The following is a 55398-nucleotide window of genomic DNA, read 5'->3' as shown; positions in this document are numbered from 1 at the left end:
TCCAGAAGGATCATCTCTGTTTATAGTTAACTCAATACTGCCGCAGGCTGTCATGTTAAATACAGGCCCTCTGTGCTTAAAAAGAAAAAGGAACTTCCTGGAGGCCAGGTTGAATGGAAGCAATGTGTCAGTGATGGGCTGATGTTGTGCCAGATCGCTCTAGGGGCCAGGAGCCGGGGAGCCATTTTCCATCACCAAAACCAAATCCCTCTGCATACGTGCAATCAGCCAGGTTCCCACCTGGAAGCAACTGGTCCTGGTGTGATGCGTGTGGGAAAGAGGAGGCAGGTGTGCTTTGGGGATCTGCTCCCACGGGCTGCCCCTTTTCAGCACAGAGAGGCAGTGTCTCGCACCCAGAGGAACAAGCCCTTAAGTCTCTCCTTGGTGATCAAGGACTTCTGGGAAGGAAGTCATGACGGGGCTTGGCAAGTTCCCTAAAGTGGGAGCTTAACTGCCCCCCCGCCATAGATGAAAATGGAAGTCAGACTAAGGAGGAATGAGTGTCCATAGGAGGCAACAGCAAATCCCTCTGACCCTGGGACACCCATGGCCCAGCATCCCTGCTAGTTTGGTGCCCTGGACTCAAAGGAGGGAGAAGTGAAGTGTTCCCCTGCAGATCCACAAAGCAGACAGATGGGGATCTTGGCACATGCTCTCTGGGGTCCTTTATGCCACACTCCAAGATAAGGACAAAGACTGAATAGCCTGCATTGAATTTTATGGGATGCATACAAACCAGGAGGGCCAAGCACCACTGAAAAGGGAAAAGGTGGGATTGGACTCACCACCCAAACCACCTTTTCCTTTGGATTTTAGTTCCAGCCCAGGGCAGACAGGGGTCCAAGGACAAGACAATTTATTTCAGTTTGGGAAGGACAAACTGTGGGTGATTCAGGACCTCTGGTCCCAGCCTGTGAGGACCACCCACTCTGCCTGAAGGGACTGTCAGCATTGCAACCAACACCAAAATGAGGGCGTGGAGGCAGGAGGGAAGAGGAGGGAGGTGATGGCGGGGCAAACTCCAGCCCTGCCAGAGGCAGAGCGAGAGGATGGAGGAGGGCAGTAGGGGAGGTGAGGGGGGAGCAGCCCCCGCATCTACTGTTGTGACAGCACCTCCTGTTGCTGACCCACATGGGCCCTTCAGATAGCAGGTGGCACTTCAGGGCACAGCCTTGGGGGAGGGACAGGAATTCTTAGTCTGACAGGAGGTGATGTGACCAGAGCCAGGGGCATGCTGTGTTTTGATTCTATCACCACCCCACAATCTTAGTTACAGCTCTGAGTCAGAACAAAGAGCTCTGTCTGACTGATTCAAGACTGGCCTTGGTTGGAGTATAACCAATCAAGCCGTTTGTGAGCTGATCTTGTAGCTAAGGTGCTTCTTACACAGGCAGGCAGGGGTACCCATTCTTATCCTTGCATTGCTTCCCCATACAGGCCCACCTCCACATCAGACAACATTGGCATCCGTTTTGCCAGGGTTCAGAGGGTGCAACCCCTTCTTTTTCTGGATAACAAGAGGCAAGAAGCTCAGTGCATCTGCTCCCTGTGTCCGTGCATATGCCTGCTTAGCAGTCTGCTGCTCTAAACACTTTCCTTCCAGAGGGAGGAAGGGAAGGATGCAGCAGTGGAGTGACCCACCCTGTGCACCAATTCAGCCAACCTGGCTGCACAGTGATGCTGCGGCCCTGCAGAGCTCCCTGCCTTCCTCAGCCCAGAAGAAGCTTTATCTCATCCATGGGACTCCAGGGGCCCTAGAATGCATGGAAAACCCATGTCCTTTAGGAGGGAACCATCCTATTTTGTGGCTGCAGACACAGCACGAGGTAAAGTCTAGAAACAACACTGGCAGTGGCCCCTTTTAAATGAGAAAGAGCCATGGAGCACTAAAAATACATTTCAAGTCAGAAAACATGACTTCACACCAAGTCTAATCTGCCAGCAACTAGCAAAAAACACAACAAAAATCAGATTTGTTCCCCGGATCTAATTTTTTTTAAGGGGGAAGTGATAAGTGATAGCTCTTATCACTAAGTAATACCCTTGGAAAATATAGATGATATATCTTTTAGATTTTGAAGTCAGGGAGGATTTCTTAAATAAGACATCAAAAGTGGTCACTATAAAAGATAAGATGGATAATTTTGACTGCATTATAATTAGGAACATTTCTCAAAAGCCACCGTAAAGAAAGTGGAAAGAATTCATGAAATACAACCAACAAAGGATTAGTATCAAGCATGTATAAAGAACTCCTAGGAATCAATAAAAAAGCACAAATAATACAATGGGAAATTAGATAGGAGACATGAACCACCATATCATGGAAGAGAAAATACAGCCAGAAAATATATAAAAAGGTGTTCAGCCTCAAAGTGATAAGAGAAATGTGAATCAAAGCCACAATGATTATGCCCACTCAATTATCAACAATCTAAAAAGTTTGACAGTACCAAGTGTTAGAGAGGATGTGGATCACAAGATCTCTCACTCATTGATTGTAGGAGGGTAAATTGGTCTAACGTCACTGGAAAACACTTTGGCACTAATTCTTAAAACTGAACATCCACATACCTTGTGGCCCAGGAGTTCCACTCCTAAGTGGCAAAAACTCTTGCTCAGGTTTGTAGGCTCAGGGAAGATGTAAACAAAAGTACATGGCAGACCCATTCACATAACCTGGAAACAGACAAGTCCCCACAGGCAGGAGAATGGCTGAATCTGCTGTAGAACACACTGATGGCATATTACACAAGAGCCAAAGTGGATGAACTGCATCTCAGCATCTATTAGTTGAAAAAAATAAATTACAAATGATTACATATAGTATAATACCCTTTTTATAAAGTTAAAATCCAGCTAAAACCAAGAGATAAAGAATCTAAAAAGGAAAGTAAGGGAGTGATGAATATGGATACCTTGGTAGAGGAAGGCAGGAAGCGGGTAGGGAGAGAGGAGCCCACAGGTGGACGTAGCTGATTCTCATGATCCTAGTTTTCGAATTGAGTGGTGGGGTAGGGAACTTACTGTATTATTTTGAATGAATGAATGATGCCATATAGGAATCAATGCTGAGAGCCTATCATAAACAAGGACAGACCTTCTGTGCAGGTGAAATTAAAAACAAAAGAAGCCAAAAAGACTGAGACCTATCAGGGATTTATATTAAAACAAAATAACTTTCCCTTTCCAAGCCCCCAAGACAAATGCACATCTTAATCTCCCATCCAGAGGTTGCAAACTGGCAGTTCGTGGGCCACACAAGGATGTTTGGCCTGCACAAGGATTTTTATTATTACTTGACAATATTGGGAACTCTCATGTAAAAATCAAATTTCTGGCTTCTCTTGAAAAAAATCATAATATGGGGCCCACATTCCCACATGATGAATGTGTCAGTGCCAAGTAGTAGCTGTCCCCTACAAAAGGACAGTCTCCCCACTTCCCTACAAGCTCTACCACTCCCCATCACCTTACGCAGCCTGCTCTATGCAGATACACAGTCTGTGAGCACCTGCAGGAAAATGAGTATGCACCCAGGTCCTTTGCCATCTCCATCCCGCCTCTCCCCTCAGCAGCCTCTGACAGCTGTGGTCACTTACAGGACCAGAAAGCAGCCGTTCAGAATGCTCCTCAAAGAGGCTGAAGCAAGAGAAGGTTCAGGGTTCACGAGAATCCCATTCCCAAAGCAGGTAATTGATGTTTTCAAGTACCATGTATCCAGTTTTTTATTTAAGCACACAGCAAAGTTCAATTGGATTGCAGATAACCTGAGTTTTCTTTTCCTTGCAAATGCTAATTTTTCTGTGCCTTTTGTTTTTAGTAAATTATAGTATACAGAATTCTCCATTTTGCTTTGGAAGGTCTGCGGTATGTCTGCAACACAATCTACCAACATACTTTATGTAACTAATTCGGTTTGCAGCTGAACAGATTCCTGCTCCTTGAACACCAAAAGCCTTGGTCTTGTTATTCCAGCTCCCTCCACTCACCCAGCTCTAAGCGCTTCCACGGTGAAAGTTTGATCCCTCCACCACCTCCTTCCACAGCTTCCCCGAACTGGGCCCTCACAGATCATCAGTGCTTTTAAATAAGGCAGAGCACAGTCACTTTTCAAAACGTTAATTCCCATAAAATGGAATGTCAGTTTTACACAGAAGGCTCTCCTTTATCAGCAAAAACTGATTCCATTTGGCTGATTAATTGTCCTTAGTACTGTCAAGGCTTCCAGACTAGAGGTGATGGCTGGGGAGGACGCAGTGTTGTGATGTGGGCACTCCTGGACTGGGGAAGCCAGGAGCTTACAAATGCACAAATAATTAATTCAAATCAATACAACGAGGGCTTCAGGCTGAGAGACATTCAATTATATTGTTCAAAGAGAAGATGCTCATCTTTAGCTAGTCTGCTGCATGCTGCAAATGATAGAACATTTTTAATTTGTATGGCAGGGATGTTAATCTTTTGCCGTGTAACCCAGTCCTTGAGGCACACCATGAATACGTGGCACTGGGTGTATGAGGAGGGCACTCAATCAAGCCAGCGCTGGCTTCCCTGCCTGTCTCTTTATCTCAATCTCTCAACACTCAGTTAGGAAATATACGATAAGCTAATAGATGATGGATGACGGATGGATGGATGGATGGACGGATGGATGGATGGATGGATGGATGGATGGATGGATGGGTGGATGGATATGGAGGCAGAGATAGAGACAGAAATTTTCAAAAATGATCAGACACAAAACCCCCCAACCATAAACAGTTTATGACTTCCAGATTTTGCCTGATCCAGTAGCACAAATAAATCCCAGAGGAATTATTCACATCCCAAAAGGAATCACTTTAGAATTCCTTTAAGTAGCAAGCTTCTGTAGCATGTTTAAAATAGGATTTGAACCCCAACTTTATTACACAGAGAAAGTGAAGCACACTGCAAATATTAGGTTTGGAAGGTTATACATCAAGGAGTTAAACGTTTATGTCTCCATGGTGGGTGGGATGATGTATAATTTAATGCCTGACTGTGAGGTTCAACTTTTCTGTGATAAACATTTATTACTTCTGTAATAAGATAAAAGCAATAAAATATTTTTAATTAAAGAATAGACAATTTCACACACACACACACACAGAGAGGAAGATTCAATTATGAAGGTGTAACTTCCCAGTGGTTTTCAGAAGAACGTTTACTCTATGGAGAGGCTCTGCAGGAATGTAATTTTTCTCACACCTGGCTCCTTGGTGGTGCGAGTGGAGCAGATAGCTGAGGCAGGGAGCCTGAGGCACACCAGGGGTGGGTGATCTACTACACCTGCCACCGGCAAAAATGGATCTGTTTGGCCTAAGCAGGGGAGAGGTGGCAAACAGGACTCAGAGGAAGGGGAGTTTAGGGATGTGGGGTGTCCTGGGGGCCAGGGACCCACAAGGTCTGCAGGGCCTGGACATTAGCTACTTGTATTCGTTCAACAAACACATTGATTATTATTCTGTAAACTGCCCCATATAGCAGAAAGAGATGAATACGGAAGGATTCACCCCCACCCCATAAAGGAGCTTGTGGTCCAGCAGGAGGGACAACACATCCACAGTTAACTGGAATTTAAGTTGGACCATGATAAGCACAGAAATGGGGTAGAAAGGGGCCCCGAGGGAGGAATAATTAATTGCGAGGAGGTGTCGGGAGGGATAGCAAGGACTCATCAAATGTTAGTGGAATTGAATTGAAGTGGCATTTGAGCTGAGACTTACGAGACTTCCCTCCCTCTCCCCAGTGCTTGGAGAGTCCTATTAGACCAGACACAGATGGATTTCCCCTACCACCAGAGCTGCTGTCATTTGGGCAAAACTCAGTGCTTTTTCACAAATGGCTGTCACCAGAAGTAGAGGCCTTATTACATCTCTTTCCAAGATGTGTTGAGATATGGAAACAAGAACCAGTGAGTCTCAGGGTGTCTGAGCAAAAGGCAGCCATGTGGGGGTCTCAGAGCCCACTCACGAGCGTGGGTCTGGACAGGGCTGCGACAGGCAGCAGGTGCAGAGTTGAGTCAGGCACAGGGAGTGGGACCCGTTCTGAGCCATTCCAAGCAGGCGGTGCCTGGGAGAGACAGTGCTGCACCGCATGAATCAGAAGGCACCTATAATGAGGGAGACAGATGTGGTGGAAGCCAGGCACACCACAGATCAAAAATAACAAGGAAAACTCCAGTCAAATAAGACTGAAGAAACGTCAGCTCTTCTGCTCTTAGCTTTGCCAGAGCTGGCCAGTCTGTGCACAAAGACTCACCTGGGAAAACAGAAACATGAGCCACGTGGAAATTTTGCAAATGAATAGGCGGATCCAGGTCCAAAGGATGTATTTGTTGCCTTCGTAGAAAACTAAAATCAGTCAAATAAATGAGAAATTTGCCACTTCCCTCCTAAATTTTATAAGATAGGGACTAAGAAAATGATCTATCAGGCAGGAAATATTTCAGCAGTTGGTTTTTATTCATTAAAGAGCTGCATGGTGTTTGGCATGCTACAGTGTGCATTTTCTACAAAATAGAAATCGTAGAAAGAAGTCCATAAAACTGGGGAGAAAACTCAGAGATTTTTGTCCTTGCTTGTTAATATAAATAAGTTCTCGGGCTTCCCTGGTGGCGCAGTGGTTGAGAGTCCGCCTGCTGATGCAGGGGACACGGGTTCGTGCCCCGGTTCGGGAAGATCCCACATGCCACGGAGCGGCTGGGACTGTGAGCCATGGCCGCTGAGCCTGCGCGTCCGGAGCCTGTGCTCCGCAACGGGAGAGGCCACAACAGTGAGAGGCCCACATATCGCAAAAAAAAAAAAAAAAAGTATATATATATATATATATATATATATGTTCTCAATTTCCCAATTTATGCCGTTGGTAAAGATTAACAGGGAAGTTTCGCTGGAAGATCATTTGCTCTTGCCACTTGTGATAATTTCAGCCATTCCAATTTGGGGGCGTCTACTACGTTCCCACATCTGGGTTACTTAGGCACAGAGGGGATGGAGATGTGACTGTCAGTATGTCCTGTCTGTGACGGGTACTTTCTGGGTCACATAGGACTTTGCCTCAGCCCTCTCCGACTTCACACAGCTGTGGTGGATGCTTCCAGACAATGACTGAGGCCCCACCTCAAGGTGCAGCCTGTGCTCTCTGCTTTTCTACCAAGGGCTTCCTCTAAGCTGTGGAACCTGTTTCCATCAAGAGAAGACACAGTAGAAGCACACTGGGGGTGGGCAGTGCCCTGGAGGATCCCATGGATGAATGTCCCTGCCTCACCATCCTCAGGCGGATCATTCTGGAAAGCATTCTGCCTGCTTCTCAGTGTACAGCCAAGCTACGCATTGTCAAACACATCTGCTTGTCTTCTATACCAACTGGCTCCCTTTGCTCAGGGCACTGCAGCTGGTGAAAGTACACCTATTATACATCCACTTACCCAAGGAGAAGTTGTATCCCTGCCCCCTGTCTCTCTCTCTCTCTCTCTCTCTCTCTCTCTCTCTCTCTCTCTCTCTCTCTCTCTCTCTCTCTCACACACACACACACACACACACACACATACCAGTCCTATTCCAAATTCCCAGAGAAGGGCTCTGATTGGCAAATCTTAGGTCAGATGACCAGCCTTAATCTAAGTGAATGTGATAAGGAGCTGGGGTCATGGTATCCAGTATGGCTGCCAGCCCTACCCCATTCTGCTGGTGAGGGAACAGGGTGCCACTGTGATCTGGTAAGATATTACAATGGATCCATTACTTCTGTGCTTCTCACACTTCTCTGTGCCACAAGCCACTGGAGAATCTTGTTAAAATGCAGGTCTGGGGTAACAGGTGGTACTGATGTGAGTGCACAGTCCATACTTTGCATAGCCAAGGAGGACACACTCAGCCCTCTTCAGTCTCACTAAGTAAGGGCCCACCCTCCCCACACTTACTGTTGAGATATGATAAGAAGTGAATTGTCAATGACATTTTGATGGGCCTTGTTTTTACACAGGGACATTTAACTCAGCCTACAAACCAAACCATTAAACTTATAGCCAAGTAATTACTTTTACCAAGTAATGATCAAATCGGATAACGTCAGACCCTAGGCCTGAGCCTTACCCCATAATCTGCTAGGGATCGTGATGGGAACATCACGGATTAATTAAAAGCAGTGATTTTACATTTCAACACAGCACTTTTGGTGCAGTCACATCAACTGGCCAAGTCAAAGTGATCTGCTTCATCTGTCCCCTTTACCCAGTCCCTGGAGTGTTCTCAGCTGTCCATCCTGGCCCCAGCCTCTGGTAAATCTCATTCCCCTACAGCCCCCCTTGCCTCCATCTGCATCTGTTCTATCCTGCCCTGTCTGTGGCCTCAGTGACAACCAGTACCAGGTGATCCTATTTCACCTGCTCTTCTTGGCTGTGGCCACATGCCCCTCACAGCCCTTCCCTTCTTAATAGCCAGCTAGGAGTTGGCTAAGTTCTCTGGCTAGACCACCATGGGGTATAGGGGGTGCCCATTTAGGGCAGCAACACAATCTCAGCGGAGAGGCTACCACCCGAATGCTTCAGAGCCTGTCTCTAAGGCCCCACAGGGGCCGGGGAGGACCACCTGGCACTGTGTTCCATGGGTGAGGCTGCAGGAGCAGTGCGGCCTTGACACCTATTACTCAGCATTTCACATGGCCCCTGTACCCCACCTTTTTGTGAAAACTCTTATATACCTCTCTTCTAGGAAAAGCCACCAAAGGCAAGTTTCCCAGTTCATAGAGTTTAATCTTTTGTAGGCCTGGCACCAGAGCCAGGAGTTTTCTTCTCAGTAACCACACCCCAAGAGTAGCCCACACCTCCATTAAGAAAGCCATTTCTGAGAAGGGAGCCCTGTACTCCCCCAGGGAAACCCTCTTCCCAGTTCAGCAGCTTGGTCAGGACTGGTCCAACTGCAAGTAACAGAAAAACAACTCATGTGATGAAAAGTACAGGCATGACCTAGGGTGAAACACCATTACCAGGCTCTATTCTCCCTCCATCTCCCAGCTCTGCCTTCCTTGAGGCTCACATGGGTCCTGGGCAGGCCCCTCTCCATGTGGTAACTCCTGTGGCTCCCAGCCTGCATCCCACTGCTTTAGCAACCTGTGGAAAGAGACCACCTCTTTCCTTAAAACTCCAGCAAAAATCCTGGGGTTGCCTCTCATTGGTCTGGGTTGGGTTATATGCCAAACCTAGAGCCAACCACAGTGGCCAGGAAGATGTGGCACTCTCACTGGCCAACATGAGTTATAAGCCTCTCACTAGAGCTGAGGACAGAGGGTGGGAGAAGAATGTTCCTGAAGGGGAAGTTGAGGGACTGCTCCAGAAGAAGGCAAGCACATTATAATTTGGCTAAAGCAACTAGACCTCTGGGGACAATGCATAAGTTCTTATAATTGTAATTATTTTACATAATGTTATATAAGCCATTATCCAACATGCCCAAGAAGTAGCAGGTCATGGATAATCCTATATTTCTGGTTAATATGTTGGGACCACACACACAACATCCCCAGATTACTGAATGTCTTAGTTTGAGTCACCCCAGATTCAGCTACTGGGATAAAGATGTGAGCAAAAGTAGTTTGTTTGGGAGATCATGAAATATCTATAGGGGAGAGGGAAAGTGAAACAGGGAAGGAAGGCTGTCGATAAAGGGTATGTTACCAGGCTAGTTACCATGATGGGAGATTGAAATTAATCTCACTGGGGAACTCTGGAAGACAGCAAGTCACACCTCAGAGTTATCCCACCCAAGGAATGAGGGAGCTGCGGGTTTTAGACACCAACGCCTGTTATTGTTGAGAACTGCTCCCAGAGCTCTTCTGGCTTATAGTGCCCAGTGACAAAGGAGTCCTCCGGGAAAGAGATGCAGGTGCTGGCTATTGGAAACGAGGCTCACATGCACTAAAGTGAGAAGGGTAACAGGACATGGGCAGGGAACCGACAGCATCCGCGATTTCCAAAGGCTGACTAGACTGTACTACATCGTTTTGCAGGTACTAAAGTCACTTGAGAATGTTTCAATTCCTCCAGATCTGTAATAGTAATACCATGTACCACTGTATCAGGCCCTTTACAAAAACATAGTTAGTAGAGATTTTTCATAGGTAGAATATTGAGTAAAGTCACTTTATGAGCTTTAAAAGTTAGAAACGTCTTCTTGGGCTTCCCTGGTGGCGCAGTGGTTGAGAGTCCGCCTGCCGATGCAGGGGACACGGGTTCGTGCCCCGGGTCCGGGAGGATCCCACGTGCCGCGGAGCGGCTGGGCCCGTGAGCCACGGCCGCTGCGCCTGCGCGTCCGGAGCCTGTGCTACGCAACAGGAGAGGCCACAACAGTGAGAGGCCCTCGTGCCGCCAAGAAAAAACAAAAAGTTAGAAATGTCTTCCTGAATAATGATACTTTTTTCCTCTTTGATATTATTCTAAGAATTTCAAAATATTTTATAAATAACATGGTCTCTAAGCCACCCCAAGAAGGGAAAACTGAATTTCAAGGTTTTTTCTAAAGTCAATTTCTTTTCTGAAAAGATCCAAACTGGTTGCATAATCTTCTGGAGACAATGTAACTGACAGATTGATTTTTGCACTGTTTTTTTTTTTTTTTTGCGGTGCGCGGGCCTCTCACTGTTGTGGTGTCTCCCGTCGCGGAGCACAGGCTCTGGATGTACAGGCTCAGCGGCCATGTCTCATGGGCCCAGCCGCTCCGCGGCATGTGGGATCCTCCCGGACCGGGGCACAAACCCGTGTCCCCTGCATCGGCAGGCGGACTCTCAACCACTGCGCCACCAGGGAAGCCCGGATTTTTGCACTTTTAACCCAGTTGTTCTGACTTTTGATGAGATGCCACCATAACAGATACAGAATTTAGCCTCTCGCAGACTACCTTGGCCAGTCCCCAGAGCTGGGCCCCAACTGTCTTCATCCCAAAGAGGTAAAAACTGGAGTTTAAAGAAGGAACACTTTGCCCCCAAAAAGTCCAAGCCGAGGGTTTGATCATGACACCGAAGAATCTTCCCAGCTGTAGGCCATTAACCCACATGCACAGGGCACGTTACCATTTAAAAGGCATGTGACTTGTGAGATGGGAAGGACATGGATTGTGAGTTCCACTCCACAGACTCATCCAGGCAAGGGAGTTACCAGGGTTGATGGAAGAAGTAGAAACCAAACTCAACTCTAAACCCACCCAATCCTGGCATATAGTTCTTTCCAACTACACCATGGGGCCCCAGATGTTTGGTTTCCCAAGCGTTAGTAAAATTATTAGATTGAATCATCCAAACTTGCCATTCTTATTGGTCAAATGATGAAATAAAAGCAAATTTGCCATTTTTATAGGTCAAAACAGTCAAATATTAGCAATTTCACATGATTCGACTGAATACAAAACAGTCTGGGTAACTGACTTTAGTAAGCAAGAACATTGGGAAAAAAACTCCATTTCAAATAGGTAAGACTATTTTAACCAAAAATATAGGAAGGTTCCTGTCTCACAATGCCAGACATGAAGCACTTGCTGTGTTGTCTGCACTGTGCTCATCAGACCAGCCAGGGACCCACGTCACTCTGGGGTCTCCAGGGCTGACTTTCTCCATCTTGACAAAGAATGCCAGGGAAGCCCATCCTGGGGCCACTACCATGGAAACTGTGCTCCAGGCATAAAGCTCTGCTTTAATGGCCCCTCATCCATTGCACTGACTCAGCACCACCCTCCCCCACCTCCCCAGGAGAGGGAAGAGGGTAGAAAGTACAAGGTAACTGTCATTGGGTCCCCAGGCACCGCATGGCAAAGCATCAGAGGGGCTGCCCAAGTGGCAAGAGACATGATCTGCCTGTGGAACCACCCCCACTGTACGGTGGGGACAAGCAATGTGGACACCACGAGGGCGAGACCCCGATGCATCTCAGAGAATTATGTCTGTTTATTCTTTCTCAGCACTGAGCTCAATATTTAAATGAAGCATTTTTATGAACGAGCCCCACAGATCATCCTCTCTGCTGCATTAGTTCTAATTGCAGTATCGCTTAATTGCAAAGCAATAGAGTGTGTAATTTGGGAGCTGTAATGCCTGGGGAGCCAAGAATGATTTAACTGTTCTTGCAAAGTCCAGAGTTGGGAACACTGTCCTGAGGACAGCACCGAGAGTCCAGCATCTCTCTCCAGCTGCCTCATTGGACAGTTCAGCTCTCTCCACATCAGGGAGGTGGCAGAGAACAAAGATCCCTTGGATCGTACCTCATGCTACCCTTGCAGCAGAACCTCATGAAGGGATGCAAAGTTTAGGAACAGTGTGTCCACTGTATGCCTGCTGCTGGGCTGCATGAGCACCTGGGATGCCAGATGAATGTGGCTTAGTTCCTGTCTGCAGGAGAGCCAGTCCAGTGAGGGAAAACAGACATGTCAACAGAGCCACTCAGTGATGGAGATGAGCTGAAGAGGTTTCTTCACACAGAGAAGCCTAGACCTGAGTCTCCAAAAGAAAAATTTAGGTAAATAATGAGCTGTGAGACTGAGTAGGTGCTCACCAGTTCTTGCTTCTCTTGGGTGCAGTTGATTTGTTGAAAATATGCTGCTGAAGCTGCTAGCAAGGAGATAGGGGGGAAGCAGGGTAGAGAAGGGGAGAAGGCAAACAAGAATGTGATTGATGTGACTGCACATGAAAGTCCCAGACTCAGCCTGACCCATGGGAAACTCTGGAGCATAAATTACATCTTGGAGTTTGACCTGCCTCAAGGCAAAAATGCTGGTCTTTTCTTCTCCCACAGAAGTCAATCATGTCTCATGTCACACAATATTCTCTACATATATGGGAGGAGGCTCTGGTAAACAAGAGCAGCCCACAGAAGTTTGCAGGGGCCATCTGTAAGCAGAAAACAGACAGATGCTCAGGGATAGGTGCATGGAGTTGATGAAAGTGACCCAAGAGGATCAAGGTGGGCCAACACCCAGTCTGTAACATGAAGTGACTCGACTATGGCAACGAGATGTGGATGGAAGGGAGATTTGCCAAATCCAGCCTGGCCATAAAACTCCAGGCACAATTAGCCATTTATCTGCTTCCTTTCCAGTTTGTGCAAGTACTCCAACATTGTTCATCCTTTTAAGAATATTTTAGCTATTTTAGGACCTTTGCAATTCCATTCAAATTTTAAAATTAGCATGTTGGCTTCTTAAAAAAAAACTTCTGGAATCTTGATTGAATTTTTGACCATGTTGAATCTATAGGATCAAGTTGGAGAGAATTAACATCTTAACAATACTGAGTCTTCTGATCCATGAACATGGTATATCTCTCCCCATTTATGTAGGTCTCTTAATTTCTCTCAGCAGTGTTTTGTAGGTTTCAGTTTACAGCCTTTGCACTTTTTTTGCCAATCTCTAGGTGTTTCAAAATTTTAATGCTAATGTAAATTATATTATTTTAAATTTATGATTACTGCTAGTATATAGGAATACAATGTACTTGCTAGAAGTGAATAGAAATGAAGAGAAGTGCATAGAAATAATAAGAATGGACGTCCCTGTCTTGTTACTGATCTTATAGGGAAAGCACTTTGTCTTTCACCATTAAGTATGATGTTAGCAGAAGGTTTTTCATAGAAACCCATTATCAGGTTGAGAAAATATCTTCTATTCAGTTTACTGAGGATTTTTATCATGTTTGTTTGTGGATTTTATCAAATTATTTTCTACATCTATTGAGATGATTATATGATTTTCCTTTTTAGTCTGTTTAAGGTCAATTACACTAATTTATTTTCAAATGTTAAACTGCTTGCCTTCCTTAGATAAGCTCCACTTGGTCATGATGTATTCTTTATGTTTTGTTGGCTCCAATATGCTAAAATTTTGTTAAGAATTTTTGCATCTATGTTCATGAGAAATCTTAATTTGCAGTCCCCTTTTCTTGTATTGTCTTTTTCTGGGTTTGAAATTAAAGGTAATGCTGGCCTTACAGAATGAATTGGGAAGTGTTCCCTCGTCTTCATTTTCTAGAAGAGTTTGCATAGAATTGATATTATTTCTTCCCTAAATGATTGGTACAATACCCCACTAAAGCCATCAGGGCCTGGCGTTTATTTTGTGGGGAGGTTTTTAACTACAAACTTAATTTCTTTAATAGATATAAGGCTCTTTGGGTTATCTACTTTTTTTCTTGAGTAAGCTTTGGTAATTTGTGTCTTTCAAGAAATTTGTCCATTTTATCTATACTGTGGAATACTGAGTATTTTTCCACTCTGGTCACTGGGAACATGACCTATTTGGGGCCTGTATCAGTTCCAGAGATTGTTCTACCTGCTTCTTCCTGGTGGTTCTTCCAGTGGCCTCAAGTACTTTCCTCACATTCACACACTGACCAATACTCAACTAAAGACTTGAGCAAATTTTCAGGACCCTCTATCATGCTCTCTCCATCTCTTCTCTGGTATTCTTCCTGTAAATTCTAGCTACTTTGCCGCCCTGAATCCTCCACTCAGCCTTTCAACTCAGGGAAACCACTGGTCTCTGTGTGGACTCCGTCTCCCTAGAAACCCACTCCAGGCAGGAAGCTCAGGCAATCTGGCCTCACCTCATTTGTCTCCCTCTCTCATAGATCACTGCCCTGTGCTGCCTTTTATTCAATGGCAGAGAGCAGTTGTTAATCCATTTTGTCTTTTTTTTTTTTTTTTTTAATTGTTTGTGATAAGTTCAGTCCTCTTGCTCTGTCATGGTCAGAGGCAGAAGTCCATTTTGGACATTTTGAAATTGAGGTTCCTGCAGAATACCCAACTGCAGATATCTAACCAACAGTTGTAAGTAATGGGAGAGGTTGGGACCAGAGATAAATATTCGGGAGCAAGAGCATAGAGCTAGTAACTAAAACCATGAGTGCCACTGGAGAGAGTCTGTAGCAGAGGAAGGACAGTATCTTAAAGGCAAAACCCACAGAGGCAGGAACACAAAGGAGACCATGAAGTAGAGAAGTGGAAGAAAGAGAGAACTAGAAGAAAACTCATCAGAGAATGAGGTTGTGGAACCCAGGGCTTAGAGAGGTTCAAGTAACTGAAGGACTCCAAATATCCAATGCCCCAGAGACCTACACACAGGCACATACACAGAAGGGCATACACAGGCACAAAGCCACCCATGCCTTGAGTACATTCTGTGCTGTAGTTTTGTGTATGCTGTTTCCACTGATTTTGCCAATATGGCAAACTGGTCCCCTTTACCAGAGAAGATTGCAGTGGGGGTGAATGAATGAGATGGGAGGAAGTGGTATAGACCATATTTTCAAGAAGCTTGGCTGACAAGGGAAAGAGATTAGTAGCTAGAGGATGACAGGACCAAGGCCAGGGTAGAGGACACTTTCTGCTCAGTATCCAAGTCTTCAATCTGTGCTTGGGAGGAAAAGGCAATTAACAGGTAGAGCCTGAGAGGTGGAAGAAAGGATAATTGATGGAGCAAGATCCCAGACGATGGGAAGGAGAAAGGAGGGAAGAATGGGTACCAAAGCGATGAAGGTTGAAGACTAGAGAGAGAACAAGTCTGCAATCCAAGTACCACTCTTCCTGTTTGCCAAAAGAGGTTGACAAGACACAGACAGGTCACATGCTAGACTATGACAGCCTGACCACAAACCTCAGATTTGTTTCTACCAGTCCAAGCCTACAATTCTGAGACCTGTCCTCAAGGCTGGTGGCAGATGTCCCATAAATGCATGGATGCAGTGGACATCCGTGCATGGTACTCAAGACCACAGTTTAGGACTACCTTGGGGCACTCAAATGGTGTGACATACAGACACTAAAGAAATCCATTCTCCACAGCACCTGTACCTGAAGCATCAGGTTCCACATAGGAGAGGTGGGCCCACCTGATCTCTAAGAAGTAAAAGTGTATCATATTGCCCGAATATGGCAATCCAAACTGGTCCAAGCCAAAACAGAATATATGGGCTGGATTGGGCTGCAGCTGGGTCCAGGGCACAGAAGCATTAAGGCCTGTCCTCTTCTTGCTGTCTCTCAGGTCTGCCTGATGCACAGGTGGCTACACATGGTGGTGAGCCCATGGCAGCAGGTCCACCAGCTCAACAAAAGTACCGGAGTTGGCCTGGCCTGGATCATATGCTCATTGGAACAAGTCGCCAGGGCCAGAGGGACTAAATGTGCTGGTTGGGTGAGCCCAGGATGGACTCACCTTCATTGGATGCACGTGGGCTAAGAGCAAAGAACAAGTAAGCTATTCCTAGGAGGGAGGCGCATGCTGGGAGGCATAAATAACTAGTGTCCTCTACAACTAGAAATCTGAAGGGGCCTACTCCAAGGTGTCAGCTCTGGAGGGACTGCTCCAGGAATGGAAAACACAGACACAAGGAGCCATGGCCTACGCATGCATCTGTGATGGAATGTAGTCCTCGTAGGATATGCGTGAGAAGGAGAAAGAGTAAGCCACAAGCTTGGAAAACAACAACGTCATTCTAGAAACGCTGCATTTTTCAGATTGTGCATCATGTACGCTTAGAAAACAGTGGTCATTAGCTTCTCCTCAACCTCTGAGCCTGCTGCCCCTTTCATTTCACTTCAAATGAACCCATAGTCCCATCTCAAGAATTCAACTGGAACTAATTCCTTTACTAAATAAACTTCATTTGGGGGCTGACTGCCATGGATCTTGGGAGAAAATCCATCTTGCTTTTGCAGAGACCAATCTAGGTCAGCAATGCAAAAGCTTCTTTTTTAGAGAGGTGAACCTCAGCTTAGATGAAGGGCCGAGGAAGCTTCCACACTGATGGTGCAAAGTGAAGAAGAGGGAGTAATCACATGGAAGCCAGCTCAGGGGGCAAACAGAGTGCACAGCCACCTGCTGCTTCCCCTGTGCCCTGCCAGGAGAGCCCTCTGAAGCAGGGGCATCTGTGTTCCTGAGCAGGCACCAGCAACACCTCCAGGGCAGACTCAGAGCTCTCCCCACTGGCGGGGACCTGAGGCAGAAGTTCCAAAGTAGTCCCTGCAGAGGCTGTCAGTTTGATCAGGAGTAAGAGTAGAAGGGATGAACCAAACACTTAAAAATGGTTAAAATGGTAAAGTGTATGGTATGCATATTTTATCATTAAAGTAAATAAATAAAAGAGAAAAAAATAGACAGGGAAACTGAGGGCTCGGTTCTCCAGTCCCGGTGCCTCTTCAGGCAGGAGACAGCCCTGTGACAGCCAGCCCCCCAGACAGTCCCTAATGACCCCTGTCTCCTGGTATTGAGTAGTACTGGCTTGTGCAATCAGTTCATTGCAGAAATGATGATGTCCTTGGAGGGTAGGTCATAAAAGATACTTCAGCCTCTGCCTTGCTCTCTCTTGCATCATTCACTCTGGGAGAAGCCAGCTGCCATTTTGTGAAGAGACTCAAAGAGTGAGTGGAAAGGCACACAGAGCGAAGAAGCAGGGACCCCCCCCCCACCCATATCCATGAGAGCCCTCCTGGGAGCAGGTCCTCCAACCCGAGTCAGGCCTTCAGATTACCGAAGCCCTGGCTGACATCTGGACTGCAAGATGAGAAACCGTGAGCTAGAACTCCTCAGTTAAGCTACTTTCAAATTCCTGACCCACAGAAACTGAGATCATAGATGTTCTTTTAAGCCATTCAGTTTGGGGTACTCTGTTATGCAGTATTAAGTAATATAACTCCACTTCCAGTTGCAGGCTAACAAGTCTTGTCTCCTTGCTATCTGTCCCATGTTTGCAGGACTTGCTCTCCCTCAGTGCCACGACCCCTCCCTGCTGGATGGACACTTCTGGAGGGCAGGGACCAGGGTGTCATTAATGCCCTCTGCCTCTCTACATCCCCAAGTCCCCTGTGCACTGTAAATGCTCAATAAACATGTACTAGACTAACTTAAATTTCTATCTTTCTGTAGGGGAGAAACCTTGTGAGCATAGTGTTTCCTTCTCCCAGCAATCCCTTTCCGTAACTCAAAATGAGAAATGCAGCTGTTTAATTACTAGAAAACATCTCAACCCAACAAGTCAGATCTCAACAAATTTGATGTGATTCAGGGGCTGCATCTTGCAGAGACAACAGCTGCTTGCAAAAGAATCCACAAGTCAATGCAATCAATTTCAGGAAATTGTGTCCAACCAGCAACCTCAGTACCCCGAGAAGGGCCTCACTGCGGCACAGATCAGCAGCACAAGTCTGCTTAACCGTCCCTGCCAAGTCACAGGCTTCAAACAGCCCATCAATAAGGACTTAACACGTTCCCACCACCACCTGCCACACCACCAAGGTGTCAACGCAAAGCCCTTGGGAGAGATGTTGGGAGACAAATCCTCATGGGCCTCTCACATTTCTGCACATCTGGTGACAAGGGACCCTTGAACTCCAGGTTTTACCCTGCTGGTTCTTGAGCAGGAAAATTACATATGTCTTTAGCCATTGAAGAGTGTCACTGAGAGCACAGGAAAGTGTTTTGATAAAGGGTCATTGATTGATTGGGTTGGGTTTGTTGGGTTTTCTTTTCCCAAGATATACAGAAATCTCTTAAGAAAAAAGTTAAGTTCCTTGGATCGTTTTTCTTAGCAGGAGTTAAGTAAGAGTCTACAGGGCAGAGAGGGGAGGAAACCTGGTGTGCCCAAGCAGAACTAGAGAAAATTGCCCGTGACTGTGAGCCCACTGAAGTCTCCAGGACACCTGCCTGGAGGGGTTAATCAAATTTGCCCAACCTCCAAAACAAAGAGACTACTGACCAAATCACCATGTTCCTCTGCAGACACGGTAGTCTGAACCTCTTTGAGCAGTATCTTAGTCTGCTTGGGCTGCCACACAAAATACCATAGACTTGGTGGCTTAAACAACAGAAATCTTCTCACAGTTCTGGAGGCTGCAAGTCCATCATCAAGGTGTCTCCATGGTTGGGTTCTGGTGAGGACCCTCTTCCTTGGCTTCTAACTGTGTCCTCACATCGCAGCAAGAGAGGGAGCAAGCTCTCCAGTGTGTCTGCTCATAAGGGTACTAACCCCATCATGAGAGCCTCATCTAAACCCAACTGCCTCCCAAAGTTCCCATCTCCAAATACCCTCACACTGGGGATCAGGGCTTTGACATGTGAATGGGGCGGCAGGGTGTGTGTGGGGGGGTGGAATTCAGTCCATCAAGGCAGCCTGAGGTCCTGATCCCCAAGAGCTCCCAGGACACCCTCACAACTACTGATTCATCCTAGAGCACTCCTGGACCCCTCAAGCCCAGGGAACCTTGAAAACCACCTGTCACCGAGTGGGGAATAGCAACATTATCTACAGTAGGTGGCTGGTTATTCCATTTTTTAAATCTCAAGGGAGCAGGAACCCTCCTCACCTTCTCTCAACCACTCAGTGTACCCTGATGGTCAGATTGGTCAGATCATCTGAAGACATTCCTTTTTGTTTTCATCTAAACCCAATTTCCTGACTTTTTGGTCTCACTAAAAAAAAAAAAAAACAAAAAAAAACCACTTGGTTATTCTAACAATAATTTCTGCTTAAAACCCCTCTAAATTGTTTTAAAGTCAAATAGGCAGTTGGAAGAAGGAAATGTGAAGGCACCCCCATGACCAAGAGTTGTAAGACAGTCTGCCATTATAATTCAACATCAGGCAAAAGCAGTAAAGAGGTGAGATGTCACAGGAAAGGAACCTCCTCAACTTAGTGTCTGAGAATCCAGAAACTTCAGCAAAAACCAGGGACTAGAAAAGCTACCATAGCAAAGGCCAGGCTGGACTAGAGTCTTCGAGTCAACTGGGCCCGTCGTCTGTGGCAGTTCCCCCTCCGTCACAGGGTAGCGTAGTCACTCCATAGCAGAGGCTTTGACACTTGAGATTCCCAGAACCCCGGGGAGACAATGCCTCCTGATCCACTTCCTGGCCAGCTGTCTAGAAACGTTGCACCTTCACTCACACGATAACAAGCATTTCTCACGAAGGTGAAAATAACTCGGGCCCACATTCAAGACCAAAACACAAAAAAAATGACATTAAAAAAAAGCGATAGGTCAACACTCAAACTAAAACCCTAGAAGCTTTGACACAGTTGTCATCTTTCACAGTAAAGTTTTCTCACAACGGTTACAAGATATGGGGCTTAGAAAATAAAACGTGCTGGAGGGGAAGAAAGAAGAGGCTCATATCTGGGGTAGAAGCAACAAAAGCTTTCCTAAGCTCTGCTGTGTCATTTGTCCTTCTCAGCACTAGAGGACTGGAATGGCCTTTCAACTTGTCTTCGGAGTCCACCTACCATTTTATTATCTGATGAATAGGTTGGTAAAATCAAATCTGGACACCCTTCAAGGGTACAGTTTCCAGGTCCCACCTGGTGATACACTAAACAGGTTTATCCCTTCCAGTTAGCCCCTGATGAGGGTATTGATGTACTGAAAATTAACATCACTGATCTTCAACCAAGAATATGGTCAACAATGCATAATTTCTTCTGATCAATGCTGCTGATCAATGACCTAATAAAAGGGGGTAGAGAGGAAGGGCTTCCTTGGCATCAGAGTGAATTTATGTGCCTCCCATGCAGCACTTATATACCTCAGGACTGTTCTCTGCTCAGGATTCCACCTTAATAACAGATGGCTTTTCAAGCCCAATGAGAAATTTGTGCTGTGTGTTTCCAAGGAAATCATGTGTGTCTCCAGGAGGGAGAAGAAGTCAGCACCCCCTGAAGCAACCAGCCTCGGCGCAAACAGAACTTCATGCCTGCCACTGCTGGGTAAAGCAGAGTGGCCCACTGTACAGAAGAGGCAGGCACTGCTGGCCCCCACACCTGCCCCTGAGTAGTCTTTGCATACCAGTAACCAGAACCTCCATGGAGAGAAGCCCAGGGATTCACGAAGAAGGAAAACAATTGACTTCTCCCCAGTTACATCCAAGTGAGATAAGTCAAGCTCTCAAAACGCTCCACATCAGATGATATTCTAGGTCCAGGTTTTCACTGTGAAGATAAATGGGCAAATCAATCAAGTGTGTGGTCAGTCCCAAGTCTCCCCACTTTTTAACTCTTCTCTATGCCCTCGTCTCCCACCCCATCCTGACTCCTCAGTAATGGCTCAGCTACCCCTAGAGGAGTTCACCTGGTCACCTGGCAGGGTTAGCCTCAATAGGGATATTTGCATTTCAAAATAAAGCTCTTGAGAAAGCAATGCTCTGCCTAAAAGAATGACTCTCCATTGTTGGAATTCCAGGCACTCTGGTTCCCTGGGGGCAGGAGCTTGTTTGTTACCACACTGTTCGGGGTGAAAGGGTGGTATTTTATGGTGCCCCTGGAATCGCACTGCTTAGGAAGCCACCTCTCCGGCCTAAGCATGAGGTGGCCCCTCTCTGTGCCTTTCAGTTGATTTCAGACATTCAGTCATTCGTGCCTCCTTCCACAAATGCTCTCAGGGGCCGCATCCAAGCACTGTGGCTGCAGGAGATCCTGACGTGCCTGTCGGCCTCTCCTCCACAAGCGCCGGCTGTCCCTTGATAAGAAGGAGGGAAAGTTGCAGTCAAGTGGTTCCTAACCCAGATGTCATGAATAAACGTCACCAGATAGTTTCTAACGTAAAAAATAAATTGGTAGCAATTTTGCTAAGTAACTTCGGCTCCCTTTGTCTCAATTCCTACCGCTATAAACACAGAAAAGGACACTTTTCACATGAAACTCATGAGCTTATGTCTATACATCACTGCCCAGTGTCATATTATTTGCTCCTCAGGTATGAGTATCTCTTTCCATGGTAATAACAAGGTCACTGGGAAGATAATCATTTCATAGTAAAAGGAAAAAGGGACACCTCCAAAAACAAACCCGACAGGAGTGGTACTCCATCCCTCACCTTCCTCCAGGCAGCCCAGTCGGGAACAGGCCACAGTCTACCGCAAATCCTGCCAGCAGAACCGCTCCTCGCCTCCTCTCCTTACACCTCGTTAATGAGCCATCAATTTCAGAATGTCATTGACAATCACACCGCTTCCACAGGGTCTCAAACTTCTCTCTCCTTTAAACTTCTATCTTTTTAAACCACTTGACTCTGTAACTGTCCGTTCTGGCACAGAGGGTGTTGATCAAAACCAACTGTTTACAGAGAAATAATCCTAGCTTCTGGATGTCGGTGCTTTGTAGTACCACAGGCTGCAGTTCTTTGAAGTGGGCGGTAAACCGGATTTTTAAGGGGCTTGGAGGGAAATAACTCCAAGACTTGAGGAAGAAGCACCAGGCCACTGATTCAATCCTTGTGTTAGGCTGCCATCTAGTGACAGATGGGGATATCTGCTGCGGACCGTGGGCAGCGTTTACCTCCAACATCCTAAGTTGGGGGAGGGGGGAGTAAACCTATAAATAATAAATGCCAATACAACCTGTCATAGTCCAAATGGCCAGATTAATTTTCAAGCCATTCTTCTTCAAACGTCAAGAAACATCATTATATAGGAAAAGAGATTTCAAAGCAGACTCAATCGTTGTCAAAAATCTGAAGTATGCCCTATCATTGGCACCTCCAGCCACCCCTCCCTCAGGTTCTCCCAACAGTGTCAGATGGACTGAGGCCCTTCTCTTGGCTCCTATGGGCAAAGTGTGGGGGACTCCCTCACAGCCATCAATGCTCCAAAAGCCAAGGTCAGCAGGCTTTCATGTGTGTGTTGGAGATGTATCCACCATCACTACATTTAGCTCCTGGGGGTCCCCACTGAATCCCAAGACCTGAGACAAAGGAGCCACTCCACGCTCACAAAGAGGGCTGCAGCCCCCCCCACCCCCAAGTCCTGACTGCTCTGAAGACCAGCACCATGGATAAAGTGGGGCCTGGTCACCAATACTGCACTGACAGGCAGAGATGGAGCCTCATGCATGTGGGTACCGAGAAGATGGAAAACAATTGAGAGTCCAGCCTAAATGTGGAGCCACTCTCCCATTGGCAAGCTCTGCGTCCCAACTTTTCTGATGCCTGGGGCTGCTCGGAGAGCTTCTGGCCAAGTAAAGCGGCCCTCAGGACCCAGAGCACACAGAGAACCTTTCCGGGACCTGACCCCTCTAGCACCGGGTCATACAAGAGCTGCAGGGAGGCTGGTAAGAGTCCCCAGGGTTCCCTCAAGCAAGACACAAGGGCCTAGAGAGGGCTCAGGGCTTATGGGAGATAAATATTTATCAGATGATTTAAAAAGAAGGGGGTGTGTGGTCTGGGAACGTATTCTCAGTAGTTATGAAAATGTTAAGTGTGAACATGCAGGCAATCACAGTTGCCATCACAGGGAACAATGAAAGTCTTTTTCAGCTCAGAATTTCCATGTCTCAGCTGAAATTCTACATCTTTACACTCATTTTGTCCCTCTTTTTCTCTAAGCTCTTTGATTATTTATTGTATAATGGTATTTTAAAGGCCTTGTCTTTCAGTTCAAACAGCTGGGTCATCTACAGTTCTGTGGTAGTGACCATTCTTTTCTCTTGATTATGGTCACAGTTCCTGCTTCTTTGCATGTCATATATACTGGGTTGTTTTTTTTTTTCACATCTTAAGCTGTATGGTGTGTATTAAAGAACAGAAGAGAGAAGACTATCTGTCCCCTACCTCCCACAGGGCTTTGACTCAAATACAAAACCAGGTCTCTTCACTTTTCAGCCCATCCCAGTTCCAGTTTGGGGTGATTTTATATCAGCTCCTTCTCCCTCCCACTTTCCCATATTTTGGACCAGAATGGACTCACACATATATAAACACACAGCTCTTTGGCCAGAAGCCAACGACTGCTTCCCCAAAGTTGAGCCCAGGGCAGAACAGGCAAGGAGAAATAGGAGCTGCATGCACACATGCCCCATGAAGCTTGCAGTGATTTCCCTGTAAATCCTTCAAGTGCCCCAAGAATTACCCCATAAATGCAGCGAAGGAGACCTCTTAGGACCCCAAAGAGCCTCCTGTGCATTCAGATACTCCACCATGGAAACCAAAACCAAGTGTTTCTCAGTGGGATCAGCTCAGAGTGAAACTTCTTTAGGGAACTGGGCAAATCTATTAGAGATGTATTTTAGACCTTGGGGATCAAGGCAGCCTTGAAGTGTGACTTCTGGTTGTTGACTGAGAAATCTGGCTTTCAGATACTGCTATCTGACCACACATGCCAAGTGTGTTGCCAATAGCAACAGTCCTTACTATTCAGAATCCTAAATGGTCGGTCTTAAACTGACTTAGAGCGCAGTGCCGCCTCTTTGATATGGCATCCTCCCGTAAACATCAGTCCTTTGCTTCTTGTAGCCAGAGCACCCAACTACCCAGTGGGAGAGGGTTTGCCTGGCAGAAATGTCCAATGTCAGCACTCATACCTTACTGCCTAGTCTCTTCATTCTGTCAGAGTGGACAGAGGGCACTATTAAGCCTGAGGAATGACTGCTAGTGCCAGTGTGTCCAGGTCCCCACCACCACCACCACCATTCCCAGCTCCCCTTGTCAGTATACCACCTCTGGACCAGGGTATAGACCAAAGGTAAAGCAGGGCCAGGGAAGTTCATAATTTTGAGCCTGAGGGACTGTTCCAGCTTTGTAAGGATTAAGATAATGATGGCTATCATCTCTCAAACCGTGCTGTCTATGCCAGGCCATTTGAACATGGGCATCATTGCACTGGATGCTCAAAGGCACCCTAAGAAGCAGGTACTGCTGTCAACCCATTACAGACAAGGCCTTACTGTTGTAGAAAAGCGGCACAGACAGCCCTTATCCCTCTTTAATCACTTAAACACAGAAGAAAAATTTACATATATATGTGTATATATTTATGTATATATACGTATATATGTGTATATATATACATATATATATAATATATACAATAAAATGCTGACTTTAACTTGGAGGATTACAATTTTCATTGAAAACAAAGCTTTACATGTTCTCATTGCAGGTGTGCTGGTATTTCTTCAGGATCATTACCTTTTCTTACACTTAAAGGAATGGCAGAAAATCTACTAGAAATAATGTTTTTCTTTCATCCAAAAGTGGAGGAAAGGGAGTGCAGAAAAAATATTTTTCCACTGTATTGTCAGAGGCATTAGATAAATGATTTCTATGGATTTAGTTGTGTTTATTTATATGGAGGTCCTAATTTCCATAGATATGCACTTATTTAATAGTTGAGGCTTAATCTTTTTCACTTTACATATAAAACTTTTCTTGAGTACTCAACCTAACAGCCTGAATGTCTTAAAGCAGCATTCAAAAGAAACCTGTACAATTAAAGCAAAATGTTAATTGTATAATCTAAGGACATAAGGGTGTTCACTATAGAACTCTTTCCATTTTTCTGTATATTTGAAGTTTTGGACAATAAGTTGTTCAGAGATAGAGGGAAGTCACCTGCAATGGTACTAACAAATCTTGACTTCCCATGGAACTTTCACAAGGTCGCTAGTGGGAAAACAAGTGTATCCATGTTTGAAAGTTTATCACTGATAGCTATAAAAAAGAAAACGAAATTTAAGAAAGTCTTATTTTCACCGAATGAAATTTAGAAAACAGACCAAAAAAAGAATCTCTGATAAGTTCACTTACACAGCTACAGAAACTTTCAGTATATTGTTATGCTCTTTCCAATCCTTTTTGTGTATATACTATTTGGTTTTATACGTTAATATTTTGCAACCGGGCTTCCCTGGTGGCGCAGTGGTTGAGAATCTGCCTGCCAATGCAGGGGACACGGGTTCGAGCCCTCGTCTGGGAGGATCCCACATGCCGCGGAGCAACTGGGTCCGTGAGCCACAACTACTGAGCCTGCGCGTCTGGAGCCTGTGCTCCAGAGGCCGCGACAGTGAGAGGCCCGCGCACCGCGATGAAGAGTGGCCCCCGCTCACCGCAACTGGAGAAAGCCCTCATACAGAAACGAAGACCCAAACACAGCCAGAAAAAAATAAAAATAAAATTTAAAAAAATAAATTAATTAAATTAAAAAATAGTTTGCAACCTTTTCAAAACTTGTATGTAATTTGTTAAATGGCTGTATGGTATTCCATTATATGTTATATAAACATAACATACTGTAGTTCCCAAACTTAATTACTCAACAGAGTCACCTGGGAACATTCTTTGGGACCCACCTACTAAATAAGAATCTCCAGGGATGGCAAGGAATATGAATTTTTGAAGCTTACCCTGCGATTATAATGAATTTAATTAACCTACATACTTCATGTGTTTAATCCACTATTTTCAAACATCAAGTAGTTTTCAAACTGCCGCTTAAATGACAATCACAATGATAACAATACCTGTAAGGACAGATATCTCTCTGCATACATATACAATTATTTCCTGAGGACAATAAAGTGGTTTGTTCGTTTTTTAAAAAAGACTTAAGTGATCAGGGAACTATAGAGTAACTGCAGCTCTGGGAGTGCTTACCCCACCACAATCAGGGAATTCTAGGGAAGACTAGCAGTCATCCAGGGCTGCCTTGACTACTCGAGAAGGGGTCAATTGGGAGTTAAGAGTCCTAACAACCCTAGAAAAACTCTCAGAGACAGAGGTCTGCCTTCTCCCTTATCTCCATAATCACAAAGGTCCTGCTCAAAAGGGCCTCCTTGAGTATAACACTGAAATTGGCTCTTGCTGTCTTCTGCTGCTATTTAATTTAATTAAATAAATAAATTTTTTTTTTTTCTTTTTTGCGGTACGCGGGCCTCTCACTGTTGTGGCCTCTCCCGCTGCGGAGCACAGGCTCTAGACGCACAGGTCCAGCGGCCATGGCTCACGGGACCAGCCGCTCCGCAGCATGTGGGTTCTTCCCGGATCGGGGCACGAACCCGTGTCTCCTGCATCAGCAGGCGGACTCTCAACCACTGCGCCACCAGGGAAGCCCTGCTGCTATTTTAAAAAAACAGATATGGTAGTTCACATAGTATGGATCCCCAAGAGCAGTTTCTCAAACTTAGTTCCATAGACTCCTAAGTATTCTCAGGCATCTGCAAGTGCAATACGTTTTGGTTTAAATGTTGTGTTTCAATTGTGATGGTAATATACATATAAGGTAAATGCTAGACAAGTCACTCAATTTCAGGGCCTGCAGTCTTATGTTTAAGATCAAAATGGCACAAGGTCACCACCACTTAAGAAACTTAAGTCAATGTTTCTCAAACTAGGATGCGTGGACATACTCCCAGGGTTCCCTGAGAAATTTTTTTTCTTTAAAAGGAGTTTATACCATACTGAAAGTTGAGAACCACTAGCTTAGAATACAAACCATATTGCTTTTCTTTTCCAAGCAGTACCCTGCCCATGCCCAGCACTCAGTAAAAGTTAAGACTGCACAGTTCTGTGTAGCATCGGGTCTCACCTAAGAGGTCTCCACCAGGCCTTGAAGCCACACTTCTTGAACCCTTCCCCAGGGCGAGAATCAATTCCTCGCCTTTTATCTTACTGACAAAAACTAATATGCTGGGTCTCAAGAAAACTTTCAGAGACTATCAAGTCCAACCCCACTCACACAGTACACAGGAAAAGTGAGGCCCAGAGATGCGACGTGCATTAAGTGAGATGACACTGCTAGCTAGTAGCAGAGACAAAACAAGAACGTAAGCCTCCTATACCAACTTCAGTGCCTCGGCTGACGTGTAGAGAGCACGATTAGGGATCGCACAGACCTCATTCCCACCACCCCTCCCATCCCATGTCCACCCTCCCCTGGTCCCCAACCTCCCTCTGTCCTCTCCAAGTCGACTCGCCTCACTCTATTCCGGGCCTTCACATGCATTCCACACTCCCCAACTCCAACCCTACTGCTTCTGGCCTTCCCTCGCCTACAAAACACACACTGAGAGAGCCCCACCAAGGAGAGACAGTTTCACAGCCCGCAGTAATCCTCCGCGCTGCGGAGTCCGCTCCGAGGCGCATGCGCCACCCTAAGTCGGCGCTCGTCGGTGACGTCACGGACGGCGCCATCCTCGAGTTTGGAGCTTGTGGCTCCTGATCCCCGTAGGAGCGTGTCAGTCTCGCAGCTTAGCTTACCGCGCGACTTCAGGCAGAAGGAACCTCTCCAGCACAGACTTTGACGAGAGAGGCTGTGGTGGTCGAGGGCTGCTGAAGAAAGTAGAGAGAGGTAAAGAGTGAGCGACGCCTGAAGAAGACGTCAACAGAGCGCCCCGGAAGCGGTCCGAGAATGAACAGTAAGCCGTGTTGAGGGTCACGAAATTGGAGACGGGTGGGATGTTAAAGAGTCGGAGACTAGGTGTAGATACTGGTGGGTGAAAAGGGTCGCGGCGGAGTCCGAACGGATCTGCTGTGGAAATTGTCCCACCTTACCTAAGTGTAACTGTGGCCCGGGGTCCCGGTTGGCCTGCCTAGTCTCTGAACTATGTCAGAGCTGGAGGCAGGTTCTCTCCGGGGGCTGCTCAGTAGTGAGTGAGTGGTGCTAGAGGTCGGCCCAAGGCCTTGGTGCGACTTGGCCAGTATCTCTCTCTTGGCGTGGTCAAGGCCCTGTTCCTCTCTGCAGCCCGGTTTCCCCTTTTGTAAGGTACTGATAATGATGCCTGCCCAGCCTGCTATTCTGTGAATCACCCTTGTCTGGTGTAAAGCGCAGGGAGCGTGCTGAGGATTGATACCACTAGCCCAAAGCTTTGAGAGTTGAGCAGAGGTGTGCCAAGGAGGGGAGCAAGCACCCAGGGCATTTAGAGGCAGGGGCATGACACCGTTAAAGCTGGATTTTAAGTTCCACCTCTGCCACTGCCTACCTATGTGATCAAGTTAAGTGTCTCAGCATATTTTAACTTCAGTTTTCTCAGTGCATAATAGGAATAATAACTCCTTTAAAGGATTTTTCAGAAAGTATAATGAGATAAAATATATGTAGCTTTTAATCAGGGGCATGGCAAACAATGAGGGCTCAATAACTGTTAGATGTCTATTGTTATAGGGAAAAAAAGACTTCTGGGTCTAATGCAAGGCACCTGTGACAGGTACAGAGTCATTCCTGGGGTCCAGGCCCTGCAAGTTGCTCTCTACAGACAGGTTTTAATCCCTATCTTCCATCTGAGAGAGAACCAGACTCTATATAAAACTTGTAACCACTTTGGTTTGCTGGTTCAAATGAACTCAGGGAAGCACAGTAGAGCTGGGATGGAATTTATAGAGCATGAACCAAATTTTCTAGTCTTTTGGCCCTTAAACCAGGCCTTTGTCTCATTCTTATCCCATTCACACCCATATTCTGTCCCCAATGCCATGGTTTTCTTTTTCAGACAAATTAAGAAACGGGAGTGTGATTTTTTAAAGGTTAAAACCACATTGAGCAATGTGTATTTTGAGCTTGAAGAAAGAGCTACTGTATTTTATCAGTTTAGGACACCATCAGTTGTATAATACATCTCAGTTTCATAGATATTAAAATGTGAAGAGTCTTTTTTAAACATCTAACAGTAAACAAAATGTAATAGTTCCAACTGTCTTCATCCTGGAAAGCCCTGTCACATAACTTTTAAATGATTTACATCATTAGACTTCTAGAGCAACTGCTCAGGCTCCTAACTTGTGGTATTTTAAACCAGGGCAACTCTAAGTATTGTCTGCTGAGCTTCAGTAGCATCTGAGAACTTGTTAGGAATGCAGGATCTGAGAGTGGGGCCCAAGAATCTACATTTTAATAAGTTCTCGGAGATTCTGACACACATTCATGTTTGAGAAGCACTATTTTAAGGCACACCATTGGAACTTCTAGCACGGATGTGGCTAGAGGGTAGGGCAAGAGGCATCCAAGAAAGCTTTGAAGCTGTGCTCATTGTACTACCCCCATCTTCTGTCTCTGAATAAGCATAGTTATTTTCATAGTTATAAAAGTCTTAGGTCTTATAGCCATAGCCAACAGAGTTGATCATTTCGTGTTTGTTTTCTTTAAATCCCCCAGGTGTGATCTACCATGCCCTTTCTCAGAAAGATGCAAAAGAGTTCGACATTCAGGTACAGTGCTTGGCAGGAGGTCTGGGAGCAACAGAGGTGATGCCAAAGATGGCTCAGTGGCTTCTTAACCGTTAGTGCTGTTTTAGATGTCCTTTCCCACATTTCACTCCCCACGTTTCCAGCAGACATGTTAGGCTTAATCAAGGTTTGTTGTTCTGCTGGCCTCCTTTCCCATTATACCAGAGTCAAGTTTGGTTAACTGGGATTTCTTGATCTGTGTCATCTCCCACTGTGTAGGGGACACTAGGCTATGCTCACCTGACACCTGCCGTGGCAAGCACTGTCATTTGACCTTGTTACTGTGCCCCTTTCACTCCTGAAGAGGGCAGTCAGATCACATTTCATGGGTGTAATTGATGGATCATATCTGGGTGCTACAAAGATTCTTTGTCAGTTTGGCAGAAGCTTCACTGGTGACTCATAATGAGGGAGTTGCTTTTAAAATCAAGATTTTGAAAGAGTGATACACCTTAATTTGGCTTCTCTATGAAAGATGGGCCACTTAGGTATTTAAAGACTCACATGTCCTCTTACAGTAATAATACTGATAATAATACAAAGCTGAAGCTGACTTCCCTCCTTACCATGGGCTCCCATGAAGAGCGTGTGTATCACATCTTTATCCCCACCTCCCACGCATCCACGTGCCTGCTTCTGCCCATGAAATGAGAGCTTGATTACTATTGACACATTAGCCGCAAGGTGTTTGCAGCCCAGTTAGTGCAACAAAGGTCCAGGAAATGACCCCGTCAAGAGGGAGGACCTCAGTAGACCGTGCTCCCCAGGGCTGTGGCAAACATGAGGGCAAAGCATCAGAATGAGGAATAGACTGGTGGAACTCCAACTTGAGAGACAGTGATGCTTGTTCTTTCAAGAATTACACACAATTTATGATAGTTACTTTGCCCAGAAGTCCTCTCTAAGTGCAGGTGCTCAGTCACAGTCATGTGATACTCTGTTCTATGTGGAAAAGAGTGAACACATGGGGCTAAGATAAGATACGCTGACAGTTTATTTCCTCAAGTGATGCCAGAGCAGACCAGGAAAATAACCATGCTGCATCCACAGGCTGGAAACTCAAGTAAAGAGTATTACGATATGGCCGCAATGTCAAAATCCCTACCTGCTGTGGCTGGGCCCACCCTGGAGTGCTTGGTTATGCCGTTTTTCCTAGTGTTGGGGTCATTTCCTTCAAGGCCGTAGCCTGGCTCTACTCTGAGCTTGCCTTCATCTGATCATGACAGTTTAAACACATTGTCATACATTTCTCAAGGATGAGAGAAGTCTTTTTTTCCAAAGGTAATGTTTTTTTTGTTTGTTTTGCTTTAATTTTTTTATTGTTTTGTTTTGTTTTGTTTTTATCCTCAGAATAACCTCAGAGAGCAGGGTAGGAGGTTGGAGTTTGACGTGGCTGTTTTGTGTGGCAGTTACGAATTGGCATTTGAATGTGACTTTCACATCTGCCCAGCTGGGGGTAGCGAACATGCAGCAGATGAGAGGCTGTGTGAGCCTCAGTGGGTAGATAGGTGGGTCAGTGAAGGCGGCCCATCTGCTGTTACAGCAGTGTGTGGGAGGGCCTGGGGGTCTGGGTAGCCCCAACTAGAGCTGTGAGCACCACACCATCTTGTCCTCATGCAGCACCCAGGAACCCAGCGGGCCGAGGCCTTTGTGAGGGCCTTCCTGAAGCGGAGCATGCCCCGCATGAGCCGACAAGCCCAGGAGGACCACCTGCAACGCAAGGCCGTTGTTCTGGAGTACTTCACTCACCGGAAGCAGAAGGAAAAGAAAAAGAAATCTAAAGGCCTCTCTGCCAAGCAGAGGAGGGAGCTGCGGCTCTTTGACATTAATCCAGAGCAACAGAGGTATGGCAAGCCTTTCCTGCCTTTCCACCCCAGAGACTTAATCTTCCTTGTGTTGAGTATGGACTTGGGAAGCTAGGTAGCCCCGCTCTGCTTAAGCTAAGAGAGCCTCTCCCACTTCTGCCACAAGGGGGCAGGCTTCCTTTACCAATTCGGACTGTTTGGGTTTGGCTTTTCTGCTTGGCTTCTGTCCTATCCTTAACTAATAAGACCAGTGCCATAAGCCATGGGCAACAGACTATTTGTCTTTCAGTTTTCTTAGAAAAAGAGAAACTGATATTTCTTAACATATATCTCTTTGTAGCTTCTAATAGCACTAGACAGAATCACCCATTGGGGTCTTATTGCCAAAGAAGGTGCTGCCCATATGTTTCAGAAGTTTCTGAAAGAGACACATCACTCTCTGTGGGAGAACATGTTCCTCCCTCCAGCTGACACTTCATCCCTCCTTGGCCAGGGTTCTGCATTTGCATGTCTTAGGACTGTTGTATGCTTTTGCTCCAAGGTCTGTAACCAGATAGCCTCCCACATCCCATAAGATAGAGTCTGTCACTTTGTTCATGTCCCCTCTCACAAAATCAGCTGGGCTTTGGGAGGAGGAAGGGACTGCTGCCTGCCCCTGGTGTGCCTCACCCATGTCCCCATCAATAGAGTCCACTTTGGGTTTGAGCCTGAGGTTCTCATTTCTCTAACCAGTAGCTTCGTTAAATGGACTCCCCGTGAAGTGCTAGGAAGACCCGTTTGGGGTCGTCTCACCTGTTCCCTCTCCTTCACCTCACCACTTCTCACTCATCCTCCAGACAGACCCTGTCACCTTGCACAGGGACTTATGACAAGCAGCAACTCCTGTTTACTGAGGGCTTACTGGGTTCAGCTTCCTGTAACAGAAAACCTCAAAATAGCAGTAGCTTAAATAAGATGGAAGTTTATTTCTCTTGTGAAAAGAAGTCTAGATGAACACCATCCTGGGCTGGTGTGGTAGGCAGTTCCACGGCCATCAGACAACCAGGATTGTAGCCCTGGGTGCATCCTTGCTGCTTCACCATTGTAGGTGTTACTTCATGGTCTAAGATGTCTGCTTGAGCTCCAGCTGTCATGCCTGCATCTAACCAGCAGGAAGGATGAAGGGGCAAAGGAAGGCAACACCTTCCTCTTCTCATTAGCAAAAACTTAGCTTTGAGAGGGTTCTACCAGTGAGGAAACTAAGGTTTGAGAGGTGAAAGTACTGGATTTTAGTGTGGTTATCGGGAGTAGAACAGGCCCCAGTGATCCAGGTCATGGTCCTTGGCATCAAGCCAAGCTCTGTGCTCTTTGGATGTTATAATCCCAAGCTCACATTGCCTAACGTTTTACCTTTATCTGACTTTGCCACAGATACAGTCTTTTTCTCCCTCTGCATGAACTCTGGAAACAGTACATCCGGGATCTGTGCAATGGTCTCAAACCAGACATGTGAGTTACAATTCTGAAGCCTTGCCCTTTGAGGCAGAGCCCAAGTCTTAGGCTCATTGTAAATGCAGCTTTCGGAGCCTGCTATCAGCATTGCCTGGCTGCAGAAGTTTGTAGACCTGTTGACTTCTTTCAGAATTCATTATAATGGTATACATTATGGGCTTTTGTTTACCTCGTAGGCAGCCACAGATGATTCAGGCCAAGCTTTTAAAGGCAGATCTTCATGGCGCTATTGTTTCAGGTAATTTGCCTAAGAGCACATCATCTGGCTGCCCAAGCCATCATTCAGTGACAATTCCTTGCTATGTGGATAACCCTACATCACCAGCACTTAGGGTAGACGATGACTATAGCTGTCTTAGCCAATTCTGGCCACTTGTTGGATACTCTGAATGGCCTCTGTCACCTTCTCCACACAGAAGACCCCTGCTGGTATCCCAAAGGACACAGCAGCTGCTGGCACTCACCCACAGTCTGGTATCTTGAACAGCCCCATGGTTTTAAATGTCGGCTGTGGACCAACAGTTCCCAAGTTGTCATCTCCAGCACAGACCTTACCCTTGAACTCCTTGAATTCAACTGTCTACTGGACATAGCCACCCAGACGTGCAGTAAACATTGTAAACTTTACTTATCCAAAACAGAACTCTGGGCCTCTCAGATCAGCCCCTCCCCTGGCCTTCATCATCTAAGTTGCCACTGAGAATCACCTTTAGTGATACCACTGAGTACTACTGAGTGCCACTAATATAGTACCACTATTTACCCTGGTTGTTCAAGCCAAAAACCTAGGAGGTATCCGCATTTCTTCTTTCCTAATTGCCTACCTCCAATCCATTAGCACGTCCTAACACCCAAATCTAAGCCACCACCGTCTCCCCTGGATTACTGCAAAGCTGCTTAACCCTCTCCCTGCTGACACACTGCTCCTCCCCTGACCAGGCAGCCAGAGAGAAGATTCTACAACAGAAATCAGGTTGTGTCCCTTCTGCCTCCTTACTGTATTCTAAACAGCCTGTCCAACCTCCTTGGGCACCAGGTCTAACCATACTGGCCTGCTTTCTGCTTCTCACCAGGCCTGGCCCTGCCACAGGGTCTTAGCATTTGCTTCTTCCCTCTACCCAGAGAGTTCTGTGTGCTCAGGGACTGATTCTTTCTCATTATTCAGGTCCCTACTCAGATGTCACTTCCCAGGGGTCTACCATAGCTAAAGATGACCCCCCACCCCATTACCCTGCCCTTGTTTTTTCATAGCACTCATCACTATCAGAAAATACAGTTGTCTGGTTTGGTACACATTACCCCTCCCCCTATTAGAACAGCAGCTTTGTGAGAGCAGCACTTACTACTGTGCCCAGCACCTACCTAGGACACTGCCAGACACATAGTACGCGTTCATTGAATTTGTATTGACTACCTTGGGGGATAGGTTGGGGGAGGTGAGAGGCCTACTGCCTGTGGTGGCAGCTCACTGCTGGGTGGCCTATAGTGGGCTCCCATTCTGTCCAGAGTTCAGGAGGTTCTGGGAAGACCATGATGAACAGGCGTTCATTCAGGTCCTGTAAGTGAGACTTGGCCCTGCCAGAGCAGCCCGACTGTGGGCCTTGGTGGTGCTAGATCCACGTGTGACCTCTTGGCTCCAGAATCCTGCCCGGGACCCCTGTGGCAGCAGGCCTTCCAGAGGACACCTCAGCAGAGCACAGAGGCTATTAAGCCACCGCCAGGGATTGGAAAGCCTAGGTTCTCATCCCACTTGGTCCCTCCCCAGCCAAGGAGCCTCCACCTCACCCTGCCCCTGTGGGTGGTCTTTCTTCCTCTGCTGGCTCAAGGTTGGGACCAGAACCCACAGCCCCTGCAGGCCTGGCTGCCTGTGGCTCCCCTAACACCACAGAGGCCTGAGCCCTGAACCCCCCTTTTCCTTTGCAGTTACAAAATCCAAATGCCCCTCCTACGTGGGCATTACAGGAATCCTTCTACAGGAAACAAAGCACATTTTCAAAATTATCACTAAAGAAGACCGCCTGAAAGGTACGTAACTGGACCGCCGTGGGCTGTGGCCTCCCCAGCCGATTTGTCGGCCCTTTCCTCATGACTCTAAAGCTCAGTTTGGCCTTTCAAGTCAGCACAGATTGTAGGTACCTGCTGACCTTACATTCCAAGCCTGCAGAGACCATCCCAGCACCCAGGGCTCTCCCTGAGGTACTCATGAGCCCAGCCAGCAGCTTTGGCCAGATGTGATCAAGGGAAGGAAGGGCTGCTTGGCTGTGCCTCCAGACACCTGGGTCTATTTCCAGGACTGGGACCCTCCACCTGCCCAAAGGCTAATGCCTCCCAGAGGGTTGTAGCTAGACAGATAGCAGGGACGAAGCACCTGCCCCTGGAGTTCCCAGAGCCAGCGCCCTTGGTGGTGATTCTCTGGGTTCCAGGGAAGCAAGTGCAAGCTTATCCACCTGGTGTGCTAGAGCTCACTGCTCTGGGAGAGACGAGCGGCCAGTCTGTCAGGATTTCCACACCCCCTCCTTGCCCATGAATCCAGAGATTTCAAAACCACAGTGGGAGGTTTTTGTTCCTTTAATTTTTTGAAGCTTGGTTTTCTTGTTGCTTTGTTCCATTCCCCTCTATATTCTTCTGCTTTCATTTTAGACCTCAGAAAGTGGTGTACAAGTTTCCCCAGTAAGCATAAAGCCATGAGTCCATCTGAAAGTTATGCGGCAAGACCTGTTTCTGGCAGTTTTCCTGGAGGTTTCTGGTTTTGGGAGTTTGGTTCATAGCCTTTGACCCAGAAAACTAGGTGTTGAGTTATATTTAAAATGTGAATAAATTGGCCTTTTGGCAGAATAATCCCCTTTAATCCTGGTGCTGTTACCTTTGTGGGTTCCACCATTTCTTATTATCTTTTCCTATTAGCTTGTTGTATTTTCTAATACAAACATCTTGGGAATAATAGTCTCCACAAAAGTGAACTTACTGCCAGGACTTTTTCCCTCATCCTTTTTCTCCTGCTTTTTTTTAGTTATCCCCAAGCTAAACTGTGTGTTCACTGTGGAGATCGATGGCTTTATTTCCTACATTTATGGGAGCAAATTCCAGCTGCGGTCAAGTGAGCGGTCTGCGAAGAAGTTCAAAGCAAAGGGAACAATTGACTTGTGAGCTCTTCCTGCCTAAGGGAATCGTTTATGACAGCGAAAAACTGGAAACAACCTGAATTACCCACCTTTCAGGGAAGAGATGGTCGGGCCAGTTCTGGTTATAGACCACCTCCAGCCAGTCTAAATCAGAGTTAAGGACGTTTAATCATCTGGGAAGAAGCACACTGTACTGAGCACAGAAGTCAGGGACCACAGGGATGTGTCTTTATAGATGCTCTTGTTTTTGTATTACTCCCATGGACAGAAAAGATTGGCAGAAAATACCAGAATTAACACAGGTTGACTTGAATAGTGAGTTTGTTTTTTTCTTTTTCATACTTTTCAGTGTTTTCAGAACGTTCTATGATGAATGAGTTGTTTATGTGATAATAAAATATGCATGTGGGCATGAACAGACTACAGGAGTGATTCCTGCAGCACCGCTAGGATGGAAGGGAAGGGGAGGCTTGAGCTGTGCATGGCTCGTGCCTTTACTTTTGCTCTGTGGAAGCTGCCATGTCTTTTGCTCTGTCATCAGGCACCGTGTCTCACTAGTTCAGTGGTGCCCTGCTTCTTTGATACATCACTTTAAATCATGCCTGCTGTCGAACTCTTTGACCTGAGGTTTACTTTGCTGTTTCAAGAAAGATGAAGAGGAATGAGTGGTGAAGTTGCTAAGTGACTTAGGGCCCATTCGGGAGTTCGAACTGAGGTGGACCACAAAGGCAGAATGCCGGGCCTAGGTGTGCTTATTGAAGCTTGTTCCAGTATGGGGAGCTTAAGCCTACAAGAGTGTTCTCAATTCCTGAGTCTGTTAGACTCCAAAGGAAGGTGGGCTGAAGGGAAAATAAGACTGGAGCTCTTCCCAAGGCCTAATCTACTAGGAAAGCCTGAGTCCCCAGCAGTGGCACCTTAGTTGACGTTAGTCCCATTTTTGCTGCTGGAAGCTGTGGCTCTGCAGGCTCTGCAGTCTGACCCTAGCCCTCTGGGCAGTGTGCCTGTGGGCCAGTAGATGGGCCCTTCTGTGCAGGGCCTGAGTACAGACTGGCCGAATGAGGACGGGGTGGGGACCAGACTTCCAGGGTCTGCTACCAGGAAAGCCACATGGCTCAGAAGGCCCTATCGCCCCTTTCTTTTGAGAAGCAAGTGTTTGCTGACCAACAGGGTGAGGGCAGAAGCCTTCCTGGCAACAAACTGGCAGCAAATTCATGTGCTTTTTCTTCTGCACGAAGAGAAGCAGCAATGCCAGAGGCTTCACTGTGTCAGCATTTTGCGCTCAGACTCCACACTGGATGGACGAGAAACACCACAGTGGAGGGGAGAGCATAAACACTGACTTCACATTATTGGAGGAGAGCAAGAAGACCTAGCGGTGCCTCTGCACCTCCTGAAGGCTGGGCACGCCCAGGGTCTCCCACGGACGTGCCTGGCGGCTTGACCCCGCTTCCGTCTGTGCATGGTGTCCCTCACTTACCAGGAGGGTCTGAGTCTCCTTGGGTGCTCTCCCCAGTCTAGCCATCACTGCCTGTGGTTGGGAGCTCAAGTCCCAGCACCACCTCAGACAGGGCAGCCTGACCCAGTGACAGCCCTCGGGTGTGACCATGAGGTCACTAGTACTCAGAGCACTCATTTGCCCGAGGCCTCACAGCCTGAGACAGGTAGAGCTGGGATTTGAACCACATAGTCTAGCTCCAGAGCCACGGGTGGCTGCAAGGATGAGAAGATACTCCAAAGTGCATGATGTGGTCCCTTTATCACCTGGGTTCCCACTGAGGGAATCTCTGGTCTTCCGTGTAATGTGGCTTCTGTTCTGGCTATCTGAAAGTGCCACACTGGTAACAGCATAGGTGCTATAATTTCCTAAACCCCACTGCTCTTGCCCACCCCTCTACAATGCAAAAGGCAGCCAATGTTGTGTAAATATACAGTTGCTTTCCAGAAAAGTTGTTGGAACCAATTGCCATGTGAAATCTGTTTTTCATTTGGCGCAGACTCAAGTTTCCATGTGAGTGGCTGTTTAATTTGTAGACGTCTCTCCCCCTCCCCAGGGAGACTCCGTGAGAACGCTTACCTTCCATGAAGCTGCTGCTGCTATGCATGTCTATTTCTGGGACGCCCTCTTGTCCCGAGGCCCACTTAGCACTGGGTCCTGTGCTCCAAGGACCATGCCATCCTCCCAGTCAGAGTAGGGGGTGAGGAGGGCACAGGCCAGGCTGGGCACTGGCTCTGAGTGAGCGTTCCCAATGAAGCTGCACTAATTGCTGCATGGGGAGGCACACAGGGCTGGCCGTGTCCCCATGGCTGTGACACAGGGCTTGTCATGGAGAGTGGTGTGGTACTTTGCAGTCCAGTCTCTCCCTTCTCCACTGCCCAGGGAGCAGGGCCCCAGCAGAGCTGGGGCCTTTGACATGTAGGATACCTGTGAGACACAGCTAAATTCGCCTTGTGTGTAAACCTTCGTGCCTGGGAGAACTCTGACCCAGAGAGGCTCATGGAGCAGCAGAGCGGTTAACACCTCAGGACAGGATGGAGGAGGCTACGGGGTCAGGAGACATCAGTCCAGTGACCCACTGTTCCCCAAAGAGCGAGTGGGCCCCAGGCCCTTTATATCCCCCAGAGCCAGCTCTGTGGAGGACACAGCCGCACTGTAGGGCCTGCAGAGGACAGGTCAGAGCCTCTAGGGCAGGAAAAGGGTGAAGCACCTGGAGGGTAAGAGGGACATGACGGGCCCCGGCTATTGTATTAGCCCAGCCTGCTGTAACAAAATACTGCAGGTGGCGACTTAATCAACAGACATTTCTTTTCTCACTGTTCTGGAGGCTGAAAGTCCAAGATTAAGGCGCTGTCAGGATTGTAGTCTGGTAAGAGCTTTCCCCTTGGCCACCTCATTGTGTCCTCAAATGGCCTTCTGTGTGCACTTGGGGGCGGGGGGGGAATCTCTGGTGTCTCTTCCTTTCTTATAAGGACCCCAGTCCTAGGGAATTAAAGCCCCACCTTTATAACCTCATTTAATTTTAATTACCTCCTTAAAGGCCCAGGGCTTCAGCACAGGAATTTGGAGGGAACATAATTCAGTCTGTAATAGCCGTGGAGCTGTCCCAGCTGGGACAGACTAGTTGTGCCCCCACCCTGGCCCCCATCCTCGGACACTGGCCTGGCCTTCCCACCCCCCATATGGAGTGCTTGGACCGTTAGCTCATCCAGCCCAGCCGCGGGACCCTGAGCTCCCATCACCGCAGGACTCTAGGACCTGCTCATAGAACTTCAGTTCAGCTGCTCCCTCCAGTACCAGGAGCCCTGAGGGGGCTAGGTTCCCTTACATTTCTGCAACAGCTGAAATCCTCTTCCCTCACCCTCTTGTTGGGGCCAGGCACAGTCTGGTTGGGGAGGAAATGCACCCACAGGTAGGCAGGGTGGGCAAGGGAGGCTCCCTGGAGGAGGCAGCTCTGGATCCAGGCAGTTGTGGGATGTGACGAGTGTGGTCACACAGGCTCAGGGCAGGGGCCGGCAGGGCCAAGGTGGAGGACCCAGGAAATCTGCCCACAGGGCCCAGGGCCAACAGGAGGAGAGGCAAGAAGGGCTGTGGGACTACGGCTGCCAAACTCAGGAGACGCCTAGCTTATCAGTGGGAGGGGAGAGATGGTGGGAGCTGCTAGCTAAGTTCTAATGCATGGGGAAGAATGTGGAATTCTGCTGATCCAGTCACCCAGTTCTGAAGTCTTTTGACACTTGAGAGCGTCACCATCTGTCAGGTGTGGCCATGAGACTATATCAGGGTTTCCCGAAGTTGTATTCTAGCACTTCCTGTACGAGAATCAGGATGCGTGTTAAAAGCAGCCAGATCCTGGGCTGCAATCAGTCTCCAGGGGTGGAGCCCAGATAGCTTTGTGTTTCTCTAAGACCCCAGCTGGTTCCTCCAGTCGTTGATGTTTGAGGATCATGGGCTCCAGATGGTGTCTAAAGTCTCTTCCAGCTCTGACATCTGGACTGTGATTTAAGCTTTGGGCCTCTCGGGATGGTGCTTTCTCGATGCTGGAAAAGATTGTCAAATGACAGATCTCTCAGGTTCTGAAGAGTAAACAGGAACATTCCCCCCAAAAGCCATAAATCATGCTAAAAAGCGTTCTTTCTGGACGATGGCTTTAGTTCTAATTTAGTTTGCATTTCTTAGCTATAATGCCTAATTAAGACATCTGTTAAATGTCTATAATATTAATTTAATAGAGGGGGTTCTAATAGAACTGTATTGGAATTGTCCATTTAATTAACCTCATGGGCCTTTAATGGATGCCTTAAATAGACATCATTAACAAGAGTGCTAGACAAATTAAAATTAGAGTCAATAACATTCTTGGTAATCTTTCCTGAGCTGTGAAGGGCAAGCATTGCTAAGTAGACAGATACAGAGATGGGCTGCACAGAGGAGTGTTGGAGCTGGTATCCCCAGCGGGGTCCACAATGGACAAGGCCCCAAGCAGGGTTCAACCACTCTGTGTCCTGCTTAGCTTTGCCCAAAGAGGGCGCTTCTGTCCAGTCGTAAGAAGCAGTTCTCAGGAGCACAGCCCTGCTCTGCCCCTTCATACACCTTTCACAGAAAACGTTTGCTGACCTGGTCGTTCGGACTGAGCTCCTGGATGTGGGAGGGAGATGCAGGAAGGAGGACTCACCCAGAGATTCTCACTAAATACTATAGATGCGTGGATCAGGAAAGGTGGCACAGGCTAGGACAGGGCAGGATTGGCTGGAATGGGCAGGGGGAATGGGATGACGTGGAATGAAAGGGAAACATTCTATTGCTTTTGGCCCTCCCACTCCACTGAACAGCTCTCCACTGCACATCTTTCCAAAGGCAGTAGTCAGTTCTCTTATCTTATTGGTCTCTCATCAGCATTTGCCATGACTGACCAAGCCCTGCCCCCTGAAACAGCTGTGTAGGCCCACGCTCCCTGACTTTCCTCCTGCCTCCCTGGCCACACCTTCCCAGTGTTCTTTCATGGACCCTCCTTTTCCCAACTTCTAAATGTTGGTTGAGTCCTGAACGCCATCTTTGGGCTCTTCTGCATTTCCTCCGTAGGTGGTCTCATCCACAACTTCAAATACACTTGACTCCGAAAATCAGTTAGGAGGAAGCAGCCTACCTTCCTCCTAACCCCAGACCCGAATCTGTAACTTTATTGCCTGCCTCCCCCCAATTCCAATGTGAACTCCTGAAGGACAACGACTCTGTTTTGATCTCTGCTGTCCCCCTAGTGATCTAGAAGCACTGTCTGACCCCTAACAGGTGCTCCAAGAGGGAATGAAAACAAGTGCCCAGTGACAGCTCCACCTGCAGATCTAATGGCCTCCCAGCCTGATATGGCTGCACGCAGAACTACTGACTTTCCTCTGCTCCCACCTCAGTGAACGGCCTCATGTCTCTCCCGTTACTTAAGCCAGAAACCCAGGCGTCATCCTCTCTTGCATTCATGCCCCCCAACGAATCTTTCATTAAGTGCTGGTGGCCTCCTTCCAGCCCTCCTTGCCGCCTCCCTGTCCTACCCGCTGTCATCTCAACCAACAGTCACAGCCCCTCCCTGGACCCCAGCCTCCACACACGGCCCCACGACAGCCAACGTGACCTTTGTGAAGCATGACTCACATCATATTGCCCTTCTGCTCAAAACCCACAGTGACTTCCCAGTGCACTTAGAATGAAAGCCAGCTCCTGCCCAGGGTCATCAGGGGCCTCCCACACCCGACCCCAGCCAGCATCTCCAACCCTGGCCCAGCCCACCTCCCCAGTGTCCCACCCCCGTGCCTTCTCCACATACCTCTGTTCAACTCACTGTTGGCACCTGTCACTCCCTCTGCCTGGGACTCTCTTACCCTGGACCTTCAACCACAAGGCAGCCCCTCCTCTGCATTCAGCTCTCCACAACTGGCCTCCCTCTCAGAGGGGCCTCCTCTGAGCAGCCTCCCACACCAGTCCCTCTTGTATGACCCCCATCTTACACCTTCTGTAGCAGTTCTTAATATCTGACGTAATCTTATCTGTTGTTTCCTGTCATTTTCTTCCACTAGAATGTAAGCTCCTTGAACACTGGGACTTTGCCTGTCTTATTGGCCATTATAGCCATCATGACCTCAGTGCAATCTAGAACACTGCCTTGCACATAATAAGTGTTCGGTTAAATAGTTGTTGTCTGACCAAAAACAAAAAAACAAGGAGCCAAGGGTATGACCTAATGACCTATACGTGTTGGGACCCAGCGGCCGAGATGCTGGCCATGACCCGCTCCGGCCCAGACAGCACCGTCCCCATCACCACTTGTCCAGAGCAGAGCAGGGCTGTGTCCTGGGACCCACAGGCTCCCCGCCTTCCACGCTGTCAGGCACCCCAGGCAGCAGCAGTTTCCTGGGTCATCAGGCCCCGCCCTTCCTGGCTACTCAGCCAGCTGCACTTACACTTCAGCTGTGTGTTGTGGGACATGCAGTGTGTGTGGCCAGCGCTCCTCTGCCCTTTCCAGCTTCGCCCACTCGACCCAGGGTGTGGGCGGGGGCCACGGGTGGCTGGTGCGAGTGACCCGGCCTGAGAGGGGCTGAGCCCAAGGAGCCCGGCATTCAGTCAAGGAAACTCGAGCTCAAGGTCCAGCTTACTCTTGACCTTCAGATTCAACCACAAAGGACGTGAAAAAAGCATGTTGATGGTAGTTTCATTTAATCTACACAAATTAAACTGTACCCTCTGCCAGAAGAAAGGGCAGGAGAGAAATAACGTTGCAGATGGAGCTGCCTATGGCCCTGCCCTTCCGTTAGGTGGAAACTTGCCTTGCAGTGGTGTGAGATGGAAAGCATCCTTAGTTGCCCTCTGTCTCCCCACAACGTGTGCGACTGTAATGCTGTTCACAGTAACACAGATCCTAAGCCTGTGGTGTGCTGGAGGGGCTCCCTCACCCAGGAGAGCTGACGTGTGCCTCTCTTCCGGCTTCACTGCACCACTCATGTCGGCAACTCGAGGCCAACCATGGCGGGAATCTCTAGACCACGCTACCAATCAGGCTGGTTCACCATTTACCAGCATGCTGCCCGCAACACCGGTCAGCGCCTCTGTGTGCAGGAGAGGCCGTGAAAAGTTCCAGCCCTGTGAGCAGGACCCCCTGAGAGAGGAGGGTCTGTCTCTGCAGGGTCCCCCTGAAGGAGATTTGACGACACGATTTGAGCCTGAGGGGTTGTTTGGCACCCAGCCCACAGAAGATGGGACACTGTGGGCCGGGGACTGGAAACATGAGTGCATTTGCTGGCTGATAGCTTATAGGACTGGAAATGAAAGATCTGTGCTCTTTCTGCGTGTGAGTCTATCACGTGGGTGCTTCATACATTTCTGAAAGTTAAGCATCTCCCTGAAATCTTGTTTCTTGATGGCAGCGCTGGGTTACCCTAATGGCTCTTGCTCAAGGATCATGGATTGAAAGCCAGGAAACCCAAAGTCCTAAGAAATGTGGTGTGTCACATTTACAGTTTTAACACCTCCCTCTCAAAATACTGGCTCTCTCTCTCTCTCTCTCTCTCTCTCTCTTTCTCTCTCTCTCTCTCTCTCTCTCTCTCTCTCTCTCTCTCTCTCTCTCCTCTCTCTCTCCTCTCTCTGCCCTGGACCTCGAGGGACCAATAGGTCAGCAATGCTGTTACTAGGGTGATGGCCACAGATGTCCTCATCCCCGCCCATGAGACGCTCTAGTAGGTGTGACAGACAGTGAGTGGTGGGAACGGGGCCTGTGGGGGCTGCAGAGTGGGGTGGGGAGGGAAACGGGGCCCGTGTCAGGGGCACCTGGCAGGTCTGGAGGTGGAACAGGCTTCCCCTGGGACCTGATCTTAAGATGAGGCCAGAGGGCTGAGCTGGAGCCAGGCAGGCAAAGAGACCTCCTGCAGAGGAGCTGGAGGTGGGAGGGGGGGCCTGGAGAGGAGAGTGCTGACTGCAGCTAGAGGCTTTGGACACTGGGCAGGGCAGCGGGAAGCCAGGGTTGGGGGAGGAGGAGAGACAAGGAGTGAGCTAGAGCAGGCCACGGCCAGGTCTGGGAGACCAGCAACGAGGCTGTGCCTGTGAGGGAGTGTCCATGGCCTAGACCAGAGCACAGGCCTCAGCGATACCCAAGAAATAGGTTTGAAGTGTACACACAACTCCCCACGGACAAGACCTTACGTTCTCAAGCCTCCTCCCAGGAGCCCCCACCTGAGCCTCCATTCACAGCCAAGTGGCTGTAAGGCGGAGCCCGGCTGAATAAGCAGAGGGTGGCCTCAGCCAGCCAGGCAGTGAGCGGAGGGGCTGGAGCACAACCGGCAGGGCCAAGGAGGAGGGCAGAGGCTGCAGCTGAGCTCTCTCAGGGAAGAGAGGAACGAATGAGCCAGTGGGCAGGTGGGAGAGGAAGGAGGAGCCCTTGGACAGCAGGAAATGAGGAGGAAGATGGGAAAGCTGGGCCAGGAAGAGGGAGTGGTGTGGGCACACCTCCGAGATGTCCCTACCTGGCGTGGCTCTGTCGCTTAGGCAAGCCACCACTTTGCAGTACCTCAGCGTCACCATCTATAAAATAAGCATCACAAGTAAAGCACAATGAGTAAGATTTACTATGCGTATCACCTCAGAGAGTTCCCACAATGTATGGTCTCATCTTTCAAACATGCAGGAGCCTGTCAGTTGTCAAAGCTGTCCCCTCCGTGGCCACACTCTTGGTGGAGGCTTTGCACTGGTCACCCGTTTGCTGGCAGAGGACACTGAGATTAATCCACCCAGGATCACACAGTGGCGGCTGGAACACGTGGTTAGGCCTCTCTCCCCCACATCAGCTATTCTTCTGGAATTTGATAAAGACTCCCTTTCCCCCGGAATTTAAAGCCCCGTCATTGCCTGCCAGGGTGAGAACAGGACTGATTTTTGCGAAGCCAGCTCCTGGCTCCTGGTGCCGTTTGCTGCAGAATTTAGACTGCAATAACTATTGAACACCCTATTATCCGGCTGCCTAATTAATGTAAATGATAGTTAATGTCCGCTCACAGAGGCTGATGTTTCTCAGAGGAGGCCCTGCCAGCCGCCTGGGCCCCATTCCAGGGGCGTTTATGGTGGCAGCCCCATTCTGGCTTTGTTGAGTAACAGGTAAGTCGTGGCCTTAAATAATGAGGACAGAGGGCTAACGGGCCCCAAGAAGTGGGGAAGCACAGTTCCCGAATGAGATGAGAGAGGCACTCCCTCCAAGTTTCTTTCCTCTCAGCCCCAGAGACTCAACGGTTTTCTGAAACCCAAGTGGCAACATTTCCTAGGCCTTCCTGCACAGAGACCAAGGAGTGTTTCTCCCAGCCCCTGCACGGAGAATAAAACCCTAAAATCCCTGCCTCCCTCCAGCCTCACCTCAGCCCCAGCTACACGCTAGGGGACCAACCTGTCCAGGTTTGCCTGGGACCACTGTGCAGTCCCAAGCAAACCTGCCAGAATGGTCTTTCCTGTTCACTGTCTGGCTTCTTTTAGCTCCGGGGGGGAAGGGGGGCACACTAGATGCCACTCTCTCAGGAGGGCCTTCCCAGACCACCCTGTCTTAGTGATCAGCCTCCTCCCAGTGCTGGGGCACAAAGCTGTCTTTCCATGCCTGCAGGTCTGTCCCCACCCTGTAGAGAGTGCTGGGCCTTGCAGTGGCTGCCCACACTTCCCTGCCCCAGTCATGGGTGCAACACAGGACGGTGTGGGGCTGGCCTTTCTTAGGGAGAACCTGTGTCCAGCTCAGAGCTGCTCATCCTGGCTGCATATTTCAAACATCTAGGGAGCTTCCCGAAGAATTCCAAAGGCAAGACCTCACCTCCCCCAAATTAAGCCAGAATTCTTTGGGGCGGGGCCCTGACATCTGCATGTTTTTAATCAGTGGTAGAAAAGTCTGGGTTTAGATCCCAACTCAGACACTCCCAAGCTGCATGGCCTTGGGCAAGTCACTTGGCCTCTGGGAGTCGGGGCTTCCTCTTTGTACAATAGGAAAGTCTCCCCCGTGTTGTAAGAAGTGAAAAGGGACAGGCACAATAAGTCTCATTAATATTTGCTCTGTCCTGGCTCTTTCTGTTGCTGAATGGATAGTTCATGAGCATCAGGAACCAGTCTGAGCACTGGGGCTTTGGAAATAGCTGTGTCTCACCACCCCAGACATGTAGCCCCGGTCTCCAGGGTGACCACGGCTACACACAGGCCCGGTACGCTGGGCCAGGTGCCCCTTGGCCCAGATACCAGGGGCCTGGATTTGTCACGACCCTTCCACACTCTGTTATAAACACGCACCTGCCTCCTTGACTGTGAGCTCTGAGAAACCCATGCTGAGTCCCAGGGCTCAGCACAAAGCAGGCTCCGCGCAGGTGCTGGGGGAGTGAATGAGGGCGGGAGCCAGCGAATGTGCCCACAGCTGGCATAGCCAGGTGCTCGTGGGTCATTTCAGGGCCCTCTCTGTGACAGGACTGTGCTTCCGAGAGGCTTCTCTTGACCACCCCATCCAGTGACCCATCTGCAGGCCAGCACATGTCCCAGCATGCCTTGCAGAGGGCACTTTGGACTAATGTTTTCAAAAAGTCTATTCCAGAAACTTTAATGTAGTCAATATAGCAGGTGGTGATCATCGTTCTGTTGTTTTATTTTTTTTTCTTTTTTGAAAAAACAGAATAAACTGTGGAATAAAATACCAAAGTAAATTGCACATTTTATAATAATAAAGTCAGGACACTTTATTTCCTCACATTTTGTTCAGTTATATGTGAAAATGGAGGTCTACAGACACAAGGAGTGCTGATTTGGGTCTGTGTTAGGGAGCTCTGCACCAACACCTGGTATGAGGGACAGTGAAGGCATATAACAAGGAAATGGTGTTCAGAGGCGTGAGGGAGCAAGCCCAATGTGTCACGAATTATCCGGGGTGGAGCTGGACTCCAGCCCAAGTTTCTTACTCCATTACCCGGGCCCTAATTCATCCACACCTCTGCGGAAGCCCAGGGTCTCCTCTGGCTCAGGAGAACTGAGGTGGGTGAGTCTTCTCCACTGTGGCCCTATGCAGACAGGTGTCTGAGTTGCAATTCCAGGAATCATAGACTTTGGCCTGTGGCCACTGAGTGCATCAGTTGGGGCTATTTTGGTTGCAAGTAACAGGAAACCCAACCCAAACTGGTGAAACAAAAAGGGAATTTATTGTACCCAATAACTGAAAGGTCAGAGTAGCACTACCTTCAGGAATGGTTTGATCCAGATGAAACAATGTCTTCAGGACCCTCTCTTGCCATATCTTTGCTCTGTGTTGCCTCCTTGCTCAGACAGCTTCTCCCTTCACAGCAGCAAGCCTCACATTCCCTCAGTCTAGCTGAGGTCTAGCTAGAAAGAAAAGGAATGTTTCTTTCTGGTTGCCCTTCCTCCAGTCCCAGGATTTGACCATTTGGACCAGGTCTCCATCCCTGTTCTGTTCTGTGGCTGGGGCATCCAAGGCGCTAATTGGCCAGGCCTGGGTCACATGCTTCTGCCCTGGAAACACCTGGATGGATTATGGGAAAGGGGCTGTTCCTGCAAATGCATCAAGGAGCTATTTTAAAAGAAGGGAGGATGGATGCTGGTGGCAATGATAATAGTAATAGATGTCCACTCCACTGAGCTCTTGAAGAAGGAAACAGGTGCAGCACAGCGAGGGGCCCTGGGATGGATCGGTAGCGGTAATTCAGCTGAGCTGGAATTCCATCTCCCAGCATTCCGTTTCATGCACAGTTCCCAGTGTGAGGGGCCACAAGCGACCTTCTGCCTGAAAGTTGGGAGGCGGAAGCACAGTGGCAGCCATCTCCTCGGAGCTCTGAGGTCGGTGCCGGGCACAAGGCACCACTGCCGCTCACATTGGCAGGATCTGCTGGCTCTCAGGGCTGGCTGGGGCTGCCAGCCAGGCCCATGGGGCCTCCAGCTCCTGCCGGGTCCTCCTTCAGCTCCTCTGGTCCCGGGCCATGAAGAAGGATGCCAGCTCCTCCTGCAGGACTCCCTCATGGTGAAATTGGAGGCAGGGAGACGGTGAGAGGCTGATGCAGTGCCAGCCTCCCAGGTCCTTTCCATCCTTGCGCCCTCCCCGTTACATGCATCATCCCTTCCCAGTCACCTGCCCTGCAGGCTCCAGGTCCCAGGATCACACACAGAAGTAATGGCTTCATGTAGTCTGTCTAACCAACTCCCACAATAGGATGAGGTCAAGTCCCTAAAAATAAATCCTTTATGATATATAATCTCACAGAGGTTCTGCTCCTCTGATGGACCCCTGACACAACAGCTCCTGAGCTACCGGCTCTGAAATCATCCTGATGAGCTCAGGAATGATACACAGGACCGATGCCAGGAGCAGCCTTCTGCCCCCGGCCTATGAGGACTCCCGAGTCACCCCCGGCACCATCAGTGGGTCCACTTCAGTCAGGCACCCAAGTCCGTTTTGGAAGAAGCTTTGGCCCAGGTAGAAAACCTGGACTAGAGTCACTCCATCAGGACACAGGATCATCTGGGCGAAGAACATCTTCCCCACAGCCGCTGCCACCTCCCTCCCCTGGCTTATCCCAATGAAAATGCCCTCACTAGGTGTATCTCACTATCTAAAGATGTGGTCACAGGATGTAGAGGTCTTTGCAGTTGACTAGCCAACAGTTGCTCTAAGCCAATCATAGTCATCCTGCTCTCCTTGCCAGGGATTGGTTTATAAGTGGCCCTATTCTGGCCAATGAGAGCCATTGTGGCAAGTGTTAGCACTGTTTGCTAGTACTTCCATTTCTCCTCACTTCTGGGGAACATTTATTTCCTGGTCTCCTTGTGGTCAAGCGGGGCCATAAAACTAAACTTAGCCAATGAGTCATGAGAGGGAGGCCTGTGTGTCACTTCTGGGGCAGAGCCGTTAACTGCTGGTGGGAGCCCTTTGGCACTGCTGCCACCAACAGTCAAGACGGCGGCTGCTCCCTCAGCCGGGTGTCTGAGTGACGCCAGCGAGGCGGCCCTCTATGGACCTGCTCTGGCACGTAGCATACGCGGAAATAAACCTTTGTCGTTTTAAGTCGCCGAGATTGTGAGATTTTTTGTTACTGCTGTGTAACCCAATTTTTCCTGGCTGTTACAAAATTCTACTGGGGGTTCCAGGACAGCTTCTTCTCTTCTGAGAATGAGGTGCATATAGAAAGAGAACCAATAACCCCCTTTTGTTCCTCTAGATGGTGCTATGTAGGGATGAGAAGCCTGGAGCTCAGCCTCCATCCTGACACCAGAAGCCAGTCCGAGGGAACCACCACCCTGAAGGCCACAGGGCAGAGGAACTGAGAGAAACAGTGATCCTTAAGGACGTGGCCAAACCACTGAGTCGCCCAAGCCCGCAAATTCTCTTGCTGCTCGACTTCCTGTTATGAGAGGAAATAAAATTCCTTCTTGTTAAGCCAATTTGAGTTGGAGTTTCTGCTACTTGCAGCTGAAAACACCCCAGCAGATAATTGGTGTAGACACGCTTCTTCCTCAGGTAAGCTGTGGAGGGAGTAGTTTTAAACCAACTTCACCCGTGAATAACCTACACCCAGAAAGGAGCAAAGTTTCAAAGCCATGTATCCTCTCCTCCTGATCAGAAGGCTAAGCAGGATGAAACTATGTATTAGGCAGCCGGAAGTACAGAAACCAAACTCAAAATTGGCTTATGTAGAAACAGCAGGGAGAGCAGAAAAAACTGGTTCATGTAACTGAAAAGGATGGGGCACTTGTAACTTCAGACGTGGCTGAATTCAGGGCTCAAAGATGCTGTCAGGAATCTGCCTTTCTCCATCTCTTAACCATGTTTTTTTTCCAGGTCGGCTTTACTCTCACTCAGGTCAATTGATCCTGGGGGGTGTTGGTTCTCATCTGATCAACCTAAACTTCCCAGTGTTGGGACACCTTTCCCAGGAGCACAGTGAAGGGCCTGAGTTGGATCCTAGCCTAGCTCTGATCGTGCACACATCCTGAACCAACTGCAGCTGGAGAACATGGTGCTCTAGTCCAGCAGACTCATATCCCACACCTACCTCCAGGACTAAGACTGGGGTCAGTCCTCTCTGAATGAAAGGAATGAAGGGAGATAAAGGCTCAGTTCCCCCCAAAAAGCAAGTATTTCTGCCAGAGAAAGGATGCCACAAAGGAGAAAACAGTGGATAAAGACATCTGTGTAGGCCTGGTGTACTTGGTTTTAATGAAGAGGCTGGGCTGGGTTAGGGGCAGGGGATATGACTGTTATGTCAAGTCTTTGCCAGTCCAACAGCAAGGAGGGAAGGGATAAGACTGGGGGGAGGAGCTGTCTTAGTTGGTGTTCACCAGGAAAAAGCCAGAGACAAGGCTTTTAATGCAAGTAGTTTATTTGGGAGGTAAAGACAAACACTGGCAGGGGAGAGAGGAAGTGAGGCAGGAAAGGGAAGGCAGCCAACAAAGGGTGTGTTTTCAGGCAGGCTGGAGCTGTGGGCAACTGCAGGAGACCCCACCTCGGAGTTACCCTACCTGAAGGGTGAGGGAGCGGGGTTATTTATCCACCAAGGCCAAGTGGTGAGGGCTGTCACAGCAGGTTGATTCCTGGCATGTCTGTACCACCATGCAGGTGAACACAGGTGTGTTCTGGAGCTTTGGAGAGAGCTCACCGGTAAACAGATCCAGAGACTGGCTGTTGGCCTTCAACTTACAGGATACGGGCAAGACACCAAATATCTGCTACAGAACTAACATTAATTAGGCCAGTATTGTCTGATCTACAAGTAACCACTTCAAATCCTAGCAACAGCCCAGTGAGGCAACTTCCAGCATCCTGAAAAGCCTCAGGAAGTGGCCCTCAGCTGGGGAGATGGGAGGGCACAGATTCGAATCCTGGATGCCTGGCTCTGAAGCTACTGCTGTCCCCACACACCCCACAAATTCAGCAGGGCTATTCTAGCCCACTGCCAGTCTCTGCCAACTTCTCAGAGAAGGAAAACCAAGCAGCCACTTCAGAGAGCCTCAAGGGCCTGTCTTTACCAATAGTCACTTTCTGGGCCCTGTTCTGGGCTCCCTGGGTGCCCACTGTGATCACAGTCAAGGCCTCCCCTTCTGTGACAGCTGCTATTCCCAGAGTGTCTTTTCAGGAATGTTTTTCTGCAGATGCTAATGAATGACCCTTAAATTTCCCAGGAAAGGCTACCTCTTTTTGAAGTGGCTGAAGATCTCCGCTCTTGATTGCAATCTTCCCAGAGCTGATTTTGGCCACTTGGCTCTTACTTCTGAAGTGATGATGGGGGTGGGAGGAGAGGAAAGTGAGCAGAAGACAAGTGTTTGGCGCTCAGCTCTCCTACAGAAACTGCAGTCTCAGGAGGCAATTTTTTAGGCAATCAGAATTGTAAGGTAGAGAACAGAACTATTTTCTTTTCCGTTTTGTGCACAATTTCTCCCTGGTTTATACTCCAATATAAGGCACACTACCTGTATAAATCATGACTTGTAAAGATTTGCCACTTTTTTGGTAATTTTAATCATAGGAACAAAAGTATTTCTAGAAGTCTCATCCCTAATTTTTAAAATTAAAGTCTATGGGGAAATGTGACTTGAGCTGGAGAAATTTATATTACATGTAATTTTTAGAAGTCACATATACATGCTCATAGATGTCAGAACACTTACGAAGCACTTGCCAGGCAGTGTTCTGAGCACTTTGCGTATATTAACTAATTTTAGCTTCACAACAACACAATGACGTCAACGCTATCATTATTCCCATTTTGCAGATAAGAAAACTGAGTTTCAGAGAAGTTAAGTCACTAGCCCAAAGCAGAGCTGGGATTTGAATCCTAGCAGCCTGGTCCCGGAGCATATGCCCTTTAATGCTATTGTCCATTCACAGACAGATGCACGGGCCCAGGGAGACACTTGGGCCTCTGCAGACACACTCACACCCACCACACACTCATACACATGCCTCCAGCCCTCCCGCACACACGAGCACACACACGCTCCTTTCCGCAGGCTCTCTCCCACTCCTTGGTGAGTCCTGGCACAGACGAGGGAGAGAAGGCTCTGCACTCGCAGCCTCATCTGGGAGGCTGGGACCCTCCTCTCCTGGTTTAAAGCCCAGCCCACACTCACATCGTCTTCCTCACCCCCTACACGTGAGAGGGCAGGCCCCGCCTCTCCAACACCACCGTGCACTCTGATCACCTCGTAAGGCAGGTGGGGCCTGTCCTCCTGTTCAGCTGAGGAAAATGAGGTCCAGAGAGAAAAAGCAAGCGGCCCAGAGGCATCCTGGGAGCTGCAAGCCCCGCCCACCCCCGGCCGATTCCTCTGGGCACAGAGTGTACCTTTGCAGCCTGAGCAGATAAATTAAGGCCCCGGTTAGGGTGGTAGCATTTTGGATGGTCTGTCACAGCGCAGGGCTGTCATACTAACGCCGGGTCAGGGGCTGAGGGTTGCTATTGCCTAATAATACACGCGTCCAGCCCACGTGCCACCCTCCACAGCCCGCAGGCGGCACCACAGGATGTTCCCATTTCACGTGGACCCCGAGTGAGCCAGCCGCCGGCACAGCAGCCAAGGCTGTAAATCTCCGCTTCTTCTCCCAACTGCTGGGCTCTCCCTCACACTTTTTGCGGCTGGAGTTCTTATGGGAAGACAAAAAATAAAAAAATAATAAAAAACAAAAAAAAATAAATTACTCGGGAATTTGTTTTTAATTAAGCAATAAGGCCCGATGGGGCCTGGCTGCCGCCCCATAAAGCTGCTCCCGGGGTGTGGGGAGGCATTTGGTCCAGATGAGTGCCTCAAATCAGCCCGGAATGTGATTAGATGATTACTCCCCGGAGTTAATACAAGATGATCTTCCCCAGAGTTGTCTTATTGCTATTATAAAAAGTCTGCAGGCAGGAGGAGGGAGGATGGCTTTGCTGCTTGGAGAAGATGAAAACGCCGATTCTAGCTGTCAGGGCGACATCAGGGCCTGAGCTGCCTGCCCTGCTTCCCCTCCTTCACCACACCTGCTCAAATGGTGAAACCCACCAAGCTGGATGGATGCTAACATCTTTCAAAATAAATGGGTCCCTGAACACAGGGAATAGGATGTGTCAACAGGGCAGTGGGCCGGGGGGATGGAGGGTAGGTACAAGGAAATCTCACTTTGAGATACCTTCTCCTCTCCTGCCAGGAGCAACAAGCCATTCTCACTCCCAAGGCAGCTCAGTGCACCTCACCAATGCTACAGAGACTAAAAGTGTTAATGTCTGTGAATTTTCAAACATCTCTCTCTCATCTCTCTCTCTCTCACTCTCGCTCTCACTCTGTCTCTCTCTCTCTCTCTCTCTCTCTCTCTCTCTCTCTCTCTCTCTCGGTAAATGCTTTTAAAGAGATGTTTCATTTTGACAAAATAAATAATTCATCAAAAAATATATATAATAGAGCAGTTAACAGTTGGAGAAAATTACTAGATTAATGGCAGGACAGTTGCTTCAAAAGAGAATGATTTGAATTTCAATGGGTTAAGAAAATTGATAAAATAATTAAATGTTTTTGCAAAACTGACTCTTATGACCAAGAAGAAAGAGTCAGAAGCAGAGGATGGCATATCAAGTGATTACATTTTGTCTGAATATATATGCCTCCTCCAAACCAACATGACTCAACCTTTGTTCATTCTAAGACTGTTTGGGCAGTTGCAAGCATAACCTACATTTTACAGTTGCAAGCATCACCTCCAAACCAACATGACTCAACCTTTGTTCACTCTAAGAATGTTTGGGTAGTTGCAAGCATAACCTACATTTTGTTAAATGGAAGATAAACATTTTCATAATTTTATTTCATTTTTGAAGATCAAGGTACTTTCTTCTTTTTAAATTTTCTCTCTTATTTTGTCCCCGTCTTGAGATGACTCACTTTAAGGGGTTTTCTCTGATAGTGGCTGTCCTCAGATAATGAGGACCCCCTGCATGTGTAATAAACAGAGGTACAGATGTGTTCTAAGGTTAAATTTCATGCTCCATCAGAAAATTCCTAAGGGAAAGAGACCTCATAAGTAGCAGACACATGCAAGCACTTTCAAATACAATTGTGATGCCAACAGTCAAGAGACATCCCTCTTTAAAAAGACAGCTTATGAATGTAACGAATGTGGCTGAAACTTCAGGCAGAGCTCAACATGTTGGCACCAGAACATTTTCTAGTACATTCCCTAACTCTAGACTGTGCTCCTAATGGAGACTCAAGTCAGCCACAACAGGTACTGCCGTGCATATCATGGGTGTGCACGTGGGGACTGAGCCCAAGTCACTTGTCCTCTGGGTGTTAGTCTTTGGGGAGGCAGAATCACAGAAGACTGTGATGTTGAGCAACAGATCAGTGAGAGGCCCCAGCAGGATGCCGTGGGAGAGAGGGAGAAGGGCAGGAGTCAGGGGAGCCTCTGCAGTGGGAGGGATGGAACATCTGAGACCTGAAGGCTAGATTTCCCAGGTGAACCTCAGAGAGAAGGGTGTTTCAGAAGAGGAAGCAGCGGCGATTCAAAGGTGTGAGAGGAAGGCTGAGCACATCTAGCCGGGACGCTGACAGCCTATGCACTGGGGAAGAACGATGCCTTGGGTGTTGACTCTAATGAAGAAGAACCACCCAAATCCAGTGTCAGACCTTTGGTAGTCCAAGCCTCTGAGGGCTGAGGAAGGAGCAGCCTTAAAGGGCTGCAGGTATGTGTGGGAACCACAGCTTTCCCTGACTGTCCAACTGGATGTCCAAGGCGGCTACCCAGAGAGGAGCCCAACATGGTGGAGGCAGCTGGGTCTTGCAGCCCTTGCCCAGGACTCCCCTTCCCCTGAGGGTCCTTGCCGCCTCCTTGCCGTCCCTCTGTGCAAAGGTCCAGAGTCAGGAAGGACCCTGGTCACCCACTACACTCTGACCTGCGAACAAACACAGGCCAAGGCTCTGACACTGTGGTGAGAACTTCCTCAAAGCTAGGCAGGAGCAAAAGGGAAATAAACAAAGAAAGCAGTCATCATG

General features: G+C 48.1%; 1 protein-coding gene across 2 annotated transcripts; it reads left to right on the top strand.

The window, feature by feature from the left end:
- Nucleotides 1-27930: 27930 nt before the first annotated feature.
- POP4 (POP4 homolog, ribonuclease P/MRP subunit) lies at nt 27931-36804 on the top strand. 2 transcript variants are annotated; one of them, XM_060131464.1, is made up of 8 exons: nt 27931-28170; nt 29904-29956; nt 31325-31482; nt 31595-31818; nt 33190-33267; nt 33447-33508; nt 35194-35295; nt 36281-36804. In XM_060131464.1, exons 4-8 carry the CDS (start codon nt 31649-31651, stop codon nt 36415-36417), a joined length of 549 nt encoding a protein of 182 aa, XP_059987447.1. In that variant the 5' UTR covers nt 27931-28170; nt 29904-29956; nt 31325-31482; nt 31595-31648; the 3' UTR covers nt 36418-36804. The 2 variants fall into 2 exon arrangements, with proteins under 2 accessions (XP_059987447.1, XP_059987446.1); XM_060131463.1 differs by lacking the exon at nt 31325-31482.
- The last annotated feature ends 18594 nt before the right edge of the window (nt 36805-55398 follow it).

The sequence above is a fragment of the Lagenorhynchus albirostris genome, chromosome 19 (assembly GCF_949774975.1).
Source record: "Lagenorhynchus albirostris chromosome 19, mLagAlb1.1, whole genome shotgun sequence".
NCBI lineage: Eukaryota > Metazoa > Chordata > Mammalia > Artiodactyla > Delphinidae > Lagenorhynchus > Lagenorhynchus albirostris.
The sequence above is the reverse complement of the archived record's forward strand: the minus strand, read 5'-3'. Positions and strand labels throughout refer to the sequence as shown.

Bases quoted from the DNA above. Each gene is read 5' to 3' on its own strand.
- POP4 (XM_060131463.1), top strand. The intron at 29,957-31,594 runs GTACAGTGCTTG...GTCCTCATGCAG, and splicing joins CAAAAGAGTTCGACATTCAG to CACCCAGGAACCCAGCGGGC. The intron at 33,509-35,193 runs GTAATTTGCCTA...TTTCCTTTGCAG, and splicing joins TCATGGCGCTATTGTTTCAG to TTACAAAATCCAAATGCCCC.